The sequence below is a fragment of the Pyrgilauda ruficollis genome, unplaced genomic scaffold, assembly GCF_017590135.1.
Source record: "Pyrgilauda ruficollis isolate IOZ18807 unplaced genomic scaffold, ASM1759013v1 scaffold238, whole genome shotgun sequence".
Taxonomy (NCBI): domain Eukaryota; kingdom Metazoa; phylum Chordata; class Aves; order Passeriformes; family Passeridae; genus Pyrgilauda; species Pyrgilauda ruficollis.
The window spans coordinates 160,824-232,249 of NW_024523427.1; the positions used below are offsets into that span (position 1 = coordinate 160,824).

Genomic DNA, 71,426 nt, shown 5'->3' on the forward strand with positions numbered 1-71,426 from the left:
ACACATGTGAAATGCACAAAAGCATCAAATATTGGACAAACCTTCAAACAAGCATCATTCTGGAAAATGGGCTCTTCAAGTCTCTTTGCCTCATCCAAAGCCTCTCTCCATCCTTGGGGGTCACTGCACTCACTCCAGGGTACTTGGTAGGGAAAAGAAGCAAGTAGAGATGTTGTGGCTTCCCTGGGATCTTTTCTCCTTTGACCATTGCAGGCAGTGACCATGACTGGGAAATGCTCTCTGGGAACCCAGTGTGAGAAACAGGGAGCATGAGTGGACGGGTGAGCTGGGCCAGCTTATCAAGAATTTGCTTCCTTGATTGTATTTTAAACTCAGAACAGAAGCTCCCATGCACAGCTCCCAAAACAGTAACAACCTGTCACTCTTGATGTTTGTGGGATCTAGTTTGCTCCAAGACTTTTTGGGGTGGGGTGGGAAAAATTGTATGTTTTGGGGAAACACTAAAGGGCTCTGTGCTTTCCTGCCCTGCCCAGGTATAATTTGATGTCAGCATGGGCGTCCCACTTCAAGGCTTCTTTTTGCAACGCCAACAAAACCCTCTGGGTATCTGTGTCCATCCTGGTCCTGCTGGCTGCTCTCACGAGCCTCCTGACGGGGCTGAACCTGCAGAGGCCAGCAGATGCAGCCCCTGTGGGCACTGGGGACTCCTGGAGGTCGCTGCAGCAGCTGCTGTGGCCCTACACAGGACTGCACCACCACGGCCCTCCCCCGGTATAACCCTGGCTCTGCTGCCAGGGCTGCACTGCCATGCCCTGCAGGACAGGAGCTGAAGCTGGTGTTATTTCAGGTTACATGTCTGGATTTGTTTTGTTGGGTTGTGGGTATTTTTGGGGGGAAATTCAGTTTTTTTTCTTTAAAGCATGTCTTGAAATGAAAAAAAAAAATCTTTTTCCCATTCTGCCCAAAGTCATCTTTAAAAGTAGCTAAAAGGATCTTAGTTCTACTGAGGTTTACAAAAGAACAGCAATTTTGTTCTATAAAACATGTCTAAGTGATCTAGCCACAAGTGAATAAAGAATTTATTTTGCTTGAACAAAGATAAAATGTTTGCAATTTAGAACCTGTTTCAATTATTTGAAAAGAAAAGGATTTAAGACTTGAAATGTAACTTTATTGAAAGCTTTTGATAATAAAGTTTTGAAGGAAAGCATGCAGTATCTAAGAGTATGCTAAGACTCTGGTAGCAAGAAGCAGCTGATACACAGAATCAATAAACAGGAAGCCAGCTCTTTCCACTTTATCCATGGCTTCATTGCTGGCAGAATCCTTGAGCATATGGTAGAGTGTGGAGTGAAATTCAGACTCTTCTTTCAGCTCTTCTGAAAAAGCTTCACTGGTTTCAGTGAGCTTGAGGTTTTGTACTTTCTCACCACTGAACATAAAAAGGGCCCAGTCGTTGTCTTTGGCAGAACCTGCTGTGAGATGTTCGCTTACCTGTTGCAGGAAGAAATGCACTGTGAGGTGAAGCCTGTGCCATTGTCAGAGTACAAATTCTAATATTTGTGTGTCACGTGCATTTAACCTGAGAGTGAGAAAGCCACTGCAGCTTTTAGCAGTGGGGTGCGCTACCTTTCTCTAGCCACATGTGTTTGTTTGTGGGAATGTCTGTCTGTCTGGGGGAAGTTTTAACCATATTTTAGTTCACAGGTGGAGACAAACCAACAGAGAGGTTGCTCATTCCTTTCTTTGCAGTAGGGAGCAAAAGAAACCCTACAGGCAGGAAGAAGCTGTTCATTAAAAAGCTGACAGAGCAGATAGCTGATTTTCAAGGGGCCTCTGAAGAGCATGAAGCTCTGTCACCGCAGCTCTGGCTAAAGCCTCCCCTGGTGACTTACCAGTTCCATTTTCCTTAGCAAGTGTCTTTGTTGTTGAGACTTGTGTCCCCTGAGAGCTCTCAGGTGCAGTCTGTGACACTGAACTGAGGCAGGGGCTGAAGCCACCACGGGTGAGTTAATTGTTTCTAACTGGGGAAGGGATCAGTGCTGGTCTGCTCTGGAAGTTTTGTGGGACTCCACAAACCTTGAACACGACTTTCTCTGGCTCTGCTTCTTTATTCCACTTGCTGTGAGCAAAAGCAAAAGCAGCTGCAAGCAGAGCCATCTGTTCATAGGCCTTCACTTCTGCCCGGGCAGCCTGCAGTGCACAAGTACAAATCAAACAAACAGATCTCTATTTCCCTGTGTTACAGCAGTGCCAGAGCCTGCTTTACTCAGTCCCTGGCTCAGCTGGCAGCACAGCAGCTCCCAATGCAGGAAAGGGTGACCTGAGTGAAAAATGGGGAAAAACCACCAGGAACCTCTCTGGCACTCACCTTTCTGGGCACAGGGACATACTTGGGAGAGTACTCTGCTGGGAAAATGTTCACTCCAGCTCTTTTCAAAGCTGCTCTGAGGGCAAAAGGACTCATCCATTTTCCTGTGATGTGGGAAAGCACCTCCTCCTTTTCCACCACTACTGAAGACAACATACACTGATTATCCTGTTGTACAAACCAGTGAAAGCAACTTACTGGTCATGGAAGCTCCTTTCTGGTTTAGGTTTCAAATATTGGTATTTTTGCTATGCTGGGTATTACCCACATAATCTGTTACTCTGGGCTGTGACCTTTCATGTACAGATCCTGAAGAAAGCCAGCTTTGTGTGGGAATTCAGAAATGACACTGATGACATTTATACACAATGAACAGATGGATAACCATGAGTAGCTTGAACTTTGAGAACAAGGAGCATTAGTAGTAAGCTGCTAGAACTCCCTGTATTTCTCTTGGTAGAGCTGGGAGGAGAGGGGAACACTTTTGAGCTCTCTAACAGGTGGAACAGGCTTGAATGCAGCAAGGCAAAACCAGCAGCAAAGCACTGACTGAAACTTTCCAGAGCAAATGCACAGATGCTGTCTCATAGTAAATAACTGAAATTAAATAACCAGTGCAGTGCTTGGAAAGGAAGAGATTCAAATTGCTCTTGTGGAAGCATCCCAAATTCTTAATCAGGGACAATAATTATGGTTTTTTTTTATCTGCAAATGTTTGATTAAAAAATTATTGACACTACCTTAATTTGTATCTGAATGGTTGCAAAGACTGCAGTAACTGTGAAGAGTCCTTCATCCACACCAGTAGGATGCAATTCCCAGGCCTGATAGGGCAGGTTCAGATGACCATCCTGGAGAAGGGCTACTGTATAAAAGGCGCCCATACTAAAGGTGATGCTCTTTTCTTCTGCTTCATAGGTTATCTTGCTGATGCCATCAGTTCTCCACTGCTGGCCTGGACAAAGAGAATGGAAAGATGTATATGGAAGGCTTCTGGCAGTAATGCTGAAGTAAAACAAACAAAGAAGTAGTAACAAAAAAAAAAAAAAAAACAAAAAAAACCAAAATCCCCAAACCAATTAACATTCAAGTCCCCAAACTATTTCTAGGCTCCAAACTGGCCCTTATATTTACAGCTGGATTGTAACAACAGTCCAACTCAGATATAAATTCCACTATTCAAATTTAAAATAAATTTATGTCTTAAGTTCATACCTGCAGGATCCCATCGGGCTAGTACAGGCACTTTAAAGTAAATCACATTATCAGGGAGCCTCAGGGTTATCTGTACTGCTTCCTGTGTGCCATCTTCAGCCTCTCCTGGGGAATATGGATACACCTCCAATCCAACATCCAGCAGCTTTGGCAAGAGAGGAAAAGGACAGATAAGGGGTTTATCAGAAAATGCATTATCTTTGAGTTAATCTAACCACTGTAAAGCCTTTTAACACGCCATTTAAAATGGTTTCCTAATACTGCACATTTCCAAGTACAACTTTGAAGGCAGTAGAAGAGCAGCTACCAGGAGGCCTTGGACCCCTTCCTGTGCTGCTGAAGGCACCCTCAAGGCAGGGCCACAGCATGGGCCATTTTTCACAGATCCCAGACTCAGACAGGGGCATGGGAGGCAAAAGCAGGTGTAATTCCACTCTGTCCCCACAGTGTCAGAGGGAAGGAGAGATCACAGGGGCTGGGAATGAACATCCTGGGCCTCTTCCCTGCCCACAGTCCTGCCCTCTGAATTTGGCTTTTTGGGAATTTTGCTTATTAGAGGTTTCCACAGTGCCATCTGTGGGGTAGGTCAGTGCTAGAGGAAACCAGAACCCAGTGACCACAGCCCTCAACCAGCCTGAAGAGCCTGGAGCTGAATCAGCAGTGATTTTTGGTACCACTGTGCTTCCACCTCTCACATATGAAAAATATGTGAGATATGCACATATGATGATTTGCAAACCTTGCCTGGTTAGTTTGCTGCTCAGGAACTCGTGTGCAGTGCATGTGACAGCAGTGACAAACCTCAGAAGCAGCTCCTCAGGGGCACCGGGGGCTGATCCCTGTCCTCCCTCACCTCCACCATGGTCCAGTCCCCGACGTCCTGGGCCTGGGGTGGCAGCTGCAGGGCAGAGATGTGGTACACACCCCCCACGGGCACCAGCTGCTCCAAATCCACAACTTGTGGTGCCTCTTCTCTGCCTCCTGGCTCCCCCTGCAACAGGGCATCCTCTTCTGGAAAATTCAGCAGACAGCAGGAGTTAACTGGGTGCTCAAACTCACCGACATTCCCCCTCTCCTGATATTCACTCTGTGCTGGAAGTGTTTCACTCTGCAGCATTTCAGCCCCATCTGCTGGTGCTCCTCAACACTCACTGAAACATGAGGACAGGCAGAGAGCTGGGCAATGAAAAGCACTTCTGGACTGGGGCTGAGCTTTTGGATTTGTAGCCAGTTCCAAATGCTTTCTATGGGAATAAAGTTTTACTGACAAAATGAGCCCATCGTTACCCACAGAAGAATTTCACAAACACAATAATACAGTAGATCCTGGACCGGTTTAGTAAGATTGTATTGATGTGAAATGAGGCAAATAACATAATGTATCAAAATAAATAAATATAAGGCACCAAAAGGTCATGGGCTGAAGGTGAAAAACATATAATTTTGAGAAGAAAAATTATATTTTCTATATGAGGGATTTAACATGAAATACAATTTTCAGATAACAAAGATAATTATGCATAGGAAAAAAAACCCACATATGATGATTTGCAAACCTTGCCTGGTTAGTTTGCTGCTCAGGAACTCGTGTGCAGTGCATGTGACAGCAGTGACAAACCTCAGAAGCAGCTCCTCAGGGGCACCGGGGGCTGATCCCTGTCCTCCCTCACCTCCACCATGGTCCAGTCCCCGACGTCCTGGGCCTGGGGTGGCAGCTGCAGGGCAGAGATGTGGTACACACCCCCCACGGGCACCAGCTGCTCCAAATCCACAACTTGTGGTGCCTCTTCTTTGCCTCCTGGCTCCTCCTGCAGCAGGGCATCCTCTTCTGGAAAATTCAGCAGACAGCAGGAGTTAACTGGGTGCTCAAACTCACCGACATTCCACCTCTCCTGATGTTCACTCTGTGCTAGAAGTGTTTCACTCTGCAGCATTTCAGCCCCATCTGCTGGTGCTCCTCAACACTCACTGAAACATGAGGACAGGCAGAGAGCAATGAAAAGCACTTCTGGACTGCAGCTGAGCTTTTGAATTTGTAGCCAGTTCCAAATGCTTTCTATGGGAATAAGGTTTTACTGACAGACAAAATGAGCCCATAGAAGAATTTCACAAGCACAATAATACAGTAGATTCTGGACAGGTTTAGTAAGATTGTATTGATATGCAAAGAAATGAAGCAAATAAAGAGATATATAAAAATAAGACACTAAGAAGTCATGTGCTGAAGGTGAAAGACATGGTAATTAGGAAGAGCAAGAGGATTTAACACGAAACACAATTTTCAGATAACAAAGATAATTCCTTTTTTTCCTATGCATAATTACGTATATATCACAAATATATGAACTTATGGCTTAATTAGTTGGAAAATGTTAGTAAAAGGCAGAAACACTGTGGAAAATATGCCCATAAATATTTTCTTTAAAAAAGCCAAACCAGCCCACATAAAACATCACATGGGATGGTACAGGAGGAGAGGAGTTATTGTTGACAGGAATCAAGAAAAAAGTGTTCAATACTGTAAAAACAGCTACTGTAATTGTTATGAAATTTGCTCTGAGAAAATAAGACTGTATCAAAAAATGAGAACGCTCTCTATAAATTGTCTTCAAGCTTTAAAAAAAATGAAAGTGAAAATGGTGTTAATTTAATGTCAGATTTAGTTACATTCTGTAGAGGTTTTACTCTACTGTATCACACACCACCATAATGTCCTTTTACAGTTGTTCTGAACAACAAACTTACCAAGCAGCAAAAAACATTTTAGTGCATTTTACAGTGGTAGCTTACACTTTAACTTGTTTTTTTTAAATAATAATACAAAAATATATAAGTGTCTTCTAAAGAAACTATTTATTGTCCCAAGGTAATTTATCTCCTTAATAGTGGCACAATAAGGGTAAATCCAGAGAAACTGTCACTCTTCTCTGTTGTTGCGTTTCTGGTTTTTAACCCTTATTTACCTGGCTCCTTGTTTTGAACTTAAGGTAACTGAGCATCCTCTCACTGCTATTCTCAAAAGTAATTGAAAGAGTATGCAAATCATGAGCATGCCAGAAAAAGCAGTTTTCCCCTTCTTTCCTTATTAAAACAGATGAACAAGCTGGAAAACACTCAGGTATAATTGTGCACATCTGTGCACATCCACTGCACCTAATACTGTGGTAGGGGTTTGCAAAGCCTGACAGAAATAAAATACAAATTCCTCCACATGAGGCACAAGTCCTCAAGTTCTTTATATTCTTTTGAAAACCTTGCTTTTAGGGTCTAGTCTGACAACTGGTTCTCTGGATTGTGCTCAGTCCAAAGTGTTGTGGGGTGGGGTTTGTTTTTTTACCAGAATAAAAAGGCTGTAAAGTGGAGCTAAACTATGCTAATAGTTGTTTGCAGTTGTTTTATTTAAGCTAGTACCACAAGAAAACTCACTCTTATTAAACCAAAGGACAACACCACAATACTGGAGAAATTTGTAACTTATGTGGGACAGACAAACAGTTTTATTTCCTAGAATTAGGCCCTCTCACTTTAAGCGCCCATTCAGGTCATACTCAGCAACACCCCATACTACACCAATGCCTACCATGATATGCATTGGAATTATAATTTTCTGAGGAAGTAGATCTCCCCAGAGCCTGGCAGATTCATAAAGACTGTATGTCTCACCCATAAACATATGTATAATAATACACGTATCTATATAAACATGATAAACATGTTTAAGCATAAATAATAAATAAATAAAAATAAGCACGGGGACAAACTCCATTTTCCTATCTGTCCTGTTATCGCTCCACATGATTTAGGAGTCATTAACAGAAATGTCAACAAAACCCAAATGTTATCAAAACATCCCTATATTTATAAACTTTGCTCCATTCACATGGAGATATTGCAGTGTTTCCATAGATCATGGGATGGCCTGGGTTGGAAAGGACCTTTAAGTCCAGTTCCAGCTCCCTGGGCACCTTCCACTATCCCAGGTTGCTCACAGCCCCATCCATCCTGGTCTTGGACACTTCCAGGGATGGGGCAGCCACACCTTCTCTGGGCAACCTCTGCGAGGGCCTCCCCACACTCACAGGGAACAATTTTTAACACATAAAATACTTAGCCTAAGTACTTTTGTAGTGCTGCACTTAAAAAATAACCAAATACCTTGCGACGGCACATCCAAAATGTCTGAATTCTTCCTAGTCTCCTCCTCTGTCTCTTTTATATCATCTGTGTTATTGCTGGTCTCTTTCAGTGAGGTGAAACTCTCCTAGACAAAAACAAGAGACATTTTTCCATTAGGCAGAGACAAACACAATGAAGAAGGTATCACCTCCTTCAAGAAGGCCCAAGGAGAAGGGATACAGAAACATTTGTACCAATCTTGCTACAGGGTCAAGGTTTTAAGAGAAATAATTTCTACCTAGCTATCAAAAATATTTTGAGTAAAGGTACTTTCTGATTTGGAACTGGATTTAGAGATAACCACAAAGTAATTACTTCATTTCCACAGCAAATTCCATCTTGAGCTCCCTGAGTACCAAACAAGCACCCAACACTTTTTCAGCAGAGTATGCACTCTAAACTTGTGGTTTTTGCTGATTTTACAGCCAGCAGAGTGGCACAAAGTAAAATGTAAGTCAAGGCTGAATCCAAACCAACACTGAAACTGTGCCAGAGCCCCATCTGCAGCTTTGGCCTGTGCCTGGCCCATGATATCTATTCCCTTTCACACTGTATTTCACAGTATTTACACACAGGAATGTGGGGAGCCAGACAGGGGATGCTGAGAAACATTCCCCTGGATTTCCAGACAAATATCCAGCGCAGACAGGGATACATCCTTGCCACAGCAAACTCCTCTGGAGGCACAGCACCTTCTGTGCCCTGGCTGTACCTGCCAGCATGTGGAAAGAACACACATCTCCTCAAACAGGACAGGAGGTGAGAGGACAGAAGCTGAGAGAAGTGGAGCCTTCAGAGGGAAGAGGAAAATTCACAAAATGGACTGAGAGAAAGAGTGCCAAGACCTGGGAAAGAAAAAGAGAGGGAATAAAATGAAGCAGCTTAGAGAAAGTCTGAGAAATGTAGGTGAAAAGTGCCAAAATTTGTCATATAAAAAAAAAGAAAAAAAGGAACCAAAAGAAGCAGGGTTTCAAGCACTGATTCATTACAAAGGTGTTGGGGACTGAAAAGGAGAAAAGCCATGATCATGAAGAGAGGTTTGATCCCCATTTGATCCCTGTATGGATCTCAGAATTTGTTCATTTAAGAGTTGCACTCAAGGATCCTTGTGGATCCCTTTCCACTCATGTTATCCCATGAAATTGCTCCAAACATAGTAAAATTGCCTATAACTTGATGTTTTGTCAGTTATTTCTGCATAATTTTAGCTAGAGAAGAGAGGGCATTTATCTGCAAGTCACAGGTGATACACAGGGTGAAACTCCAAATGCAGTATGGACAACACAAAACCAAGCAACCTCCATCACATCTAAAGCCAACATATTCCATGGAAGAGAACTGAGGAAGAGGACAGGCAGCCAGAAATCATATTTGAAAAGGCTCTAACAGCAAAGGGTCAGCACACAGCCATGAACAGCCAGACACCTGCACAGCCAACACCTGCTGAACTCTGAATCTTAGCCTGAATGCTGCAAATTTCCCTAAAATGGGATTCCTGCAGGGATTTTGTGAGGCTGTCAGTTTCGCAGAAGCAGAATTCATTAATCTATATATGCCAGAAATTTACAGAAATATCTTGCAGTGTAGGGTATCTTCTGAGGAGGTTTTTACTTACCTTTCTCCCCTTAGAACCCGCTTCTTCTGCAGCAGGCACATTGGGTTCTTCCCTGCCTTTCTCCTCCTCTTCTCCTGGTCCTTGCCCAGTGTCTTCTGGATGCTCAGCTAACTCCATGCTGTCTGAGGCCTCCTGCCTTGGCAGCCCTTGGCACTGCACCCACAGGGGAGACAAGTGGTCGTAGTGGGTGTGCAGCACACGAACGGCCACGCTGCTCAGAGCCAAGGATTTGGGCAGCTCAAAGCCATGCCCTGCCTCCTGGAACACATGGTCCTTGAACCTGGCAAGGGCAGTGACAACAGCAACAGGGCCTGGTAAGATTGGCAGCACTTCATTTGGTGTTTCCTCACAAATGGTCAAATCTCTTCCAGGATTTGTTGCAGCATCTGAGAAATGCTGTGGGATGTCACAGTGCTTGTGCTGGCAGCTGTCTGTAAGACCCTCCAGCAAAGCCACAACTGCATCAAGGGGATCAGAAGTTTCAAAAATAAATCTTGACAGGATGACAATAAGGCAGGATCACATGGCAGTTCTTCTAGAAACTACATTCCTGGGAAAACTGACTAATTTATTGGGAAAATTCCTGCACAGCTGTCTGTGTTAGATCACTCTCAGCACCTTTCAAAATAATTCAAGTAATACTTGCTTTTGAATAAGATAAGCTAGTCACAAGTTCTAAAAATCTTCCAGTAAAGCAACACTTAGCTTTTAATTGTTGGTTGAATATTTTTAAGTGAATCTCTCTGCTGGGCTGAAGGCTTTAACACTTAATCCATATGGGTTCTTCCTGCAGGTCAGTCTGACACTGCTCAGCACCCACCCTTCTACGTATCTTAACAAAACTCACAGCAACAGGTCTTTAGTCAAGCTAAAGTCCTTTTAATAACTTATTCCTTACATTTATGGAGTGGGAGTAGGAAGTCTGCTCAAAAATCTCATTTTGAAAATGTACCATCTATATGGTAATCCAATAAAAACACAAAACTTAGATTCAGAAATGATAGTGCATCCCAGGCTTTAAAGTATTTTCTCTTAACTGAGTACAAAGTATCGTTCACTGCTTTGCAAGAAACTGGAATAACTTAGAAAATATTAAATGCATCAGCAAGAAACACTGCTTCCAGAGGAATTTCAATTCTCTGCATGAGCTTTACTGTTTTTCTTCCAAATTTGTTCTGGCAGTGACAGGGTTCTGCTGCTGCATTTTAATAAAGAAATTTATATATCTCTAAACCACTCTCACCAGCAGCCAGCACTGAGAATCTGCAGAATGGATGCTATTCAACAACAACAACAACAAAAAATTATGAGAAACTGATTCTTAGTGTTTACTCAACAAAGCCAGGTCTCATTTCAAATCAATAATTTCAGTGTGCTGTACCTTGCTTTCTTCTTCAGATTGACCCAAATACAGAAAGTAATGTTTTTATCCTTTAGGACTGTGTGCATATTCCCAGTTTCAGAATCTTCATACATACTAGCTATCTACAAAGAAAAAAGCCAATTAAATCATATGTTATTTATTTCACTTTGATTTACCTATGTTTACTTGAATAAATAAATAAAGAAATACATGTAAAAATGAAAAGACACCAGACCATGTCCAGCTGTGTTGTATTTATATATTAAAGCACAACAGTAATAAACTCAAATCTGTTGCTTAAAGTTTGAACTACATTGCTTTTTTTTCTCTGACTTCATAAATTCTGTGAGCCAAGTACTGCCAAATATGGGTTCTTCCATTATTTCCCTAATTCTCAGGGTAAATTATAAAAAACAAACAAAAAAAGGATTTACTGAGTAAAAATGGACTCCTACTCCAGATACACCGTACAGATTATTTTATCATTTAGGCAGCACCAAACTTGTGAAATATTAATTCTATTGGGAGCTTAATCCTAAATTCCGTAAACAAAAATTCAACATTTCTTAATTTGCAGGGGGTTTTGACTGTGCACATACGGCTGGTTCACTATTTCACTAATATTCCCTTGCTAAACATACTTTATATATTATATATTTATTTATTATTTATATTATATATATATAATTTACATATTTATATATTTATAATTAATGAAATTAATGAATTAGTGAATTAGCAAGGTCACTACCTACACATGCAGCTCAGAAAACTGACTCTCCAGCACAATTTCATTTCCTTGTTTGACTACTCTTCACCTTTCCCAAGATCTTAGTTTCGAAAATATTTTAATTACATGAACTTGTATTAAAAAAAAAGTGTACAAGGCAACCTTATGAGTTGCTTTTCGCATCTACATTTTCTGGTACAGTCAACAAATTTCATACAGCACCTCTTGGTTTCATCATCCCCAAGTGTCACAAAATTTCCCAGTAGTTTATTCTTGTCTGACTTAATGGTGAGATTTTCCACTGTAAAGTTCAGATTTTCAGGAGTTTTGAGTAATTACAAAGTCTGGTGAGTGCTATAAACATGGTTTGGAAACTCACAGACTCATTTCTGTGACAGCTTAGGACCAAACAGAGCCAACCATCACTAAAGGACACTTGGAGCTAACTTATGTGCACATATCACAGCTTTGAAGCAGTACATCTCACTTTGAGCAGGTTCTGGGTAGCATCATTATACTTCTGATGAAGCAGATCCTGCAATTGCAGAATAACTTCCTGGTACTGGTCTCTTTGTTTGTCTGTGACCTCTTCTGGTGATGCCTCCAACAGAAGAAACTCCAACTTCTCAATCAACTAAAAAACATTTACATGGGAAAAGTATCTGTTTTGACACCATCCTTAAAATATATTTTTTTTTTTTCCCCAGACAGGTAAGAAATCTAACTCAGAATCAAACCAACCCAATGAAACCTGTATTACACATGCAACTTTACCCCCAGTTTCCAGAAGACCCCATTTAACTTTCTGAAAAACACCATAAAGTCAGCATAAATGAAAATAAAATCCTAAATTTACAGAGCAGGCATAGATTGCTTAAAATTGCTTCACAAGCTATCAATGGCTGGTGACTTCTGTTGGTAAAAATCAATTCTGGGAACTTTTGCTCTTACATGACATTTTACTGGTTCAAGTGTTACAAAATGAGGCTGTTGTCCACCAAAGCATTTATATCTGACATGAGCTTATATGCTCTGGTTTAAAATGGAAGGGAATATGGACGTTGGAATGCTAGACCTCAGTGTAGAAACACAGCACACAAATCCCTTAAATGCATATTGAAAGTCAATACACAACTTCTTCAGGATTAACAACAGATCTGTAATTTAAGAAAAATAGAAAAATTGAAGAAAAACTTCTAGGTGTTGAAGGTCTTTCAGTTATTTGGCCACAAAAAAGGGAAAATAGAGTTAGAGCAGGCTGTTAAGGATATGTTAAGCTTAAACTGAAATACACCATTTTAACACTTACATTTAACACTACTTCCTCCTTCGTCATCACAAGCTGAATGTCCTCATCTTGGTCATCACGCCACAAGCTCATGAAAGTGTTGATTTCCTGAGGCACAGTGGGGTCAGGAGTCCCATCACAGCTGAGGTAGTGCTCCCACTGCAGAAGAGTTCAGAGAAAAGTGGATACAGGTGTGCTGCACACTGCTATTACAAGAAAAAGGAGGATTCTGAAAGACAACTATATTATAGTGACAAATTCACACCTGCATCTAAACAGGATTCTAACACCACCTGGTTTATTATCCCTATGCCAGGAAAAAAAGGTTTACTTTGACATTAATGTGTTAAGATGCTTCTGCCCAACTCACACTTGGTGTTTATACCTGTTTATCAGTGGGTTCTGCTCTGTTCCACAAAAGCAATGAATTCAGTACCTGCCACAAGGGAGGGACTGGAAGAATAAAATGACTGAGAACAGAAACGAGGAAGGTGCAGGTGGAAGAGGCAGGTCTCAGATCAGATTCTGCCAAGAAAACTGAAAATTCCTACACTGGCAATGAAGTTGATTAAGAGCTTCTACTGCAATATTTACTCCTCCTTTCTCTGCCTCTGAAGGAGATTTCCTCTCCCTTACCAGCATCAATTCTCCTGTTGCAGAAACCTCTAGTAGAAATGTGAAATCCTAGATGAGGGCTTTTTAAAAACAACTTTATTTTCAAATCAATTCTTGGTCATTCCTGTAAGAGGTGGAAACAAAAAAACAGTGGCAGACTAAACCCACTTAATGCCAAACATAAGCCTAACATTGGCTCATGGGATCAATTTATCACTCGTAACGGAATTTTTTTATCCATAGAATAGGATATTAACAAAACACTGCCCCCCTGTTTGCTGAAGATTAATAATCCCATGTTACTGAAAACTGCATTGCAAAGGAAAATGGATCTTTTAAAGGAAAAGCACTTATAGGATTGCATTCTTAACCACTTCCACCAGCATTCCTACTGACTTCAAACAAAGCAACAATAGGGAAGTGCTGAGTACACTGGAAACTCCTGTATAGAAGACTGATCAATTTTCAGTAGTAAGACAACTGATTTCTTTTTTTTTACATCTTTACACTTAAAAGAGACCTTCACTTTTATCATCACAGTCTTAGAACTAACAGCACTTTTTTTTGAGAAAAAGGATAGATTTCATGGTAAGGTGTAAATGCATGTCTTCATCTAAACTGAAATTGTTCAGAAATAGATGTGGAAACTCAGTATTTGGTATTATATATTTATTTTATCCTAAATAATCTTAACAACAGACTAAAAGAAACTCTGGTATTTCCCATAATCTATCAGTGCTTTATCAGACTTATTTTAAAATCAATAGTTCTAGTTTGTCAAAAAACACCCACAAACAACAGCTGGCAATGATCACAAGCTGTAACAGGGAAATGCCAATTGCATTCAGAGAAAAATGGTTGTAGTGAGAGTGGTAAAGCTGTCAAAGATGTTGGGGTACCTCCAACTTTTAAATATTTCAAAACCCAACTGGGCATCTTGATTTAACTTCAGACTTTGCCCTGCTTGGTGCAGGAGGCTGAACTGTCAGAATTTCAGAAGTCCTCTCTAACATGGGCTATCCTATGATTGTGGAGTTGTTCTACAGAGACTTTAACAGGATTAAGCAATAACACAAGACTAAGACAAAATCCTTGTGCCCACAAGCCTATAGGATATTGAACCTTTGGTTCCTTACCTGACCAAATGCCATTATCAGACTGTTACTGAGTGATGTGTCTGCAAGAGTCTCAAGAGTGAAATCTACTTACTTCCACACCTTACCACCTCAAATTGAACTTGACAGGTACATAATGCCATTGGGTGATGATACAACCACCACGGATGTCACCCTAAACTGCAGACATCAACTTTTAGCTGCATTTCCAGCCCTGACCTGGGTTTGTGCCACATCCTTCAAAAATGTGGCAAACCTCTCTCTCTGAATCATGACCTTTCATATCTAGGAGCCACTGAAACAAATGTTCTACAGAATTTCTTTTTAAGCCCTGGCAGAACTTTTTTGGTGAAATGCTTAAAAGCAGAATGAATTAAAGAAATAAAAGAGGAAGAACAGGTACCAGAACATCTGAAATTACAATTCCTTTTGACTGTTGGGATATGGTGTGGGACATTGATACTTTGATCACCAAACAGGCTCCTCTTTGCCCACATTTCTTTTCTGTGTGCTCCAAAGTAAAGAAGATAAGAGAGTGAGCATGGCCTGTCACTGTTTTGAGATGGAATTCAAAATGTTGTCATAGCACACACCTACATTCAAGAACTGGAAGCTCCTGAAGTCTCTTCCTTGCCAAACCTCTGGGCAGATTTTGGCAAGAAAGATTACCTTGGCTTGTTCTCTGTAATCCATTTTCCACTGCTGTGCAGAAAGAAACTTCTGTTCCAGTGAATTAAGTTCTGCTAGTTCAGACTCCCTCTCTCCTTGATACTGTTAAAAAAATACATCTATCAAACAGCAGTTAAATACATATATCAAACAGCAGTTAAAGATCTGACTTATTTCTTACAATTATTTTACATAGAAGAAACAAATTGGGGACATTTAAACGAGTTATTATTTAAATAATAAATAAATCCAAACACTGAAAACTTGCTTCATAAATGAAGCATCCAATTGAGAAGATTGCAGTAGTTTGTAATATGTTATTGTCATCACAGTAGCTGCTGAGCTATATGATAAACATAATGTGGCATATGATTGCAACCTCTCATTTCAACAGTTTCCATATCAGCATCCTGGAGCCAGCTGTAATGGGAACTGCTAAAAAATGTAAGCATAACTTGGAAAAAACATGAAAGATAGTTTTATTTTTTCCCTTTTAGTTTCTATAATTTTAAGGTCATCTTCTCCCTAGGGGGGGAAAAAAATATTCTGTGAAGTACAACAGGAGTAGACAAGAGCGACTCTTAAAAAAATTAGTTTGCTGTAAATCTCTTTTTTCTTTTTAGACACAGAAATAGTTATCTATCATCAATCAGTTTTTGTTCTGAATGCCAGACTGTATAAATATAAAATGTAAAATAAATATACATAGTCTAATACACACACATATATATATACAAATACAAATCACTGTATCTGTTTGAACAGGGAGCCAATTAAGGAATTTGTACCAAACATCCTCATAGGGAATCTGAAAAACGCATTCAATTGAAAGCAGAGTGGAAATGGGAAAAAAAAAAAAAAAAGGCATTTAACCAAACTTAAGAAAGACATATGACAAAAGGTAATATATTTAAATTTATCAAAACTGGAAATTTTCCTCAATATTGTTCCCAACAATACGTGCATAAGAAAATGAATTCCTATAAATTACTGGAGTTTTACAGGCCTTGTCCCTAGTTTAGAAACAGGATTAGATTTTTTCATTGAGTAAAAAACTAACCTTTGCCTCAAGCTTTTCCAAGTGCTCTCGATACAGTCTTTCCCTTTCAAGTCTCTCTTCTTCTTCTTGTTGAGCTCGTAATAGGGCTTCAGCTGAGGATTGGGAAAGAGATCAAGGGAATAACCATGCTTTCCTAAATGAAATCTAAGAAATTATTTGGTTACCAGCTGTAATGATAAAACCACTATAAAATAAGCAACATAAATGTTTATCTTTCACTGCACAGAAATCTCCCATATGAAGATTGCTCCAAATTAATTTGAGTAGTATTAAAACACACAGTCTCTGGCGCTGCCCCTATCAGTCTGTGAGGATAAAAGTGGAATCAAGAACAGTAAGTGCAGCAGCAGGAGTGCTCTCTCCATCTACAGCTTCAATGGACACAGATTCTCAATCCAAAATCTTGAGTGGAACTCAGTGCTTTAATCCCAAATTCCTTTTCTTCTTTCCTACAACCACTGGTTTCCTACAATTTGAATTTTACAGCTGTTTTCATTGAAATCCACATCAGGATCTGCTACTCCACAGATCTGGCTTCTTTGCTGCCATAGGGACTAGAAAATCAGAGAGGATGTGAAAACTAAAACTGATTCAACCACTAAGCCTTCAGCCTCAGATTGCACAGCCTGTGCCTCAACCCAGAAGTTCCCAAACAGTGACTTGATGTCATCACCTCCAAGTACATCATATCAACTGTGTGCTGCACTGAGGCAAGAGCAGCAGCAACTCCCAAATCTGCCTGTGGCCACCTGAGCTTCTATTACCATCACGAAATTTTACCAGTAATTAGCCCTCACTTACTGGCAGTCACAAGCATGCCCAAGCCCCCACCAGGATGGATTAATGGCAAGTTCTTCCCAAGTTCCTAATTGCAGTAGGAGTAACTAGAGAAGAGTATTGCTCTGATAGAGAAGTGAGATGCAGCATCAAGGAACAGGGAGTTTAGCCCACACCAGGAAAGAGGGAAGAACATTTCCATTTGGGAAACAGAGATAGCAATTCACATCTAGTTCAGGGTGTTACCTTCTGCCCATTTATTTTAAATTAATGATTTTGTCCATCACATTCCCTCTAAATGAAGTGCACAGTACCTTTCAGCTTTGCTTCCTTTTCTTTCTTAGATTTTCCCTTTTTGCCATTGGATTTCACATTTGCAATAAGGGAGAGGAAAACAAATGTCAGTATTATTTTAATACTGTTTGGCAGTTCTATAACTCTATAACTTTTCCCTTCCAATGTGATCCCTCAATTAAAATTTTAGACTCCCTAGACAGCCAGTGAAGGCCCCAGAATAGTAATGCATATTCTGGACTAAATTTTTTTCTTCTCTTTTTTATGATAATGTCTTAAAATTAATGTATTTTTCTATGCTAGACATTCCCAAACACAGGCACAACACGAGAGAATTAAAATCTTTTGGTTTAATGTAGAAATTGACTAGCAGGCAGATTTGATAAGAAAGTAGATGCTACAACTTCAAATATTTTAGAAAATACTGGAAAACGTATTTTGGGACAAGCCTGGCATTTAGAAGCATCTAATTCACAAGACAAAATAGCAAAGAGTTCTCTTTTCTATTGTAAAATCTCACTCTAGACAATTCACTGTTCACCTCCAGCATAATCCTAGAGTAACTATATTTTAAATTTGAAGTTCTCAGAAATTATCTGACCACTGTTCCTTCTTCACACACACTTATTTCACACTTTGGTTTTGACTATCACACATTCAGATATAAATAACTACTTGTTCAGTCCACACTACTTGGCATGGCAATAAATATATTGGCAAAAATATATATATAAGTGCAACATTGAGTACAGAGATTGCCATGAAGCTGGGACAAATACAATGGTGACAATTAAGTGTTACCAGAGTCTGAGTGCATCTTATTGCATTTGGTACCAAAGCATTCATTTGCAAAATTATTCCAAAATAGAGTCAGTAAAACTCACACTTCTACCCATTAGGATTTCAGGGAAGAATTTGTTCTTTTCACTTAAATAAATAAATAAACAAACTGAAAATGGAAAACCTGCTTGTTTCAATTACGTGAAATCATGTTTTAGTCAACTTCTTTTCACATTCCTATGACTTAACAGAGCACTGAGAAGAGTGAGATGCACAGCTGGGAAGGGGTAGACAAATTCATTATCACTGAATTAAGAATAATCCACAGGACCAATTTATGCAACTCAGTTTCCCACGGATTTCTGCCTGTTGTCCCTTCATCCCCCTTATTCTGTGTCTAGCCTGTCACTCAAATAACAGAATCCCAGAAGCATTCAGGTTGGAAAAGACATCCAAGATCATCAAGTCCAAGCTGTGCCCAATCCCCACATTGTCCCCCAGCCCAGAGCACTGAGTGCCATGTCCAGGCCTTCCTTGGACACCTCCAGGGATAGCAACTCCAAACTTCCCTGGGCAGCCCCTTCCAATGCTTGGCAAACCTTTCCATGATGAAATTCCTGCTAATGTCCAACCTGACCCTCCCCTGGCACAGCCTGAGACCGTTCCTCGCATCCTGTCCCTTGTTCCCTGGGAGCAGAGCCCGATTTCCCCCGGCTGCCCCCTCCTGTCAGGGAGTTGTGCAGAGCCATAAGATCCCTCCTGAGCCTCCTTTTCTCCAGGCTCACCCCCAGCCCCAGCTGTACCTGGAGCTCCAGCCCCTTGCCCAGCTCCCTTCCCTTCTCTAGACACGCTCCAGCCCCTCAATGTCCATCTGGCAGTGAGAGGCCCAGAACTGGACACCGGACTCGAAGTGTAGCCCCATCAGTGCCCAGCACAGGGGACAGTCACTGCCCTGGTCCGGCTGCCACCTCAACCGTTCCTCGCATCCTGTCCCTTGTTCCCTGGGAGCAGAGCCCGATTTCCCCCGGCTGCCCCCTCCTGTCAGGGAGTTGTGCAGAGCCATAAGATCCCTCCTGAGCCTCCTTTTCTCCAGGCTCACCCCCAGCCCCAGCTGTACCTGGAGCTCCAGCCCCTTGCCCAGCTCCCTTCCCTTCTCTAGACACGCTCCAGCCCCTCAATGTCCATCTGGCAGTGAGAGGCCCAGAACTGGACACCGGACTCGAAGTGTAGCCCCATCAGTGCCCAGCACAGGGGACAGTCACTGCCCTGGTCCGGCTGCCACCTCATGGCTGGGACAGAGCCAGGACACTGCCTCTCTGCCTGGACACCCGTTGCCAAGCCAAACAAGCACTGGCTGCACTGGCCATGCTCCCTCCAGCAGCACTGCAGGAACATTTGGCTTCCCTGCTAAAGGCACAAAAGCTTGGTGTCCTGACGACGCCTCTTACTCCTTCAGATTCATTAACCCTGGCCAGCTGTCTCAGGGAAAAAAACCAAAAAATCAGATTAAAAAAAAAAATAAACACAACAGTGAACTACAGCAAGTTTCTGCCTACCTACCTTTTTTTTTGCTTTTGGACCCTAAAAGATCAGAAGGGGGAAAAAAAGGAAAGAGAACATCAGAAAACAATGTATCAGGTAGAAAGGAATAATTACAAAACTACTATTATTCCGTTACAATTGGATGTGATCATCTATTGAAAAACTATAATGACAAGAATTTCAATATTGCAGAAAATTAGCCTAACACATGATTCTTGGAATTTAGTTTCTACCACGGAGCCATTCTGGCAACAAAGTGTGAGCCACCTCCCGGCTGGTTCCACACGGAGCAACCACAGCAGCAAACCACGGCACAAGGACTCACATCGGGGGTCTCACAAAAGACAATGCGTCCTTCAGGTGCTTCTTTCAGCCTTAAAGCCTTTTTCCTACCTCCTGGGACTTTGGTAGCTAACAAGGAATACCCCGCTTTACTCCACTACCTCATCCTTCCCCATCCCACCATGTAACCCGTACCCCAGGCCCCTTCCCCGCCCCACCATGTCCCGCCGAGGGTGGCGGTGCCCGCGTCCCTCAGGACGCCAGTGCCTGCGGCGCTGCCCGCGTCCCTCACGCCCCCGCGGCTCCCCACAGGCCCCGCCCGAAGCGCAAGCGCAGCTCGGGCCCGGCGCTCCCGGCGTTGCCGTAAAGCGGCACCGCGGCGGTTCCGGGAGGAGCGGGTGAGATCCCGGTCCGGCCTCGCTGGGATCCGCGGGGAACCGGGCATGGCTCCGGGGAGAGCGGGGCGGCAGGCAGAGCCAGGAGGAGGCGGCGGCCCGGGGAGGCCTCGCAGCGGGAGGTGGATTGGATTCCAGTCGCTTGTGATTTGGTTTTGGTTGCCCCGTCCCTGGCAGCGTCCAAGGCCAGGCTGGACGGGGCTCAGAGCAAGCTGGGATAGTGAAAGGTGTCCCTGCCCACGGCCGAGGGTTGGGACGAGATGATCTTGAAGGTCCTTTCCAACCCAGGCTATTCTGTGATTTTCTGTTTACAGAAAGAAAAATCAGTTACTTTGTCACTTATCCTTATATTTTACCGGTGCACACTGGACTCGATTTGTAATGCACTTGAAGAGTCCTTAAAAAAGCAAAATTTATGAATGTGACAGTTGCAGGAATATAAATGTATATGTATAAAATGCATATACCTATATATACAATATAGGAATATGTAATACATAAATACATATGGAGATAAAAATAAACACATCAAAATATGTTATTATAAACACTGCTATATTAATATATACTTATTATATATATACATTATATATATAATACATAAATATGTATTCTGCTTATATATCTTTACCACTTTATATGTGTATATATGTGTAGTTTTTTAGCACACCGTAGAAGCAGCCAGGCCAGCAGGTGCAGAATTTTAAGGGTGTGAGAAAGCAACCAAGGAACAGCATGAAGTGTCCCAGTTGTTGAAAGTTATTAGAAGTTTATTTTCTGTTTGAGGGGAGAGGGAAGAAGACAATGAGAAACTAAATAGAATAAAAAGTGGGAAAGAAAAAGAAAGAAGAGACAGAGTAGAACCAGAATTAGAGCAAACGGGGCTTGGTAGGATATGGAAGTTTTAGGAAGGCTGAGGTGGTTTACTGACTCCCAGAGAAGGCTAATTTTAAATTGATTATCCTTCAGGTAACAAAACCCAAACAAACCAAAAAAATCACACAAGGACAGAGTTCACTGAAATGTGAGAATGGCCAATTCTTTAAGAGGTGAAGTGATAAAACTGTACAAAAATGTAAGTGTCTTAAATGCCACCAGCACTTTCCTTAACCCGAAAATAAATCCCCTTTCACTGTGCACTCAGTTAATTAAAAACACATTATTCTTTTCTCTCCAAGCTGCTGTACCTTGGAAGGGAGTATCCCAAAGGAGCCGACTACTTCAGAAGCCGTTTGAAAGCAGCTTTTCTAAAAAACAAAGATGAGACAGATCCTGAAAAAATTAAGCAGCTGATTGCCCGGGGAGAATTTGTTATAAAGGAGCTGGAGGCTTTGTACTTCCTGAGGAAATACCGAGCCATGAAGCAGCGCTACTACAGCGACGACAAGCCCTGACTGTGCCTGTAACCACACACACCCAGGAAAAGTAACAATAAAAGAGCTCTAACTGCAAAGAAGTGACATATAAATCCTTCCAAACCCTCTACAGCACAAATGAAGGAGCTGCTTCCCCACCAGAGGTCACTTGAAGGGTTTGCGGTGTGCAGGTTATGGGTAATAGGTTTTCCTGTGCTGATTTTGACCTCCTCAAACTAAAACTTCAGGTATGAAAGGATTTTGCAGGAAGGAGTGATTGCACAGCCGTGTTTTGTTTCACTTCATTGTATGTATTGAACAGAAACTCTTACCCCATAGCTGTGTGTTTGGGTCAGTTCAAAGTGCTGTGCTTGTAACCTGAAAGATGAACCCGATTTAAAATCCTCCACGTTGAACAATCTGTTTCTGCTGGAAATGAGCACCCTCTCAGAAGTGAGGTTCCCAGCCCTGGAGAGGGAGTGGTCAGTTCTCGTCTCCACAGTGCAGGAAAGACAAGGAGCTACTGGAGAGGATCAAGCAGAGGCCATAAACATGAGGGGCTGGATCATCTCTTATGAGGGACTGCAGGAGCTGGGTCTGTTTAGCCCAGAGAAGAGAAGACTGAGAGAGGATCTTATCAATACATATAAGTGTCTCAAGGGTGGGTGCCAAGAGGACAGTGCCAGGCTCTTTTCAGTGGTGCCCAGCAACAGGACAAGGAGCAATGGCCATAAATGTAAAGCAAGAAGTTCCACCTCATGAGGAAGAATTTCTGTACACTGAGGGTCGCAGAGCCCTGAACAGTTGCCCAGGCAGGGTGTGGAGTCTTCTTCTCTGTGGACATCCCAAACTCACATGGACTTGTTCCTGTGTCACCTGCTCCAGGTGACCCTGCCTGGGCAGGAGGGTTGGAGTAAATGCTCTGCAGAGGTCCCTTCCAACTCAGACTATTCTGTGATTCTGTGAAAGTAAATTCTTAGTTTTTAACCTCATCTGCTCAACTTGCAGAGGCACCACCTTGCTGCGTCAGGGAGACAGCTGTGGGGTCAGGAAAGGGGTGAGTTTGAACAACAGTGCTTCAAGCACTTGGGCCCTGAAGACAACTCCTGCTACTGCTGATTTCTGCTGTTGTGTAACTGCTGCAGCAGGAATAGAAAACTTTGCCTTTGCCCCTGGAAGAGAAGTTTGGCCATGGCTGTTTGCTCCAGGCTGTCTCTGTAGGCCTTGGCTCAACTCACACTTGTGTCAGAGCTGATACTCTGTTGGGTTGGTTGGTGTTTCCACCAACTAAATGAGACTAGAGAGAGAAATAGTCTATGAAATACAAGTAAGGAATCACTGCAGTAGAGCTGTTGGCAGTAGCAAGTCTTCATACTGGCACTAAGGAGTGTTTTAAGGTCACTCGAAGAATTGCCAGCAAAGGCATCAGCAAAACCGGGTTTAATATAAAAATAAAAGTGTGACCAAGTCCATTCAACAAGGTTCACTCCACTATTTACTAGCTGGTTAAAGCACACAGAGAAAACACAAACTAAAATCAATCAGTTAAAACCAAAATCAACCAAAACTTATCTCTGAGGATGCTGGAGATACAAAAAGGGTAAGGATGGAAAAGGGTAAGGATAAAATGAATAAGGAAGATGCTCCCATTGAGTCACTAAGTTCAGACTGGACCCCCCGCTGCTGAACTGAGCCCCAGATCTGACTAGTGATTTATGCCTGAAGGTTTAACAGCACTTAAACTTAACAGTACTTAGTCCATAATTTAATTTAAAACAATTTAACTAAAGATTCATAGAGAATTTCCTATAAGCACAACAGCAACTCACTCACAGTCCTGAGTTACTTGCCAATCTACAGTACTTAGAATCTCTGAGAACACTATCCATGGTAGATTTCCTATAGCATATCCACACTCACAAACAGTCCTGAAGGAGTATGTACAAGGTATGAAATTTCCCTGGAATTCACTGAAACACTTACCTTGGATACCTCTGCATCTTGTCAGTGGCTGAAGGGTTGAGTCTCAGGGAAGGAGGGCATCATTCCACACTCTGTTGTCACTGCTGGTTCTCCAAATAGCAAACAGGAGTTCACTGGCTCTGAGGGGCTGCACACAGAGGGAGACTTCTGGTCACTGCCCACTGCAGTCCAGGAGAGCTCCAAGGGCCTCACTCAGGCCACTCTTTATAGGATCACAAGTGAGGTGGGTTTAGTCACAGCAATTTTCCATCCTGACTACAGTCCAGGTTGGTAACTTTCTTTGAAATTTCAAAAGCAAAAATGCTGTTCCACTGGGGGTGTCCTTCAGGCAGGCAAAATAAGCTTCCAGGGCTGTTGGTTACAAAGCAGGAGCTCTTCAGACAGCACAGATTCCTGGGAACTGTTTCTGAAGAGCTCCAGATGCTCACAAGGTGCTGAACGAGCATTTCTGACATTACAGCTGGCCTGAGGAGGAGGGGGGTGGGGTATGCAGCACCATCCTCACAGAATTCTAGGACAGAATTTAAACAGTGATGGCAGAGTACAGTACCTTGTGATGAAATGCACGTGCTCCAGTTTCTGCCACCACACTGACATGAAAAACTCCTTCCACATCAACTGAGCTCCTCTGCACCTCCACCTGCTCTGAGCAGCTGCCCCTCTCAAAGACAGGGACACCAAGGGGGGCAAGGACACCAGCTGTGGGACAGGCAGCACCAGCAGAAGTGCAAGAAAGACTAGAGAACAACTGCCAAACACATGGAACTCGTGGGATGCTCTGTTACCTGAAATTCTTGCAGAGGAAAAGGAAACTGAGACAGACACTCACAATAACTATTTTTTATTACATTACAATAAATAGGAGCAGTACAGTTTGACAAAATGACAAATTCCAGATCACCTCACAGCACATACTCCTAAAAACATTAAAAATTTTAAAACAAACAGTGGTCTTTTTTTTTTCCTTTTTTTTTAACTTAATGTCTGGCATGACCAACATTCCTAGGTCACACAACCAAATTATGGAAAAACTGGATCACACTGCATATGTTCCACATCCAATAAAGCACAATGTACAAAATGTGCATGTTTCAGTTTACACTATACAAAAATAGTTAAAATACATTCCAGGTAAACATATTACATTAAGAAGTCATTCTAGTAAGAAGTTGGCACTCAAGAGGAAAAAGCAGAAGTATTTTCAACATGAAAACACAAGACAGTGGAATAAAGAAATGTTAGGAAAGATTTACCATCTATGTAGCTTTATGTAAACTTGAGACACAATGATTTGTTTTACAGTTTGATGGTCTTTGAAGGTAATAATTGTATTGCTTTATAGTCTAGACAAGAGCAGAAGATTGTGTGTGTCAGTATTTACCCACTATCCTGTTACTGCAACAAAGCCCACACAGCAGAAGAGTAGCAAAAAATTTCAGGGCACTGAAACTGGTCAGAATAATTCCTTTTGGAGCAAACCAAGGATCCAGGTATTTAGCAGAGTTACATATAGCTGCTGTAAGAAGGTGTTACTCCCTGACACAAGGCAGTTTGACATCGTGACATAGGCAGTGACTCCTAGGTTTGCTCAGGAGTTGCTCTCAGGACACAGCACCCAGGGATGTTCTGTGGAAGCATCTCAAACAGGGCAGGACATGGCAGTGATGATGGAGCAACTTGTGCAAGCTGCAATCCAACGTGCTTCACCAAATCTCAACAAGCAGGAAGACAAAACTGCACAACAGTGGCAAGGATGGGGTAGGTTTTTTTCCAAGTAAATAAGGGCTAATTTAAATGGATTTTGTACTAATTTAATTAGACTGGCAGCTACAGCTCACTTTTGCTGAAAAACCCCAGCATTGGTTCATATAGAGCTTCATAGCAGAGCTATAGAAACCCACTTTTGATGAATAAGATATTTCAGCTACAAAGTCTCCTAACAGCTTTAAGTTAAATTAACATCAGAATTTTACACCAGCCCTCATCTGACATGCAGTGTGACTCAGTTACCAAAATTAAAATAACCTTAAGATTACTTCCATTTGCTCAAGGCTTACAACCCACTTTTGCTATGTTGTCTATTATCAAGAGTGTTTAAAATGCGCAAGTAACTGTCTCCAACACATTTTAACCTTGGAAGCTCTGAAATATTTTGTGACATTAAGAATCTGTTCTTACTCCTATTTGTCCTTACAGTATAAAGTTAAGTTCTCCTCTTACTGTTTTTCAGACTATTTCATAACTTAGATTTCACACTGAAGCTGAGAGGAGTGGTGTCAGAACCCAGGACACCCCTCTGGGTGCCCTGGATGGCTCGAGCCCCTGGCAGGGGGCTGGGGAATCTTGGAAGGAAGCCAAAGACACTTGGGATTTTGATTCTAACCCATGGAGCAAATTACCAACCTTGTATGAAGAATTACAAGTCACAAAGTTTAAGTAGAATGATAATGAATTTATCACAGGATGAAAAGTGGAATTTTGGGGATTTTACTATAGGGGTCTAGGAGGCAAGATGGAGGGATTTGGGCGTTGTCCTGTCCTTCTTCCTTCTTATTCCTAGCCTCCATCTTCTGTGTGATGCTAGCACTTTTGGATTGGTTTAGAGTAAAAGTAGACAGTCTAACATAGGTGACAGGTATTGGAAAATAATGGTAAATAAAGTACACATAGTTCATAGCATAAAATGTTGACACCAGCCCAAGGGCAGGCAGTGTGCCTCGGACGGACCTGTTGAACAGACCTCTGCAGGTCAGAAAAAGAATGTTTTAGATAAGAGACAATCAACAACCTTGAAAACCAGAGCCAAGGAATTCCGACTCCTTCAACCATCGAGCTGGGAAAAAAGGACTCTCGGGGTCATCCTGACCACAGGAAACCCAAGAGAGTGGAGGAATCTGGATTTTGGTGAAGGGTGGGAACAGGGGGCACAGGCAAGAAAATGCCTGATTTCTCCCAGACACAATGGAATTAAAGAAAACGGAGCAATTCAGACACTCTGTGTTCCCTGCCAGCTTTGCGGGTCCCCACCTACAACAGTCACTCTGAGATTTTTTTGTAGAAGCAAAATAATACTTTTCACAGAAATGGTCCACGTTACACAGTCCAATTTTTACATACATGTGTAAAATGTCCATGGAATACCTCAAGTTATGGCAATGCTGCTATTCCCTGTTCCAAATTTTCCAGTGTCCTGAACTATACTACTTCAATATCTTGTGTTTTATTTTTTGGGTACACCAGAGTCACACCTTCCAGTGTCACTCTGCAGCTGAGTCAGCTCCTGTGGAGAAGTGCACCTTCAGGAACCATAGCTCTCCTGAAACATCTCTACATTTACAGGGAGACACCAGGAACCGGAAATACTGCAACTACTGGCTCATACTTAAGTGGATAACTAGGCTACTGCAGTACCAAAAAGTAAAAAGCTCCTGCAAAAATCCTGCATTAATTCCAATCAGAAAAAAAAAAAAAAATTGGGGGAAGAGAAGAACAAAAATCACAAGAGAACTTAATCACAGAAAAAGACAACATTAAACTCTTGGTATAGCTTCATGACAGTCTAGACACTGGAATGTCACTCACCAACCATTGAATCAGTACTTCACAGACATCACATAAACAACACTGACTCTGGAAATCATGTTCTATGCAAGATTGTGCAAATTCCACACCATTTCCATGGCATAGTGGATTTCCAAATTATTTGTATGAAGCAGCTAAATTCAACTCTTTCATTCACTCATCTAATGTTGCTGGAATTTAGAATTTCTCCCCTATTTTGCATAAAATGGGCATCTGGAAACATTTAATGCCACTCTTGGGGGGGGGCAGGGAAAGAATGGTTTTACTCCACTACGTAATTCAGGACTGATTTTGATTTAATTCTTATGTAAATTCTGAGTCCTTGTATGAATTAACCTAAGAATTTGAATCAACTTCTCTGTTAAGGCATTCTAGTATTTCCTAGAGACACCCAGGGTGAACTCCTGACCCTACTGAACAAAGCTACTCAAAGCTTTGACACAGGGGGATTTCACCTTGCTCTTCAGACACAAAAAGTCAGTGAAGCTCTTAAAGCAATGCATTTAACAACAGCGAATCAACCTAATTAGAACTTTTTCCATTGCCAGGTGTGCATTGTTGTATTTTTAGATTTTTTTCTTTTTTTTTTTTTTTTTAATTTTTATAAAAAAAATAGAGTATTTAAGGAGTGACCGTGACAAATTGCAGTGAAATTTTTTTTGAAAGTTTTCTCTTTACATTCATTAAAGTTGATTTGAAATGCTACAAGACTAGATGCCTAGAAGCAAAATCTACAGGAAGACTATAAAGGCTTCTGGTCTTTCTCTATTGCAATCAATCTAAAATAAAGGAAAGGCTGAAATGAAAGTTTCTTTTGCTAACTAGTCCTTTTTCCCAACCAAATTTATAAACCCAAAAATTCAGAGGAGATGTTAAAATGTGTAGAGCATCATTTGTTTGCTTTGAACACAGAACAGAAGTTCACAATCAGTAAGAAAAATAGGAAGTTAGCAACTGTACATGCACCAAATAGTCCTAAGAGTTCTCAGGTTTTTTGTGGGTATTTTTTTGTTTGTTTGGGGTTTTTGTTATTTTAATTTTTTTTTATTTTCACAGGCATTGCTAGTTCAAGAACCAACAGTCAAAGAATACTGGCACTTTAAGAGGAATGAAGTTTCCACTGTCATTTAAAACAAGCATTCAGGTAAAGCTAACAGGATCATGAAGCAGAAAGTAAAGTAATGCTAAAACAAATGCTAATAATTTAGTGTAATGTACAAAATTACTTCAGTACTTCTTAAGAATAAGGATAAATTGTATTTACATAATTATACACTTTGTCTTTGTCTTCTTTTTCTTCTTTTTACCATCTTTGCTCATCTTCTCTTTGTGTTTTCTGATTTCTCGAACTAATGTGTAGAAAGCATCATCAACACCCTGAAAAGACACAGAAGATACAAATTAGGATGAGGTTCAGACTCACAGGCCTGCTGAGGTACAGCCTGTGTCCCTCCCTGGCCATGTGAGGGGGGGTTCCATCAGCACATTTGGCTGCCTACCTGCCATCCTTTGAACCATGAATCCTGGCTGCAGGACTAATCCTGTTCCTTTCTGGAATTCTGAGCAGCACTGACACAACCACCTGAAGGAACTGCTTTGGTGCCAGCAGGAGCTGACACCTGCTGCCCTATTGCTCAGCTGCTTCTAAACTGGCCTTAGGGCATCCTGCAGGTTACTCACAGGTGCCCACAGATGAAATTCCATTGTTGGTGTTGGTAATGAAGTATGTGCTGCCCTTGTCTCCATCTCCAAGAGCACACCTTGCCCCACTTCAGGCTAGAAAAGTATCATATACAGAGTGTTTATTTATATACTAACACCTCACAATCTGGTTTTAAGTACATATTATCACAGAATCATAGAATGGCCTGGATTGAAGATCCTCCAGTTCCAACCCCAACACCTTCCACTGTCCCAGGCTGCTCCAAACCCCATCCAACCTGGCCTAGGACACTTCCAGGGATGGAGCAGCCACAGCTTCTCTGGGCAACCTGTGCCCCAGCCTCAGCACCTTCACAGCAAAGTTGTGAGGCATTAACAATCTTTATTTATGCTTTAATAATCTATATACAGCTCTGGAATATGAATTCTAATAGTTGTACCAATTATTCAATACCAAATACATAGTTATAGTTTATCCACATATTCTCATCATTTCTCAGGCACTTTGGTATAGTAATCACACCACAGTTTTATAAATCTTTACACATGCAAATTGATCAAATCCCACGTGCTCATGATCAGTTATTTGATTCATCATTCTATTCAACTCTGAAAGTAAAGGACACTTGAAACACATTCTCCCTGGTGCTGGATAGCCACTTAAAATCTCCACGGCTCCAAGATTTCAGCTATAGACACAAAAGCTGAAGTTTGTTCACACTGAGTAGTTTCTCATTATTTTCAGAGGTAATTACAGCTGACCAAAGTTAACTCTGATCTAAAGAGACCAGCATATCTAAAAGGCTGATGTGGACCACTATCAAGTACAATGTTATACAATGTACTTTGTTACAACTTAAGGGAAACAATTTATGGCCTTGCTCTAAGGTTGCTTAAAGTCCCACCAAAGTACTCATGCTGTCAGTCTTGCCTTTACATTTAATAATTTGAGTACAGGTGGTTATAAAATCCTTAAGATAAACATTTTCTTGACTCTTTGCTGCCTTACTCCTTATATCTTTGAGAAATGATAGTGTATCACAGCCAAATGCATCACTATAGAACTGGGTCTAGAAATTCAGTCTCACAAGTTTGCCTTCAAGCTGCCAAAAAACCCCACAACACTCTGCATTTCCTCCTCTATGCCTACTTCAGTAAAGAACTGAAAGTGAACTCTGAAAAAACAAAAAGCCAAAAATCACCTAATACGTTACTGTTTCAGCCAAACTCCAAGTGGTGATGAAACCTACCAAGAAAAGTCCAAACAACAAGGAGGTGTGAAATAGCTTCACTTAAAAGGCAGCACTAAGCACAGTCTAAATTTATTTAAAATCTTCAGGTTCATAAAACATTTACACACAACTGATGTTCAAAGTCCTTGGCAGTGTATCTCCCAATATTAATAGCACACTTTTGCACATTACAAGACCTTGCAAACAACCTGTTCTACATTTTGAGGCGTTATTGACCAATATAAAATTGATTTCCCTAGTGGGAAAACAGCCTTATTTCTGCAAAAGGTCATGTCACTCATTAGTTTTTGTAAAATTAAAGATACTTGGTATTACTTTAGAGAGAAGTAGTGTATTTCGCTTACAGCTTCAGCACAAGGAGAATATTTAGCAATGTTCTAGTAGGAAAATGCTACAGAAGTAGCAACAGTTCATGATTCCACTGCAGGTCTCAGTATTAAGGAGGAGCACAGAACTAAGAATGAATCACAACAGATAAAACAAGCGTTTTGTTCTTATAACATAAGAACCATATAAGAACAACCTCTGCTCAAGACTCCACATGGCCTTAGAGAACCACCTTTCAGAACTGGCTTTCAGTTGGTGCCTTCAAATGAGTCACACTTAAAATTGCAATTTAAGTACTCAAACACGCAATCCTACCTCATTAAACTTATTTTAAAATAAATGCAGAGAAAATAACTTGTACAAAGTAATACCCAGTCTTCCCAATCAACACTGACATTTTTTTTCTACCTAGTAAGACGATGATCTGTTAAATACAGCACATGTTGCAACACAGAATCATAGAACAGTTTGTGTTAGAAGGGGTCTTAAAGATCATCTCATTCCAATCCCCTGCTGCAGGCAGGGACACTTTTCACTAGAGTAGGCTACAGAACTGACCTGCCCTTCATCCTTGCATTTACACCTCTGTAGACAAAGCCTCACTAATTATTGATCATGTTTGGTCCTGCTACAATTCATCTTCAATTCAGGTCATTAATAGAACATGACAAACAAAACTAGTAGATCACTTGTGAGTTAGAAGTGGAGAGCACAAGGTAAAGGGAGGTCTTTTCAGCCTGCCCAGAAATATAAGTAGTGGATACTGTCTCCAGAAGGTCCCTGAGGCATCAACGCCATGAGATCAAAGGCTGCCAACCTTTCCAGTCACCTTTTTCAGTAGGAAGGGACTGCAGGCAGCTGACCTTCCTCCCTCTGACAATGCACTTATTGTGTGCGAGCCTTTGGGGAAGTGAAGATGTACTGAATGAGAGCACTAAATACAGGCTCAGATTAGAAACTCACAGGCTGTGCAGGCTCAGAACTAAACCACAGAGCCTCACTAAAGGAGCACTGACAGGCCTTGCTCCCGGCCCTTGTTCTTCCAAAGGGCAGAGGGAACAGAAACAGCAGAACTGATCCCACAGGAACAGCCTGCTCCTGGCTACAAGTCTGCTTTTGGAGCCCCACATAGTCCCAATGGCTGCAGAGGAGCCTGGAGATGTGGCAGCAGGACCACAAGCATGCATGAGACTGGGCAACGAACCTGGCTGGCAATAACAAACACCAAAATCATAAGGAATTTGGAATTCCTTAAAATACCAGTGCTAAAAATAACCCTTAAACAAGTTCTATATTGTAGGAGTTCTTTCTTATATTTTTTATATATATAATATATATAATTATATTATATATAATATATTATATATAATACATATTATATATACTGTATATTATATATATCTGTTATATTATAATATGTATTTTAATAGATATATAAAAAATATCAACAAGGAGGTGTGAAATAGCTTCACTTAAAAGGCAGCACTAAGCACAGTCTAAATTTATTTAAAATCTTCAGGTTCATAAAACATTTACACACAACTGATGTTCAAAGTCCTTGGCAGTGTATCTCCCAATATTAATAGCACACTTTTGCACATTACAAGACCTTGCAAACAACCTGTTCTACATTTTGAGGCGTTATTGACCAATATAAAATTGATTTCCCTAGTGGGAAAACAGCCTTATTTCTGCAAAAGGTCATGTCACTCATTAGTTTTTGTAAAATTAAAGATACTTGGTATTACTTTAGAGAGAAGTAGTGTATTTCGCTTACAGCTTCAGCACAAGGAGAATATTTAGCAATGTTCTAGTAGGAAAATGCTACAGAAGTAGCAACAGTTCATGATTCCACTGCAGGTCTCAGTATTAAGGAGGAGCACAGAACTAAGAATGAATCACAACAGATAAAACAAGCGTTTTGTTCTTATAACATAAGAACCATATAAGAACAACCTCTGCTCAAGACTCCACATGGCCTTAGAGAACCACCTTTCAGAACTGGCTTTCAGTTGGTGCCTTCAAATGAGTCACACTTAAAATTGCAATTTAAGTACTCAAACACGCAATCCTACCTCATTAAACTTATTTTAAAATAAATGCAGAGAAAATAACTTGTACAAAGTAATACCCAGTCTTCCCAATCAACACTGACATTTTTTTTCTACCTAGTAAGACGATGATCTGTTAAATACAGCACATGTTGCAACACAGAATCATAGAACAGTTTGTGTTAGAAGGGGTCTTAAAGATCATCTCATTCCAATCCCCTGCTGCAGGCAGGGACACTTTTCACTAGAGTAGGCTACAGAACTGACCTGCCCTTCATCCTTGCATTTACACCTCTGTAGACAAAGCCTCACTAATTATTGATCATGTTTGGTCCTGCTACAATTCATCTTCAATTCAGGTCATTAATAGAACATGACAAACAAAACTAGGCTTAGATCACTTGTGAGTTAGAAGTGGAGAGCACAAGGTAAAGGGAGGTCTTTTCAGCCTGCCCAGAAATATAAGTAGTGGATACTGTCTCCAGAAGGTCCCTGAGGCATCAACGCCATGAGATCAAAGGCTGCCAACCTTTCCAGTCACCTTTTTCAGTAGGAAGGGACTGCAGGCAGCTGACCTTCCTCCCTCTGACAATGCACTTATTGTGTGCGAGCCTTTGGGGAAGCGAAGATGTACTGAATGAGAGCACTAAATACAGGCTCAGATTAGAAACTCACAGGCTGTGCAGGCTCAGAACTAAACCACAGAGCCTCACTAAAGGAGCACTGACAGGCCTTGCTCCCGGCCCTTGTTCTTCCAAAGGGCAGAGGGAACAGAAACAGCAGAACTGATCCCACAGGAACAGCCTGCTCCTGGCTACAAGTCTGCTTTTGGAGCCCCACATAGTCCCAATGGCTGCAGAGGAGCCTGGAGATGTGGCAGCAGGACCACAAGCATGCATGAGACTGGGCAACGAACCTGGCTGGCAATAACAAACACCAAAATCATAAGGAATTTGGAATTCCTTAAAATACCAGTGCTAAAAATAACCCTTAAACAAGTTCTATATTGTAGGAGTTCTTTCTTATATTTTTTATATATATAATATATATAATTATATTATATATAATATATTATATATAATACATATTATATATACTGTATATTATATATATCTGTTATATTATAATATGTATTTTAATAGATATATAATTTTATATATATAATTTTTATATATAAATATTTTAATATATAATGCATATATACATACACACATGTATCAGTCACAAGGAATAGAAGCTATTTGTACACCTCTGTAGTACTATGGAGAGAAACCATTAAATTGCAGTTTGAATCAAGAATTTAGGCATTTTTAAATTCAAATCTAGAACTTTTGCAATTCAAACTTTTCACTACTAACCCAGCTCAACCCAAATTGCATTACCTAGATGTCTGCTTGTAGCGCGCTTTTTAGTTTAAAAATCAGACACTTTCATGGAACAAGTTCTTTTGAGGATTTCACATGGAGATTTAGAAGTTTCTCCCTGCTAGATGGAAATTACAAATAGAGCAAAAGATGTGTTGTCCTTTCTGCTTTACTGTGTAACAGCCAAAGGAATGAAACTTTCAGAAAGCATCAGCAGTTCATAGCAGTCTGGGCAGTCAAAGTTTTCAGTCTCCTTGTGCAAGACTAACAGAACTTAAAAAGGCATCCCACAGGCAGCAAGAAGATAAACAATATTCCAAGAGGGAGAAAAACACTCTGAACCGTCCAACTAGATTATTCACAGAATACTGTCATTGCAGTCTGTGTTACAATGAATATTTCTGAAGTCTAAAATTCCAGGTGTAAGGCTCACACCATCAGGTGCTGCTCTCCTTACCCACCTAATACACATCAGACTGAAATAATACATTTTTTTACTGACTGGAAAGTAATACAAGTCAGGCTGGTTTAAATACCAGACTTCTCATTCCACTCAAATCACTACTGAACTACAACTGTGCCCTAATAATTTTGGAATATGCTTCCTCCAGCTCAACTCCCTAAATATGAAGTTGCTGCAAATGCCCATCAATACCATGCAGAATTCACTCGGGAATAAAGGCAAACAATTCCTTCCCTAAGCAGACTCCTGAAGTTCTAGAGCCTTAGATCCAAGACTATTTTCTAAACAGGGTACAGGGAAAAAAGAAAACACAACAACAAACATCCAAAACTCAACAATATCCACTGCTGACAGAAGACTCCCCTCATGGGGGGGGGGGAGAGAAAAAAAAGGTGCAAAACCCCCCCAAATACTTCTCTTGGACATCACTAGAAAGAAAGCAGGAAGCTGGCAGAAGGAAAGGATGTTCTGAGACATAAATAAGAACCTTACAATCTGCAAAAATCCTTCCACTGAAAAACACAATTCCCACCATCCTATTCTCATTCTCCCAACAGAAAGGGAAAGCAGACAAGAGTCAGCATCTTTCAAGTCCCAGTATAAAAAAAATTCTACTTTGTGTATGGTTTCACCAGTAACACACCAAGTAACAGCAAAATTAGTTTCCAGAAGGCTACAGGGTTTAAGCAACTTAATTTCTATTGTTCTCATCAAAAGTCATCTTGCTCAGCTTCTGTTGTTTTTTGATAGCAGGGAAGGATAAAAAAGGTGTTCTGATGGCACCAATTTTAGTAATATTTGGATGCAGTACTAGGGAGTTTAATGACTGAAGTTTCCAGCTTCCTGCAATGAAAACCTGTGATGCAAAGAGTGTCACAAAGTGACTGAATCGTATCATTAAGGTTGGAAATGATCTCCAAGCACATCAAGTCTAACCTCTGACTGATCAACACCTTGTAAACTATGTCATGGCATTAAGTGCCACATCCAGTCATTTCCTGAACATCTCCAGGAAAGCGGACTTCACAGTTTTCTTTAGAAAAAAAAATCTAAATAATTACCTCTGAGCAGTCATTCATCACTTAAAAGATGAGACTATCAAGCCTGAGCAGATCTAGTAAAAATTGATATGAATCAAAAATTTTTCCCCAGAAAGAGAAACAAAACTCCCTGAGGAGAACATTCCCACACTGTGACAGTCTCTGGAAGATACAACCCAAATTCTACTACTTCTCTGCCACATATTCTTAAGTACAAACACACACCTTGAAAAATGAACAGCTTTTCTTTTACAGAATGGGAAATTCCAGGTCATCCTCCACTTGGGACAAATATATAAGGAGCAACAACTCTCTGCACTGGTGCAGAAGGAGGTAAAGAATTAATGGGATAGGAATATCTGCAAGGAGCTGCTCCAATGGTTTGCTCAAAAAGCACTGAAGTGATTTAGACAAGCACTTCTTCCATTCCAGTTTCTTCTTCACCTCCTCCATTTTTTCTTACAGCAGAATACATAGATTAAAAAAAAAAAAAAAAAAAAAAAAAAAAAAAAAAGTTTTTTTGAGATTTTGGATTTGGGTATTGGGGTTTTTTGGTACTTTCTTGTTGGTTTTAGTTTAGTTCCCTCTCCTCCTCCAGTGTTCCTTCACCCCTACCTCTTGTAAAGGCTCTCAAAAAAAGATGAAACCTTATTTTGTCCAAATCTGGATCACTCACGGCATTACAGTTGACAAAAAAAACCCCTAGAAATGGTAAAGGTAAATTTTTTAAGCTGGAGAAGAACAAGGAAAAAATAGCATGGCATAAAGAAGGGCCTGAGAATTAAAAAATCCTGTACACCAGTTAAACACTGTTTTGCTGGATTAGGAACCTCCTATTTCTGCATGTGAGGAGGACTTGTGTTATAATCTTCTCCCCTCAGTTCATCAGCCTGAAGCTTCAACCAATATTCACCTCAACAGTATCAGCAATATATTCCTAATAAAACTCCTTCCTCTTCTTCTCACTCAGAACTGTGACTCCATTTCCCAGCTGGAAAATTCAATATGCAGTAAAGACTTTTTGTTAATCCACTTATCAAAACCCCTCAAAACAATGCAAATCCATATTGAGGACACTGAAATGTGATTGGTTTTATATCTGAAATTATGTCATTGATTAGCCACAAAAAGTCTGATTGGCAAGACACTCTCAATCAGTTTTATTTGGCAAGTGATTTGCAACACTTACCCTGGTACATTACAAACTTACCCTGTTACATTACAAGGCATTTTTTAATTTTCACACACCCTGGAGTCTTTTCTTCTTTGCTGATTTTTTTCACTCTGTACTGTCGGATCTCTCGCACCAATGTATAAAAAGCATCCTCCACTCTCTGCATTGTAAAACACAACTCCTTAAAAACTGCTTTGTTAATGACTGAGACAAACTGGACACCCATGGAAGGGGAAAAAACCACAACAAAACCACTGAAATTATGAGCTTTACTTGAGAAAAGTATATGGAGCTCCATTTATGTATTTAAAATGCTGGGCTTGCTCATTTACTGCTTGATAAAAACTTTCTTGATTACCAATCATTGCGAATATCTATGCTTCAAGCCCTGCTTTTCTTCTGTGCATGGTAACACTGGGCCTAAAAAAGAGCAAGACTTCTTTTCTTCCATTGCTGAAAATGATACTGCTTGTGTACTGAATATTCCCACATTTCTGTGGGCATGGATGTATGCAGGAGCCACAAAACCTCACTGGATTGTGAAGTAGGGGGTACTTATGAATACACATAGTTAAACCACCCACTTGCAGTTTTGAGCCAAAGTGAGAACATGTTACTGTTTGGGCAAAGAAAAGCAAGCTCCTTCATCTTCTGTTCTTTAGGTCAGAAGGGGAACTTTGCAAAAATCCATGGATCAAGCTAACGAAGTAATAAAAAAGTCCCTCCAGGTGATTTCCAAAGTGGTTATAAAGAAATAAAATTTTCTAAGAATACTAAATATGTGGCAGTGTTGGTTTTTAAAACTACTAACTTCACAAAGCAAGCACTGTGCTATTAAATTTAGGAAAAGTGGTATCAGAGCCATGGCAGCAAATGTTCATTATTGTAGTATTTAAGAGTGTTGCTACATCAACAAGACACACCTGATCTGTTCCTCTGGCCAGACTCAGCAACCAAGAGGGTGCCTTAACAACACCTAAATGCAAACAATCTGTGAAGTTCTGCTGCTCAGATCTTAATCTGCTGCAGAAATGCTCCTCAGGTGTTCCAGGGATGACAGAGCTACATGTTTTAGTTCTCTGGTCTCACAACTTACTTTTCTGCAGCTCTGCATTTAGGCCACTTGGATATAAACTACAAGCTTTAAAAAAAATAAATGTACACAGACTGAAGACATTTTTAACCAAACACAATATAAAGAGATACAGCACCAGCTCTAAGTTAAAATATTTCAAAATTAGTGTATCTGTGCATGAATTTAAGGCTTTAGATCAATCTGTGAGGATGTTCCTATTAGAACAACATGAAAAATGTTCCACTGCTGCTTTTTAAGGGGAGAGCAAATCTCTCCTCTGCCTTACTATCAATCTCAGTACTTGTCTCCTCAATCAGATTAACAGGGTTATTAATTTAATACAAACTCATCATTTGAAAATAAAACCACAACACACTGATGATCATGGTAAGCAGCACAACCACTTAAGCCCCAAAGCTTTATTACTACCAATGGGCAGTCTGGGCTTTTATTTGGCAGATTTTTCATAAATTCTCTCTCCATTTCATCTTCATATTATGGACTGAACAACAAAAGCCAGCCAGCATTTACAACCACAGTTACTGGGTCATTTTGCATGACCTGTGCCACAGGTTATCACACTTAACATTTATTTTTAACACACTGTTGCTTAATCCTTACAGTTTAAGGGTTCTTTGAGGGTTCTGAACTACAAGCCTCTTCAATTTGAAGATTAAATGAATTAATTTATTTTTTGGATTGTATTTCCCTGTAAATGCATAATGTGCCCTCTCAGGATGTAGTGAAGTATAGACAAGTCTTACGTTCCAGGTATGTCAGGTTGCAAAATATAAAGAAAACCACTAAAACAGGCAAAATCCAAGTAAAGCTCATACTTCCATGTTTTTCTCGAAGGAATGGAAGTTTCTTTCTGAAGTGCAAACAGCAAACATTGATCAGCTGCTATGTGCCAAAGCACAGGCTGTACAAAAATCAGCACTTTCACAAATCTACTGTTTTGCAGTAGAAAGATGTAATTTGATTATGGAGCTTTCACATTAAAAATTATGTAACAATTGTTGAGTAACATTTATTGCCAACTTTCCCATCACCAGTAGGAGCTGTAATTTGCTTTAGCAATGCAGAGAGATTGAGAGACACAGAGTGAGAAAAGAAATTGCTATTACTGCCACCACCAAGAACAGACTTATGAACCCTGCTGAAAGAGATTATTCTGAAAGAAAATCTGTACATGCACATATTTGCTTATAGCATTAGCCCAAGGTGACATTTTAAAGAGCCAGATGCCAATCCTACAAACTTAAGTAATTTTAATACCAATTTAAGACTCTCTAGTATTTTTTTCCTTCAATAAGCAATGACCATATAAATAAAATGGAACTAATCAGTTCTTTTAGCTGTCAGAGCAGGAAGCAAAAATACCCTTTGGCAGTTATTATAAACTTCAAAATCCAAACAGCCCAAGGAACCCAGGACTTTGAGGCAATGTTTTTGAGGTCCTTTTGCCTCCTGAATGACAGCCAAACACTCCATTTAAAATATGACCATGTGCAAAGAAAGGCTGTTTCAATCCCAGACCAAAGTATCCCAAACAGGAATCTTCCCAAGTTCCACTTCTGTAGCGCTTAAAGGAAATGAAAGTTAGCCCTGACAACTCAAAACTGTTCTGTGCCCATCCTTAAACACTTTATCACAGCTTATTTTCTAAAAGCAACCAAAACTTTCTACCCTTGGAGCTTTGTCCCTGGGAGAGGACTAAGCTCTTCCAGAAAAGTTCTACCTTACAACAGACAAGTGACAAGAAAAAACTCAACGCCCAGTGTAAAAAGTCTGACCAAGTTAAAGATCATTGAAAACAAAGCTTTAAGATGAAACCTGTACACAAGAACTGTATTAAAAATGGCTTGGAGTGATACAGTATCATTAAAAAGACATGACAAACCCCTAAAAAAATGGTTCAAGCAAACTGTGTTATCAGTTAGCCATGAATTTTAACTGTAGGATACGTAGGAATGAATTTCTGTAAATACTGCCCCAGTTACTTCACCAGACCAAGCATAGGTTCTCAACTTAGTTTCATCACAAGGCTGGGGTCTAACCCACTGTACATCAGACAGCTGAAATAACCAAAATGCTTTTTTAGCAGCATTCTGGTGATTTAGCTCAACTTCTTCATTACACACTTCAAAAGTACGTTTAAGCATGTATTCTAAATAATGACACCTCAATCTTTGGGAAACCCTTTACTACGCTTGCAATAATGCTCAATCATCTGCTTTCCCTGTGAATCTAATACCAGCAGGAAAGCTAAAATATTCCAAGGGAAACAAAGCCCTACAGTCAAACCACATTGAGGTGGTTTGGCCTCACAGCTTTGCCCTGTGTAACTCCCAGGCATGGAGAAGCCCAATAAAGAATGGCAGGTGTAGCTTTGGTGGGGATAAATCAAGTTTGTCCCTCATCTCTCACTGATATTATTGATAATATTTGGAGCTATATGTTCACATAGACAGGGAAGAACCTGAATACAAAGCTTATGTCAAACAGAGAAAAGCAAAATCAGCAATCAAAATAAACCTAAGCCATTCATCCCCTTTTCCATAAGGATTGTGAAAGGATGAGTAAATGCTCATGGCCTTACAAAACCACCAGTAATGCCACTTGCTTACTTTCAGAAACAGGACTATCACTAATTTTCATAAATTACATTACTGATTTCAGTCAGTGGTACATTTGAAAATATTAATAATCTGTAGCCTTATACCCAAGTTGTAGGGCCCACTAAGGCAAGGTTTCACTGATGAATTCAATGATTTGTTTGAAAATTCACAGAGGAATTTGGCTTAAAACACCATCTTCTTGCTGTGAGTTGAAGTTCACATCTTTATTCTCAGTCAGAACCCAAACACACTAACTTCTAGAACAACTTATTTCTGTACTTCATTTCGGTATTCTTCTATTTTCTGTCCTTGCTTATGAATTTTTTAAAATCTTAAAAACTTAGTTGAAGTGAGATATCATCCTGCATGAGCATGCAATCCTTTTGAAAGTGTCTTGGCAATCAAAAAAGTCTACTCTGACAACTCCCTCCCATTTCCACCTTCCCAGCCTCCTTCTGCAGAAACATTTCTGATTCCCTCTGAGCTCCAGCAGAACTGGGCATAGGAAAGGGCAGAGGCAAGAAAATGGTGCCTTTCAGCAGGGCATTAGTGATGTTGTTTCCATGTGGTGGAAGGTAAGGACAGGAATAGAAAAGAAGGCTCCTACTTTGAAAGATTCATGGCAGTTTCCACAGACTCCAGAAGACCACCAGCTGCATCTGTTCATACTTGGAAGGTCTCCATGAGGACAGAGAGTATCAGAATTTTATTTATGTACTGACTTTCAGACAAAGAGTGAATAAAACTATAGCACACAGGCCTATGCAGTTCCCAAAATGGTTTGACTCCCCTAATTTAAAATTACTTTTGAAGAAGGTGTGTGTATGTCTGTATATATTTATATATTTACACATACACATATTTATATATATGACAGTGTGACTGAAAAATCATTCTATGCATATACACACACACATGTATATACAATCACATACACTAACATTTAGATCCTCTTTTTATAACTAAATTCTAGTTCTTTCTCCAATGCCCGTTTTTCTTCCCAATAATATTTTATTTACATGGCATCCTATGAAGGAATTTCATAGCATAACAAGCTCTGAACAGCACTGGAAAAGAATGAGCAGCCATCCCTAGTGGTGCCACCTTTTCAAATCCAACAGGTTCTACTGGGCATCTTTGTTTTCAAATATCCTTTTTAATAGAAGTGGCTATACAAAAGGAGTATTTCCCCAACAAAGCCTGATGCTGTATAAAACAGATTGAACAAACTAAAACCTAGATATTGGTGTAGCACTTCTATTGTTTCAAACCTAAAATGTAATTTCAGAGTTATTTTTTCACCCTCCTATCTCCATGACAGCCACTAATACAGCACCTTCCAAACAAAGCCACTGTCATTATTCAGTCCACTTGTATGCCCCCCTTCTTCAGGACAATTGTGTGGCCTAATTTATTCTCAGTCATTCAAGGTTGGTAATTCTGCTTTTGTTTTTTTAATCCTACCCAACAGAGACTTCCTTGGTTGCCAGAAGTTAGCATTGCTTTGTGAAGTTTCACTAATTAGCCCAGGTTTCAACTTGTCAAAAACTTGGGTGGGTGGAGCAAATTTGCACTAGTAAAATACTCATTTCTCAGATCCAAACGTGCCTTACAAGCTATGAGGAAATTTTGCCAGGTGATTTAACTGGATCTCTTCAGAAATTCTGAGCAGTTACTCCAACTGCAGCATTCTGCCCTTACTTACCTCCTGAATTTGATTCACAACCTGCACATAACACTGCTGATTATGCAGAGTAGGAGCCACTCTTAACACTCTAGGCCTGTTCTAATTTGTACTAAAGAGAAACCACCAACCAGCATTTTTCAAGATTGCTTTCTTCCAGAAGGACTGAACTGGTTCCACCTCTATCCATAGTTTCTCTTCTCCTGAAAGCTCAGATGTGCCACTCTCGTCACCTGTGCCCTCACACAGCCCAAGAGAGGCACTGAAAGGACCAGTGAGCTACAATAGATCAAGAGTGAGCTCTAAAGTCTTAGGAAAAGTATCATTTTACACAAACAACTAATTCAGGAACTTCAGAAATAGCCTGAAGGTCAATTGCTTAGGTGTATCAAGCATGTCCCCGTAATTAGAGAATCGATGCCTCAAGGAAAAATTCTTTTCTTATTAATGAAAACACTTAAATCAGAATAAACTAATTAGTTGCTTGTCTGTTTAATCCTCTTGCTGAGGGAAAAAAAGCATTTCACCTCTAAGGAGAAGTGCTTTTCCATTAAAAGAAAAGAATTGCTATTCTATTAAAGCTTCTCACAAAGTCAAGAATGCTGCAAACACCTGACACAGAAGAGAGTAACAGCAGGCCAGGTCTCACTCAGAGTCTGCCCACTTGAAGCCAATCAATCACTCATCCATAAGCAATTATCAATTATAAGCAAGTTGACAGAAAGAAGAAACACCCCAAGGAGTTCCAATCTGCAGAAATGCATCCATTTATATGACTAAGCAAATGTCAATGCCTGGAATAATTAACATTATGGTAATTCAGGTGAAAGCTCTGCCTTTGCATCTGGGAAGTTTTGAGCTTTACCTGTCTTGTCTTTGCTGATGTTTCAATGAAAGGAATTCCGTAACTTCTTGCTAAATCCTGAGCTTGTTTTGTATCTACTGTTCTGGAAGGCAAATCGCATTTGTTACCTACTAGCACCATTGGGACATCTTCTGAGTCTTTAACTCTCTTTATTTGTTCCCTAAAAACAAAGAAAAAGAGAAGATTGCATTTAAAAAGTATTAATAGTTTATACAGATTTTAAAACAGTTAAAACATTAAATTAACAGAGCTGAACATCATTCTTTATGTTAATCTACTGCACATGCACTGTTGGAAGCCACTAAACAATAAACGGATCAATCCTGTCACCATCAAGTTTAGCATCTTACTAAATAAAAACAACCAACCAACCAACAGCCTGACATTTTACAAACTACTATAGAGGTTAATGTCATTACACTGGTTTTTTAAAATATTTCTTTTAGCTTTGCAGCAGCTAGTATCAGAATAAGCTTAACAAGCTCTGGTATTAATCTTATACTTACCTCTCATATTCATAATACTCCATTCATTTGCCAAAACACTGCCAAAAGCTCTGTGTCTGCTGTCTTGATTTTGGTTTGGTTTTGGGGGGAGGTTGTGATTTTCTTTTGTTCTTTAAGTAAAGACAGCATTAAAAAATCTGCACTAAGGGGGTTTACAACTCTGAAGACCACTGGTCTGGCTGTCTACAGAGAGATATTTAGTAAGAGTCCTTTCAAGCACTAGTTAGAAAGCATCTTCAAAGATGTTAGATGTACTTGTGAGGAATCTTGAAGAAAAATCATTAATTTCATTACTTCTGCCTTCCCAAATAATCTAGCAGTGTGTTCCCTCATTAAAATATACACTGTTTCCAGCTCTTTATGATCAATCAGCTTCACGCCTAGAAGGTCACCCACAGGTCTGTCACTGCACAGAAGAATTTCCAGCACTCAATTCCAAACACTCTTTGAAATAAACTGTGAAGGTCTTCTTATGCAAATCTGCAACTCTCTTTAAAAACAAAAATTCCTCATGAAAACCTCTATGCTCCTTCTTCCCCTTACACCAACATCTTTCTTGCCTTTTTCCCTTCCTCCTCTAAACCTACAGGAAACCCATTTGTGGTATTACTATTATTATTATTACTACTACCTAACTGTGGATAGACTAACATGTTTGGGACTAACCTTAGGCTGATGCTGATGAACTCAGTCATCTTTGGTGGGAATTGCATTGGCTTCTAATAGGGAGAATTCAGGGATAACAGTAAGGTATTAAGTTATAAATGATCTGCTATGGAATCACCAGAGACTGCTTCCATTTCTAAATCAGTGTAGTTGACAAAGAAAGCATGAGTTGGAATTCTTAACTAATTCTTTCAAAGAAAATAATATGAAGAAATTAGTAACAAGTTGGTTTTTACTGTCATTTTGGAGCTTTGGTTTTGTGTGTTTGTCCTCCTCAGGCATCAGGGTTCACAAAGGTTATTCTTCTCACAACATTCCCTGGATTTCCCCCTCCAGCCCCAAACAAAACCAGCAATTGCCCTTACCATCTGTACAATTACAATAGCTTCAGTTTTTCCATCTTAGCAAACAATTCCATCAATGGAACAGACAGAATTTTCTTTGGGTAAGTCTTGACTCAGAAAACTAAGTCACAATAATTTACACCTCATTTATGAGCGAGGCAGATTTCCAGACTACCCAAAATTCCAGATAACAGATGCACAAATAAGCTGCAATATTGTTAATTTTCAGATTTTCCCTATTTGATGAGAGATCACTGTATTATCCAGAGGAAGAACAAGCCCCCTTCCCAGCTAATAACAAGAGCTGGTGGATTATCTCTTCATATACACACCTATAATGGTGAATATCTTCAAAAGACTTTGTATTGTTTATGGCAAACACACACAGGAAGCCTTCCCCTGTTCTCATATACTGGTCCCTCATTGCACTGTATTCTTCTTGACCTGCTGTATCAAGAATATCCAAGAGACAGGTTTCTCCATCAATTACTACTTGCTTCCTGTAGGAATCCTAGGGAAAAAATACACCTTGGTTAACCACAAACAGGTAAGGTTTTGAACATCAGTAAATCTGGAGATAATCAAATTATTTACCAGGAATCAGAGTGACTGAAAAGGTTTGACTGTGCTAAAGCTTGCTAATTTATATAAAACTTTATTTTATTTTAATTTTTTGTTATTTCAACCACAATTTGTCCCTCATTCTATGCTACAAGAATGCACAAAATAATAAACCAGAAAAAATACACAAGTAAGACAACGCCAAAAATCTTAGCTACTGAAAAGGAATAGAAGAATAAAAAGCCTTCAGTGTTTGGGACAGAAATCTGTTTTGTATGCCTGAGCAGGTGTGTATAATGGTATCTGTTGTTAAGTTACCAAAATTGAGCAGATGTATTTGAAATTGAAGCTTTTCAGCCAGGACAGACCAACAGAGCCATATTAAAACCCTGACAGGCTGGTTCACAGAGATGTCAGAACAAATTATTTCAATGCTATCAAATCAAAGCTTTCAGGTCACTGACTGAAGTGGCTACAAAGTCCCACCAGCTATTAGATTTTATTACATCCCTGTTTAGGTGCCAGGCTTCTATGAGTACACAGTCTTAGAAGTAAGAAGGTGAGCATTACATGCCCAATAATTTCTATAAACACCTCTGTGCTTGAAATAAAGCCAAGGCAATGAGCTTGGAAAAGGTGTCATCAACCAGCACCATGAATTATTCCCAGTAAACAGCTCTTGTAACAAATACCAGGCATGAACACCAGCTCCTGCTGTCACCTTCCAGCTTCCTTGGCTCAAGATTAACGCAACATTGCTGCTGTTCTGACACTGTACAGGAGTGAACCTAAGCTACTGAGAAGGGAATTAAAGAATTAAAATTGCAGTTCCAGCCAGCTGCAAGGACAGCCTACCTTCCTTTCTACCCATTTGAATGCACAGCACACGTACTCTTAGGCAATTTCTATCCATTTGTAATGTTACAAAAGATTCTGTTCCTTCCTGTTGCTCATGTTAAGAAACAAGCAGGAGTTAATTGTAAATAACCAGTATTTTAAACCAAACCAACTCTGTAACCTCACATTTACTGTTAAATGTCATCCAGGCTCATGATATCAGATAAAACAATACTTACTGTTTACCTTAAAGATAGAATCTTGCCTCCAACATGATTTTGGGACTATTTATTTCACAGAAGTGCAAATTCAGTGTCCAGGTAATAAGTGGGGAAGTTACTCCAGAAACTTTAAAGCCATGTTTAAATATTGATACAGCTGAGAAACACACAAGCTCCACTGTGTTTTAAAATATAACTAATATTCTGTCTTGCTGTTTAAAGGGAAAAAATTACAAAAAACCCCCAAACCTAAGGATGCATCTTCATTCCAACACTTCCATTCAAGAGCAGATCCCCCATGTCCTAGAATACCTTTACCACAGTACTAGTAGAAATTCTATCATTATACCAGACATTTTTACAAAGCTTGCGTTTTCTCTTCTTGCAATTTGACTGCTAGTTCAAAAAGATGAAAAGCAGTTCTTGAAAAGCCTGTACTATTGCTTTCCATCTTAAGGACTTCAAAGGGAAAGAAATTCCCCTCAAATGAGCACTACACAAAAGCTTTAAGTAATTTTCATCAAAGAAAATAATTTTTAAGAGAAAATTGCTTTTAAGAACTGCCTACCATGTTGGCAGTAGCAGCAAAGATACACCAGCAAAAAGCAGAGCACAGATACAAAAATTACTATTTTGAGGTGCTATGTTGCTTTGCCACTTCTGGGGAGAAAATCTTAGCTACTACCGAGTGATGGGACTTGAAGCAGAAGGAAAATAAAGATGTGGGAGAGAAAATTGAAGCTTATGATTTCCAGATGAGTGAAATAATAAATATTTTTATTTTTGGCCTTTTTCCCCTCCCCCTTGCAAAACATCAAACCTGAAATTCACACTTGACACTATTAAGTAAAAACAAAATGCAAACTAGAAATGATGCAAACTAGAAGATTAATTCCTACCCAGCTTCAAATGTGAAATTCCAGTTGTCCCAAGTATACAGCACATAACTTTAAAAAATTTCATTGATCACATAACCTGCTTTTATTGGTCTTTCACAAGCCATAAAAAACAGCAACAATTATGTTAAAGGAGTAATAATTCCATATGCTCATGAGCACTGATAAGAAAATATTATATGAAATCTCAGCTTTACATTACATAAGGAATTTAGCTATTTAGCTAAAAAAAACCCCAGTGCTTAATAAATCCCATCTAGGCAAGTAATTGTTACCCCACAAACCTTCATTATACTACAGATTTAATGCTAAAAAAATCACAGCTCCTAAGACTAAGCTATTACTAAATATTGGTGCTTGTTTCACAAAGGCACAGGCCATTTAAGAACACAGACTTAAATATCAGTATTCCTAAATCAGCCGAGGGATTTGGCTAATCCAATTTCAAAATCTCTGACAAGCAGCTAGGAAAGCTGCTCTTACTCTGGAACGTTTTAAAGACGACACATATTTAGGGCTGAAATGTCCTGAAAATGAAAAAAAGCTAAAAAATGAAAGAAAGTCAAGTGAGCACAAGTAAGATTTACTCAGCCTCCGCCAGTAGAGGGCACTGCCCCAACTGCTCAGACCAGATTTACAACGGTTGCTGCCCATTTAATTTAAAATAAAACACTTAAAATTACTTGGCTATATATCCTTGCTCAGACATCTCCTTCAAATAAAGCATTGGACTGCGAAACACACATAAAGCATCGATATCTGAACAACTGCAGTCACCCAAACACCCATTTTCAGTCCTCCCCCTGCCCTGCCATCTGCTGCGCTCAGATTCAAGTAATAAAACACTCAAGCAGGCCCTGAAACTTGACGTTTTCCAATCAGGTTATTTGTTGAATCATTAGGTTCATTCCACCAAAAAGCAGCAGCGAAATTAACATTGTAAAGGCACCTGTGATTAAGTAATTAGTGTGTTTTTTCCCTCTGCTCCACCATATTATGTCTTCACAACATGAGAATTTTAGAAGTGTGGAGTTTCATTCTGTTAATCACAGCAAATATTTAGAATTATTCACTAACTGTGTAGTTATGAAATATACCATGGAAAACAAACACTGAACTATCTCCTCTATCTTACCCAAAATTATTTAGCATGATTATCTGCAGGAAAAAGAAGTATTCTGCTGTATGGCAATGAAAGAAAACAGTACTAAGTGGCAAACAACAGTAGTAGACACCACTGAACTATCCTAATTATTTACCAGTCAAGGCAATTTTAGCTTTATCTCCTCATACTGCCTAAAACCCACTCCACAGCCACTGTTCTTTGATCAGCATCACAACTACACCTACACAGGAAACACCATCACCAACCCTTCTCAACCAAGTGGATTCTGCCCAAGCATGAACTGGAGCATATAAACCAAATTTTTATTTTTGTTCCCACTCCAAATCACAGCCTGTCCTTGTTGGCACTGAATTACTGCTTACTCAGGTGTGAGCGCATGCAAGGCCAGTTACCAGGGGGAGGAAGATACAGTTTCCATCCCCGAGGCCTCAGAATTTACAAGATAAGAACAGCATCTAGTAGACAAGAGCGTGTAAAAGGAGCAGAAATTAATGCTGCTCCATGTGACAAGATGTGAATGCTGGCAAAACCTCTTAGGTTGCTTAATTACCAGTTAATTTGGTGTCATTCTTAAAGAACACATGGATTCTGGACCACAGCACTGAATTTGTGTGCCCCATCCCTGGAAATGGCCACGGCCAGGTTGGACAGGGCTTCGAGCACCCTGGTCTTGTAGAAGGTGTCCCTGCCCATGGGAACAAGATGATCTTTAAGGTCCCCTCCAACCCAAACCAGCCTACGATTCCATGAATGAAAGACACAGTTCGGGGATTTTCAGTTCATTCTATAAGGAACTGTATTTCCATTTTATTATTTTACATTAAAAATGTGTTTAATGTCCTTCAAATCACTCAACTGGAGGGACAGCAAAATCCCTCAAGTGCTCCAGGAATACAGGTATTTCAGTTTCTGTGTTCCTAAACTGTTTACACAGTGACAACTTATAAGATGGAACCTGCATCCACTTTCTGCAGTGTTTAAACACATCTCTAACCTAAGACAAACCCAGGTAATTATGAAAAAGCATCAAAGACCAACAGCCTCCAAAGGTATTTTTGCAGGAAAAAGTAAAATCCCATTTGGCTGGTTCCTCTCAGCAAGTTTGGTGTGATTTTAGAGAGTGTTTGGGGTTGTTGTTTTAAGACTTTCTTTAAGAAAGAGCTGCTCTGCTGGTGTAAGTCAAACAGAGTTTTCTGCACAGGTCTAGTCACAAAACCATCTGCAAGCAAGGTGTTACTTGGCCATGCAAGAGACAGACAAGAAGACACATGGAAAGAACCTCAAGTCAACACATCTCTGTTTGGGCTTAGGCCCTCACTAAATCTGTGCTACCTCAGGGCACTGGCTCCTCCTGCTTGTCCCTGAAAATCACTAGCTACACACTTCCCAAGTCTCCATTTTAAGCCCAGATTTAAACCCTTGTGATTCCTTCAAGTGAGCGTGCAAGTGCCTTGCTGGATAAACGTATAAATGAAGTCATGAGATGCAGAGCTTCAGTGCTGGGAACATAAAAACCAGGTAAGTTATGGTGTCATTTCTCCTTTTATAGAGTCTGAGGTTGTTAAATGCAACGACCCACAGGAGATTTCAGACAACACCAGTATTTTTCTTGTATTTAAAAGGCAGAGCTTGCCTGCTTATTATAAACCTTTAAAACAGCACAACTTTTATAAACAGTTTCAAATACTGAGGTACTGAGCAATGTATTTCAAACAATCCATTTCAGAAGCTATCTTAAAACATCTTCTCTAGATAGGGAAACTCGTACTGGTGTGTTTAAAGAAAGAAAAAAACCAAAACAAAACAGGCTCCAATTTTTGCTTCATTCACTGCAACATCCTAGGACTCATTTCTCCCTGTGTGAAACAGATCCCCGACAGGAGCTGAGAAAGAGTGGCACACACATTTCACAACCACTAATTTTCCTTCTTATATAAAGAAAAACGTCCCATTTAAGAGGTTGCACAAAGCTATAAAGGGCTTCACCAAGAGTTTTCAAGTGAGTTTGCAAATACTTTGTCATGGAGATCCTAAACACCCGCATTCACACTGCCCAAGGATACACGACAGTTAACGCCATGCTTTTAATTTATCAAAACTGGTAATTTGTTACTGCAGCTGTTGTTCCACAGCCAGATCAAGAAGCACAGCAATTCTGTCTCCAATGCAGATTATCTCTGAGCTCTTTTTACCATAAAGCCCTGTCCTTGTGGTAAGTATGCAAAAGGAAAGAAGCACCAATATTCACTGATAATCTCCCCTCACAAAAAGCATGAGATGGAAGTGTTTACCTCTATTGTGGGGTCATATTCATCCACAAAGTGATTCTGGATTAGCTGTATTGTCAAGGCGCTCTTGCCTACACCACCAGCTCCAACCACCACAAGTTTATACTCTGTCATTTTTTAGCAGACCTGATGACAAAGAAACCAACATTAAGCAGAGCTGGGCTCCCACTAACGAGGATGCTGCCGGTGCCTTCTCATTCAGCGTCAGGATCCTCTACTATTACCGGGAAGCAGCTCCCTTCCTGCAAGACAAGACAAAAAGGGATGAGGGAATGCTGTTCCTCAAATATTACACGCACAGGGAATATTAGAATGGGCACTCGGCCGACAGGCAGCGGTCACACCGAGATTAAAAGAAATAAGTAAAAAAAAAAACCAGAAAACAATACACCAAAAAAACCCTAACAACAAACCCCACAGTAAATAAATTTAAAAGGCGCTGAATTCCGGGAAAAGCGAAATGAGTATTTCGTGCAGGGAATTAATCCACTTAGAGATTTAGTTCCCCGCTGCTTCCTCCCGGTGCCTGGCGGAGCCCGCCCGGAGCGTCCCAGCTCCCCTCGGGATGAAGCTCACAGCCGGAACGCGTCTCTCGTGCCTGGACAGGAGACAGGGCGAGCACGGCTTCTCCCGCCGGCTTCCCCTGCACAGTTTATGGTGGGTTTTATTAATTTTTAATTGCCGGGCGAGCCGCGCCTGCGGGACCCCCGCGGCTCCGGGGCATCGCCCGCCCCGCCCCGGCTCCCTCTGCCCCCGCCAGCGCCGCGCCCGCGTCGCCCCAACTTTCCGGGTTTAAGGATTTGCGAGAAGGAGTGAAGGGGGGAAAAATAAAAAATCCATGAGGGCTCAGGAAGGGGTGGGGGATGCCTCGGGCGAGCGCCGAGTCCCGCAGGGCGTTGGCCACCTGTCCCCTCCCGCCGGGAAGGGAAGAGAATGCGGCTCCGGGGGATGCCGGCGGGAGCAGCAGGACAGGAGAGGGAAAAGGAGACGGAAGGAGCAACGGCGATGGGGGAGAAAGGGGGCGCCGGCTGCGCTTCCCACCTCGGAGGGAAAGCGGGCAAGGAAGGAAGGAAAAGGGTCGCCCCGGCTCGGCGGGGTGAGAATAGGCAGTACCTGGCTGACCGTGCCGCGTGAGCTCCCGGCACCCGCCGTGCCCGCGTCGCGTCCCTACCTCTCCTCTCGTTTCCCTTCCCGCTCCAGGTCCCTTTCCTTCCCGTCCCGGTGCGAAATGGCGGGGGACGAGCAGGGCTGGGCGGGCGCTGCCCAGGGAGCCGAGCACCGATGCACGGATGGACGGCCGCGATCGATGCACTCGGCGCTCCAGCGCCCCTTGCGGCAGCGCCGGCACCGCCCTCCCGCTGCCGAGAGGTAAGCCACGAGTTCGAGACCGCATCTGGCCACTCCCGTGTCCAGTCCTGGGCTCCTCAGGATAAGGGACACAGGGAGCTCCTGGAGCGGAGATGATTTAGGGACTGGAAAGGCTGAGGGAGCTGGGGCTGTCCAGCCTCCAGAGGGGCCCTCAGCCCTGTCTGTAGGGAGGGCTCTGAGCAGGACCCAGGCTCTGCTCTGAGGGCCCAGCAGTGGCACCAGAGGAACGGGCAGGGACTGATCCCAGGAGGTTCCACCTGGGCAGGAGGAGAAACGACTTCCACAGATTGCCCAGAGAGGCTGGGAATTTCCTTCACTGGGGGTATTCCAGAGCCATCTGGACACAATCCTGTGCCCTGTGCTCTGGGATGGCCCTACTGGAGCAGGGAGGTGGCACCAGATGCCCCACTGAGGTCCCGTCCATCATGGGATTCCATGGGGCCAGAGGATGCAGGTTTGGGGCCGGGGAGAGACTTGGAGAAGACATTTGGGAAGAGTCTGTCCGGGAAGCACGTGCTCAAGGGCGGTGAAGGGGAATGTGCACAATTCCAGCATTTCTGCACCGTTACCCCCTTCCCACACTGCCCATGGGGACCTGGGGGGGAAGAGGCACAAGAGGCTCAGGACAGGCTCATCCTGAGGGGACATGTGGACTGCCCAGACAGGCAGTGCCTGGTTACACATAAAGAGCAATTTTATCCATCATGGAAATGTCAGCAGAGACTTTGTGGAACTGGTGCAACACTTACCAACCAAATAAAGTTGGTCAGCTTTCAAAATAAAATGCAAGGTTTGATTTCTAGCTCTGAATAAAAGTTAATAAACAGAGTTTGAAACAAGTTAACAGACACATAGTAAACCATAATTTCTTATTAAAAGGCTAAAACCATAACTCTCTGTAACTGAAATACAGAATCATAGAATGGCCTGAGTTGGAAGGGACCTTAAAGATCATCCAGTCCCACCCCCTGCCATGAGCAGGGACACCTTTCACTATCCCAGCCCTATCCAACCTGGCTTTGGACACTTCAAGGGATAGGAGACTTTTTATGATTCCCATTTCACCTCTTCCACAAATTTAGGTGTCAGTAACCTAGTAATTTTTGCATTAAAGGTTACTGGGTTGTTTCCCAACAGCCACAAAAAAAAAAAAAAACAAAAACAAAAAAACAAACCAAAAAAAAAAAAAAAACATGTGACAGAGTACCATGAGATCATCTCGCAAATCAAGGTTGTTAATTAGGCTGCCTCACATGAGCAAATGTAAAACCCAAAAGTCAGACTTGCTTTCAAAGAACAAGTAGCCTGGTGGTAAAACCACAAGCTTGGGATGTGGGAAACCCTGAACCCACACAGCTACAGCTGGAATCAGAAGAGTATCCAGAGTGCAGCTGCTGTTGGCAGAACCTTCTCCGTGAAAACTTCAGGTCCTGATGACAGCTAGTGCTGTCCTATCTCCATAGGATCTCAGCGAAATGTGCAAACAATCCTTTTGCATGTCATGTGGACGGAAAATGAATTGTTCGAATTCTGGAAAAAGCAGAATGCAAAGCTGCTTTTCTTTTGCACAGAATTTGTTTATACATATCTATTATGAAACTGCTTTTTGCTGTATTTGCATTTAATTTAGAAATATCTTCTTGTGCTCATGTGTGGAGTGGTTTGAAAACAAGATCAAATAAATGAGCTGATCGAGAACATTAAGTGCCAGCCCATTCACTGCTGGTGATAGTCAGCACAAGTGATAGAAAACCTCTTTGATTCTGTGGAAGTTTTTTTCTCTGACTCACCATCTTAATTTTAGTGATCTTTGGTGTAATTTGCACAGAGAATTCTGAACATGTGCAAAGATGATGTGCACTCTCAGATCCCAGAACCCTTCAGTGTGCTGCAGCTACATACTTTTGCTAAGTTAAAGCATATTTTCAATTCAAAGATTTCTTCATAATGGCAATAAAATATTCCAGTCCCTGTCCTCTGAATCCTCCATGGATATGGAACATTGAGGGCAACACCAGTCACAGCTCCTTACTCCAACAATATGCCTCCCTTATGACATCGAGCACTAGGCCAAGTACAATCTCACATTTACAGTACTCAGATTTGCCTGTTCCTAAACATGACACAATGAATTCAGTGACATTTGCACTTTGAGAATATAGGAGTATTCCTCACCTCTTAGCAGTTGTGGGCTGGGGGGGCAGAACACGTAAAATTCAGCTCCAGCCTGGGGATGAATAGTAAGCTTTCCCTGTTAACAGAGAGCATCAGACAAGCTGGGACAAGAGTTAATTTTCCTGTGGCTTTTCCTGGCATTGAACTCTATGTAAAGCAGATGCAAAACCAGTGTAGTGTTAGCACAGAAAGGTAAGTGGGTTTTGTGCAACTTCAGGTTTGCCTGCTGTGAATTAGGAATATTAGTGAAGGGAATTTATTTTTAGATAGGCCAAGGGTGGTAGTGATACCTCCATTTGGGATCTACTAGCCTTCAGGTTTTACCTTTGCCTCTTCTCCCCCCAGGAAAATTAAGACTTTTAAGGACGTCCTGCCAACTTCCTTCTGCTGCTCTCTTGTTGAGATCACCTACAGAAGATTTTTCATTTTAAATTCTATTTAAAATAGTACAAATGTGCTTGCAATGTTTTGTCTGCTGACACAGCAGGATACAATTATATTCCCCAAGACTTTTAACTCTCTAACTCTACTCAAGACAGTATCTACAAGACATTTATACAGTGAACTTAAAATAAATAAATCTTTGCATCTATAGATAAATATCTCTACATGTGCAATTTGGAATATATGAGTTTATATTAAAATAAAGGCTATAGTTCTCATGAAATGGTGACTTTAATGCCCTGTCAAATTTCCTGGAGTGGTCTGGGGAGCTCCAGTAATTTTACATGTATAGATTGATGTCTGAAGAAGCTGAACTCACCCAGAATATGAATACAGCATGTATGGGCTCACACTGAACGTGAACATGTATTGCTCCATCATTGCAAATCTTTTTCAAATTATTGGATGGACCCCCAAGAAATCCATGAACACTAAACCAAAAATTACATTTCAAACCCTCAGCTATGTAAAGCACAAGTCTAGGTCCTGCTCCATTGTCTTCAGTGGCAACTTGGTTGGCCACTACCCACTTCAAGCACAAGAATAGTACGAGGTCCTGCAAACCTTCCTTCTTTTTTAAAACGTGTAGGCACTAAAGGAAATATCGCTAATGTATTTTTCTGCAATAACATTAGATTTGGCTTGAAAATAACACGCTAAGATACATGGTATTTGTGAATGGTTTGGCTTTTGGTTTAATTCAGCTGTCTCTGACTTTTTGAATATAGTTCTCTACTAAAAATGGGGTGGAGAGAAATGAACAGTTCAACTGTGAACTATTCTTTACAAAACTCAATGCTTTTGCCATCCCACTAATGTCATCTGGCATTAATTAACATAGCATCTCTCTAATTATATTGTCAGCATACAGCCACCAAATTAAAATACAAAGAGAATCATTAAAATTTCCCAATTTGACTTCAGCATTTCTTTTAAAGCACGATTTTCCAACTTTTGTGTATGTAGGAAATCATCCAAAGCCCACTGAAATTAATGGGTTTCATTCCAATGGGGCCCAGAAATGTTGGAAAATATCAGTGGGGTGTCCAAATTGCCTCTCTAAACCAAGTGATTTGATGCCTCTTTCTGTTGTTGGCACCAGCAGCTCAGCACCCAAAACTATGTGTGCATGGCTGGTGGGTCTGTCAGGGGAGTGAGGACCATCCTGTGGGGAAGAAAACAGGGCATTAGGCACAGTGGAAGTCCACCATCCCTCTGCTCCCTAAAAGGAACACAAGGAAGAAGGACTTAAGTGGATCTGTGCTACCTGAGACAGTGTGGAAGAGCAGGGGGCTGCAGCATAACCTGTCTCCATCCCAGGTTTCTGTGTCACGTGAGGATCAGATGCCCCCTGATGCTCTCTTCGTGAGTTTTGTGGCTCTTTCTTCCAGTGGGGAGGGCTGTAGAAGAGAACTGGTGCCTTGGCAGAGTGTGTGCTCTCAGGCAGGGAGGGCTCAGAGGCCATGAACAAACCCTTGGTTTCCAGCTAAGTCTGTCCTGCCTCAAAGCATCCTGTCCGTGGGTGAGAAGAATCTGTGTGTGGGGCTGATCCAGGCTGAGGGGAAGCCCAAAGTAAAACACTGGCTTGGTTTTGCCTAGAGCTCAGTCCTGCTCTCAGTGAATGTCATTGCTGCCATTTGTTTGTGCCTGGCCTTCCACATTAGCACTGTCTGCCCTTCAGCATCACTGGCCTCTGCGGGCATCCCTTGGTGTTATTAAAGTCTTTGGGATCAAGCTGATTTCTACCTCACCAAGAGCTTCACCTCTTGGGAGTTTGGAAAAACTATACATCGTCCTGAGATGATCAGAAACACATGGGAAAATATTAAAATGGTTCATAAAGAGGAAAAAAAAACCCAACTTTCTTTCCAAGACTTTTACTGCTGAATTTTTACTTCAGGGGAAAAAAAGAAGATGCTTGTCAGCACTTTAGAAACGACATTCCTTTTTCCACCTCAACAGGCCTTTGCCTATTTTGCCTAGACCTGTTAAGCTATGTTGCTACAGCTCAGGACAAGGCATAGAGAGCTAATATTTTTCAAAGAAATAAAAAATGTTCCAGCAGCAGTAGCAGCTTACATTTTTCTTGGACAGGATGTATTTCTCCAGCTCCCCTGGGAAACTTGAAGCAGAATCCCAGGGTAGCCCTCTTCACTGACTGCTGTGCTTGGGTGCCAGCTGTTTGGGGAGTATGAGCCAGACTGGGAAAATTATTCTCTGGAGATGCTGGACAATTTGAAGACTTAGGGAAGGCTGGAAGCTTCTGACCTCAGTAATACACAGACCTCTGAAAGCTTAGAGCCTAAAAAGCCAAGGCATGCAGGCTTGCAGTTCAGGGAACTGCCTGGTGGCTTTGGAGCAAACAGGTAGTTTAAATTGAAATCACCAGTTCTACACAGAAAATTCCAGGTGGCAAATGCATGTTTTTCTCCATCAGGGCCATCATCTGGATGCCCTTATTTGCCATCAGAAGGCTGGTTAGCACAGGCATGTTTGGAAAGACAGGTGTCTGCTAAGGAAGGCAGGAGCCTCCCCTGAAAAATGAAAAATGTAAAGCCCCCTCCCTCCAAATTGCTATAAATTTTAAATTAAGGGGGCTCTCAGGCAAAAAATATGGGAGCAGGAATAACAGTTCTTTAATAGGGAGAAAAATAAAAAGATAAAATAAACAATGGAGTAAACTAAAACAACACCGACAGAGTCAGAACAAAGCCTGACATCCTGTTGGTCCGCGTGTTAGTAGCAGGAAATGTGGCTGCAGTCCTCCTGGAGTGTCAGGTGTGGTTCTGTTGGAGCAGGGATCCTGTAGAAAAGGGTTTAGTCTTCCTCTGAAGATCCAGTGGAAGAGGCAGCTGTTCCTCTGGGAAATCCAGTGGAGAAGCTGTGTTGGTGTTCCAGAATCTCCAGATTATATCTCGGGTAGCAATGCTTGGCTCTTCCCTCTGGGCAGGGCATCTCACAATGGGATGCTATAGTTCTTATCAGTCATGCAGTGACATTCAATAACCTGTTATCAGCAGATGTCTCCCCGGTGGGAGGAGTGGTTGTGGGAGAGATAAGGAAAACTGCCCACTTAACAGAAGACAACTGCCATACGGATGGCAAATAGAATACAATTTACTTGATAATCCAGAACAGAAGTGTTAATTCCTGCTGGGAGCCCTGAATGCAGAGGGCAAGGAGCAGGCTGGGCTTATTTTACACGGCCTTTTCCATGGAAAATAGGGTGCTGCCTCTTCCATGAAGATGCACATATCTCTTGCTGTGGTAACTTCATGACCTGTCAATCATTCTCATTCACTGCTCCCAAAAACTAAAATATGGAGCAGCATTTTTGGCCTGTCACAATAATGCAAGACTGGATTCCCTGTGCCCTATGACTTCTGTGTTCATGCATACAAGTGGCAGAATCTGTGTGGGCAGGGCACTTATGCAAGGCCACTAAATGGAAGTGGTGGAATATTACACAGGGAGAGGGGCAAGCACATGCCCCCGTTGCCAGTCATGAGGAGCTTAAAACACATGTGGTCTCTGAGCAGATCATGCTGTGAACTGAAACTAAGCTTGAATATACAAATTTTGTACTCATTCCTCTTGATCACGTAACACTTTCTGGTAGGTGGTAAATGGTCAGGGACTACCCCCGTAGCCAGACCCTCCACCAGCATAAAGGAGTGAAGTGTGAGTATAATGATAGGAAAGAACCCTCTTGCAGTCAGCTTTGGGCTTCACAATGTTAATTTGGAACTAAGCTTTGGAACTCAAATGTGTGGCCAGAGGCAGAGAGAACCCTTCCATCCCTGCAGTGGGAGACAGAGATGTGCAATGAGGACAGAACCTCTGGTGAGCTGAACTGTTCATTCCTGCTGTCCAGACACAAGGAGGCATTGGACAGCGGCTGCTTCCAGGTATGGCCAGTGCCAACCAGATTAATCATCTGTATCCCAAATAACCAAGCTCTTCTTGACACAGCAGCTTCTGCAGGCTGCCAGAGCTGTGGGCAAAAAGAGGGGCCACACTACTCCTGCCTCTTCCCATCCTGGTTTGCTATCCTCACTCTAGATCTGGGACCAGCCCAATAAATTATATGTGTTAATAAGTATTTTATATCAAACTAATTTTTTTTTTATCCTTTGTTTATGCCTTTGGTTGTTACTACCATGATAACTAAACAAACACAGAAAGAAACAATGTCTGCAGCAGCAGCAATTTGGTTACCTGCTTGCTCACATACACACACACACACACACACACACTCTCAAGGGCTAGAATTTCATGTTGTTATGAATAAGGTGGCAATTCGTGCTGGAAATGTAAGATTATTAATGTAATATAAAATAAAGCTTTAAGATCATGCCAACCGAGGGGAGAGGGTGATTGCCACACAGGACAGCTCACAGCCGAGGAGGAGGTGCATCATTAATATACGAAGAAAACCTAGCGCGCACAGGAGATGGGCACTCCCCGGTGGCATGAACAAGAAAAGGCCCAGTGATGATGGCCTATGTAGATGTCCACCTCAGACAGACAGGACCATCAAGGACATACATCTGAATGAAGGATTCCAGGAACTGGGGACAGTTCCACATCAATTCCTGGACATGGCTTTGTCCAGTGCAAGACATAGAATAGACACAACTTGAATATGAAAAACTCCAAGAGGGGACAAAGGGACTCCACCGCAGGCAAGGGCGCTACTTTTTGATTGTTGGTGATTGGGACTGTATATCGGTCGTGAATAAATTTAATTTTTATTTTTTACCTAATTGTCTGGATCAATTTTTACCTATAACAATGTCAAGAAAAGCTCACCGTACCAAAAGGTGCAGGCCCTGCTTTGCTGTGCAGTAATTCAGTTTTCATTCAGCTTCATTTCAGGAGACTCCACTGTCTATTCAGCAGCTTACACATGCAGAATTTTCTGGGAGTGGCTGCCTTTACTCCAGACTTGAATAAGAATAAATTACAGCAAAATGTGTCTCATGGGGGTTAATAAGTCCACAACAGCGTGCAGCCTGTTGTAGGCAAGAAATCTGGAAGCAATGTAAGAATCATCCTAGAATCTTAAAATCACAGAATGATTTGGGTTAGAAGGGACTTTAAGGCTCATCCAGTTCTACCCCCTGCCATGGGCAGAGACAGCTTCCAGCAGACCAGGTTGCTCAGGGCCCCATCCAACCTGGCCTGGAACACTGCCAGGGATGGGGCATATGAACACAGGAGGAAGTCTTGTTGAGGTGTAACACCTTTAGATGGTTCTAAAAATAAAAGAAACTTCTGTTTAATACCAGCAGTGGGATTTTTAGGATTTCTCTCCTCCTGCAGAGGCAGCTAAATAGATCCTGACATAGAGTACCAGGGAAGGAAATATATGTGTTTATTTTGGAGTATTTGGATCATTGGGTAGAAAACCTATAGGAAAATGGAAAACATGCAGCAATAATTTATTTCTAAAGGGAAGGGGGAGAAAAGTCAAAGAAAATTCCCTTACAGCCTCCTTGGAGCCAGGTTTTCAGCTGGTGTAAATCTGAGGCTAGATTAAAATTATTGGAAGCAGCTCACGTCCCATACCAATAGAAAGCAATAGGGCAGTTGTGACTTGAGGCCCTGAGGAGGTGGCAGTACCAGAATCTTGCATCAGCGTCTGCCCAGGGTTCTGTGCTAGGATCAGCTTCAGCTCCCATCCAGAGTGGAGCTGTGCAGACAGGTAGGGGTCCCTGTCCCTTGTTACGTGCCAATAAATGTGTCCCTTGTTATGTGCCAGCATCTTCCTCCTCCCACCAATCTCTCAAGGCCCTCCCTGACCACATTAAAACACCACATGAGCTTTGCAGCAATGATTCTTATTCTCTTGTCTTAGGTCCCAGCTCTCACCAGCTCTGCAGACTGAGAGCATGTTCTTTGTGACCTCCTCAATACGTTTGCGTTATCAGCTATTACATCTTTTATCACACATCATTGAATTTGATGCATCAGGGCTTCTACGCAGCTTGCCCCTGCTCTCTAGGAATTCCACAAATAAATCACTGCAATATACTGCAAACTGTCAAAGAGTTGCTGACATGCTCTGCAGCGGAAAACTGGATAACCTTTGGCACCAGAATGCTATTTTTAAGTGCTTTAATAAAGAGCTCCATTGTATTTGGAAATGTACAGCTATGGTGAGAGGAGTTAATGGTTTGCACATGATGCATCACACCCATTATAAAATTCTTCATAGAAAAGTTAAAAATCCCAAGCAGTAACCACACACACAAAATCATTAAGGATACTCTGTGGCTTGAAGCTCTTGCCTCTGTATGAGCTTTCTGAGCAGCCGTTGTGAAACTGATCCCAGATTAATAAAAGCCAAGCTTAATGATCCAGATGCTTTTCCACACCATGGGGTCAGAGCCTTGGGCAAAGGTTCCCCCCATTCACAGTCAGGGGTGGGAGAGGAAAAGGGGTGCTGGATTTGTCCAAACAGCTGCCTCTTAGTTTTGTGAGTAGCCCAAAGAAAAAGGACACCAAAGCATCTGTTCCTTGGGACAAGGCTGTGGTGTTGCTACAAAGGGGAATTGGCTGTGTGCTGTTTATAACCACCCTTGTGGTGATCAGCGAGTGTCAGTATGTTCTTTAAATAGACACATTACCCTGAGGAAACACCCAAGTCAGCACCTCTGTATCCTGCTGGGAGAGAGGAAACCTGACCTACAAGGCACCAAAATTTGCTGTCTCTTGGCTAAGGGACAGAAATATTCTAGCAAAGACCTGACTGCCACTTGCTTTTCTTGGAGAAGGTGCTTCCTTCAGCTCTCACAGAAGTCAGTTTTACTCTGGAGTGACTGCAGTTAGAATTGCTCAATAATTAGACAATTGGCAGTGAGAAAAGAACCAAGCCTCAAGGAACTGCTTCCTAAGTAAAGCAAGGATATGACTGAGTAATTGATCAGTTTATAGATTCCTCATTTATTCTCACTAATTGCTGTTTAATATGGAAATATTTCCAAAATTTTGTCTCAGGAAATTGCTGCTCTTTTATCTGATGCTGAAGTCTGACTATATGAATAATTCAAAACCAAACAAGACAAGCCACCAGAGAGTGTGTTAAGCAAAGTGAGGATAGAGTTGCAGCTGATCAGAAGAACAGAGAAGATGGTCTTCCTTCTTCCTCAGTGCCTGCAGAGGAAAGTTCTGTACCACAGTTTGCTAAACTGATGTACTTCAAAGAGAGAAGACTGAGAGGGGATCTCATCAATGCATATAAATATCTCAAAGGGTGCCAAGGGGATGGTGCCAGGCTCTTTTCAGTGGTGCCCAGGGACAGGATGAGGAGCAATGGACACAAGAAGTTCCACCTCAAAATGAGGATGAACTTCTGTACAGTGAGGATGGCAGACCCCTGGAACGGCTGACCAGGGAGGGCCTGGAGTCTCTCTCTCTGGAGACATTCCAAACCCACCTGGGTATGCTCCTGTGTCACCTATCCCAAGTGCCTGGGCAGGAGGATGGACTGGGTGATCTCCAGAGGTCCCTTCCAACCCCAGCTATTCTGTGATTGTGTGACAAGGAATGTCACCTACACACTTTTGAGGAATGTCTCTGAAATTCCCATCAAGCAGCACTGCTGGTAAAGCTTAGAAATCTGTTTGGGAAGATGACAGAGATGTCATCACCATTTGTACAAGATGTCATTGTACAGATGGTGTAGCTCACCAAAAATAAGACCCTGAAGATTAACCCCTGTCCTCACCCTAAAATTATGGGGAGGAAGTGACCATGGAACACAGCTTTTAGGACACCATGGAATATATTTGACCTCCAAGCAGTTCTTAGAGCACCTTGTCATATGTAATTAGTGAGGATGCTGGTGTTTATGTAGGGCTTGTTGTTGTGAAAAATAGAACAAAGTGATTTGGGGGCTGGGGGGTGGTGATGGGCAATAATCAAGGCACTAAAGTAATTTCTCTGCTTTCTATGTTTTTTTCTCTCAGATTTTGTATCACAAAATCAAATCAAACCTCACCTTATCCAGTTAGCTCACTTAACTCACTCTTTTTTGACAGCACATGCTGTGCAAGACTTTTTCCCTACATTCCCTTCTGCCTACCATCCTTCCATTTGATTCTTGCTGTATCATAAAGCTGGAAGATCTTACCATTTCAAACTGGTTTTGAGAGCCCGTTGTCAGACTGACAAAAGGCAGCAGGGAATAAGCTTACCTTGCTATTTGCTCAATAGTTCACTTTGAGATGAAAATTCCTCCTTGGCACATACAGTCCTAAATGAAAGAGCAATTTCTGACTTGCTTGCCTTTGATTTTCTTCTTTAGTCTGTACGTATCTCACAGATATTTCTATAGCCTGTGCTCCTTACGGGCCAGTTTCATCTTACCTCACTCTTCCATTTTTATCAAAGCTTTCCTTTTAACAAAGAGATGCTCTGGAGAAAAAGTTCAAATCAAAGTTCCCTTGAGCTTTGTGAGAGGAATCACCCTGAAATTTCTTTTTTTTTTTTTTTTTCATGATGCTCAAGTCAGTGTTCTGGGATTTTATTTTTTTTTTAATTTAAAAGAAAACTTGGTTGGGGCTAAAATTAATGCTACTTTTTAAAAACATAAACTCGTATTAGCGCCTGAACTTTGCAGCTTGTGCTCAACCATTCCTGTAAGTGTTCATTAATAAAATACTTAGTGAAGGCAGAGAAATAATTAGTCTCGACTGACATCACAGGCAGAAGTGGAGGTTGTGTGTGGCCAAAGAGTACAATTAGAGAGCATTACAGAAATCAACTCAACTGACTCTCTTTAGGCCTTCTCTGCAGTTCCTTTGTTTCAAGGCAAAACGAGATAAAGGCTGGCTAGGTGAGTAATATACGTATATCACGGACATTAATATACAGTAATCAGATAGTAAAATCTTGTTCAAAAGGCCTGTTGTGCAAGACACAGTACAAAGACAGAGTTCCTGCCTGGCTGCTCCATAAAGGCGAAAGGGAGAATGAATCAATTTAACAGAAGATTAACATGAAGCATAGTAAAGTCAGTGCTGGTCTTTCCATGGACTTCCCTTGACTGCAGATGCCATATGCACATGTGTGTACATGTCGTCCTGCCTGTGTTTCTAGATGCACACATTTAACTGGGATGCAAGTCTTGCAGTGGCACTGCATAGGTGCAACAGTGCACAAGGTCATAGACTCAGAAAATGGTTTGTGTTGGGAGGGACCTTAGAGATCATCCAATCCCAACCCCCTCTGCCATGGGCAGGGACACCTTTCACTAACCGAGGGTGCCCCAAGCTCCATCCATCCTGGCCTTGGACACTTCCAGGGATGCAGGGACAGTCACAACTTCTCTGGAAAACCTGTGCCAGGGCCTCACCACCCTCACAGGGAACAATTTCTTCCTCATACCCAATCTAAACCTCTTCTCTGTCAGTGTGAAGCCATTCCTCCTTGCCTGTCACTCCAGGCCCTTGTCAAGAGTCTCCCTCCATCTTTCTTGTGGGTTCCCTTCAGGCACTGCAAGGCCACAATGAGGTCACCCCAAAGCCTTCTCTTCTCCAGGCAGAGCACTCCCAATTCCCTCAGGCTTTTCTCACAGCTCCATCCCTCTGACCCGCTTGGTGTCCCTGCTCTGGCCTGGCTCCAGCTGCTCCCTGTCCTTCCTGTGCTGGCAGAATCCCCCCTGCCCTGCTGCCCTGGGGCTCTGGGTGCAGCCCAGCACAGGGGAGTTCTGGGTTGGGGCAGGGCCAGCTCTCACCCACAGCACCCCCAAGTCCTCCCAGGGCTGCTCTGGATCTGTTCATCCCCAGCCTGGACTGATCCTGGGCATCACTTGGTCTTGCTGAACCTCATGAAATGTCCAGGGGCCACTGCTTGAACTTGTCCAAGTCCCTCTGGATGCCATCCCATCCTTCAGGTGTGGTAACAAACCACTCAGCTTGGTGTCATCTGCAATTTGCTGAGGGTGCACTTCATCCCTGACTGTACTGAAAAATGAACCCACGTTTATCCTGGCAATGAAATCAGTGTCTCCTGTGTTTAATTGCTGCCACTCTCCTGGAATGGGTTGGTGTCCTAACAGTTGTACTGTGACAGAAACAGGAAGTGAGGGAGGATCTATCTTGAGAAGAAAAAGAGGATTACATTTTAGAAAAAAGGTATTTTTATGGAGAAGAACAATGTGTATTTTCATCTAAACAAGCTGTTCTATGAGGAGGAGAAGGAATTTCACTATTTGAATTTTCTGGGGTTTAGTGTAAGCTAAGGTACTCAAATCCTGCACTGAAGGCATGAGCTACAAAGGTTAAACCTAGCAAAGTACAGTTTTAGCAATGTGGGGGCAGGGTAAGAATGCATCTTTTCTCTTGCAGTATTTCAAGAACTAGTTCTCACCAATTTTTGAAATATTCTGTATGGCATTTAGTGAAGCCACATCAAGACTCCCTCCTCAGCCCTTAAGAGATGCTATTGTCTTTTTCAAACACTCTTTTTCAAAGCATACTCCTTCACTGCTAAACTCATGATAAAAACCAGTGTGAAAGACACAGAGAAATTTCAATACATGAAACATGCAATTTCTGTGGCAAACAAGTAGCTCTGGAACTCGAGGAAAGAAGCCAGAGTTACAAAGTCTCATGAGGAGGGGACAAGTTTTAAATTATGTTGAAGGAAGGTGGGTGCTCTGCCTCAAAAAGATTGACTGAACCCAGTGTGAAGTGCTCCTGTCCATGAGAACTTCCAGACACAGGGTTTTTAGCTTGGATTTAGCTTTTATTTGTGAATGCCTACTCCCTAATTGCCCTTTGGTCCCTTATGGAGGAGGCTGGCTCCTACAGAAAGATCGCTGTACCTTTTACCCAAATCCTACTTCCCAGCCTGTTCCTAGCTTTCCCTAGCCTAGCAGGAGTAATCTCAGCCTCAAAACCCTACCCAAACTTCATCAAGTAAGTGCGCTCTGCCTATCCAGCTCTCCTACTTAGTTTCAGTAAGAAAAAATCATGCTGCAGGTTCGATATTGCTGTGTTTTATACAGTTTTTACAACGTAAATGTACCAAGCCTTTGCCAAAATGTGCCCTACTTCTGACACAGCCACAAAAGTCAGGGGGGGAAATTGCTCAGTGCATGGCACACACTGATGGCTCTGAAATGTCTTTGTGTGAAGGAATTTTTATAAATTATGTATAAACCTGGTTTTGTTCATTTAAAAGCATTTCTTCTGGTGGCTTATTGTCTCAGGCTAATGTAAGCAGTTATGCCACCATTGTGCATTTACAAATCGGACTATTAATAAATAAAATTAAACTGTTTATACTTTCATTTTCAAGTTTCATATCCTACTGGCACTGAGAATGTATAACCTGAAGGTTGAACTGTACAGGAATACTATAAAGGAAGGATGTGCATGGCTAAGCCTTGGCTTTATAACATCTTGCTTGCACATATTTCCTTTTGCATCTAATGGGAAACAAGGGAAGATCCATGTTTCAGTTTATCTGAACCACCAAAGTTTACAGAGAAGGAAAAGAGTGGGTGGGAAAAGAGGAAAAGGGAGGGGAGGCTGGGGAAAAAAAAATCAGCTGTTGTCTATCTATCTATTCTAAGCACAGAATCCTCTGATCTACTGATACATCATTCATACCAGCAATTTGATACCTTGAAAATATTTTGCAAGGGGCTGATGATGTTACAGAGAGTTTTCCTCCACCTCCTTTAACAAACAGGGCCATGGGATGATTTTCCTCTCTTAGCCTGAGTCATTTCCTCTTCCGTTGCCTCGAGCTGTTTCAGCTACAACTGACAGCAGCCATCTCTCCATCAGGGGAACCCTCCGAGTGCCCCTGCCTGGCCACTACTTGCAGGAATTCCGCATTACTCTATGGGGAAGCTGTTGTGACACTTGCCAGGGTGTCAGTGGAGTTATTGTGCTTGAACTGCCCATCTGGACACTCTTCTTCTGCCTTTTTTTTTCTTTTTTTTACTTTTTTTTTGTGATTTGAATTGATCCGCTTCCAAATGAGCCTATGCTAAAGCCACGTGGACGTATCTGCATGGAAATGTAGCTTGAAATAGCTTGTAAGAGCTTGTATTCCTCCAATGTAGGGATGGTTGTTCCCACCCTAATTACCTTCTGGAATTGCCTACTGAAACCTTGGGTAGTTTTACAACAAAAAATTTTTCTATTCCCTCTTTTATGCTACCAACTGCAAGCAACTCTACCCAGCTATATAAAATGAGAACTTCCCTGATTTCCCTTTTTCACAAGCATTCTGAAATGCCTTCAGTGAGTGATATTTTATAGATTTTACTGGAATACCACAGATAAAACACATCTCTTTTTAAGAAAAGATCATGTTGATGAGATGTTGCTATAGAAATACTTAAAATATGAACAGCTTTAAACTTCAGCCATTGCGATGGAGAAAATGAAAAGACAAAAACTTACAGTTTTTTTGGCACTTCAGGCTAAGCCTGGTAGCAGTGGAGTGACAGGAGCAGGTAGCAGGCAAGGAGACCCAAGGTTTGAGGCATGAGCATTTCATCAGGCAGAGCTGGAGGAGCCAGGACAGGGGCAGTGCATGGTCAATGAGAGCCTGGAGCTGCTGGGGCATGGTCAGAGGAAGGGGTTTGGGCTTAGGAAGGAGTGGAGTGTGCTGCAGGGAAAAGGGCTTTGGAGGAAAGACAATCCCAGCAGATGGGAGCAGAAGGGAAGTGGGGAGCTGGAGGGCTGAAAGGCTCTGGAAGTGCAGAGCAGGGACAAACCTTGTGGCAGGCAACCAAAACAGAAGTATTGGTGGTTGGGAGGTACAGGAGGGCTCTGAAATGAGGTAGCTGGGATGTCTGGGGCTCTGAGGGAGTTGGATTCACCATGCATGTACTCCTTCCCAGGCATTCCCAGTTACACTTGGGGTCTAAGAGGCATGACCCTATCAATTACCTTCATCACATTTACTGTGAGGGAGGCTGGAGCTCAGCTCAAAGCCCTGTGCTTGCTGCTGGTGGAGCCTCTTTGCACTCAGAGGGTTTTGGTAGCAGAGCTGACAACCCCGGCTACTGCAGCCCCTGGGGAGCCTTGAGGGGCTCAGGGCCTCCCTCAGAGCTGTGTGAGCCATAAACCTGCTTGTGAACAACTTTTTAATTCAGAATTGAATTTGAGTTAGGCTGGGACACTCTGAGGAGAGCTTTTTATGCTGGGAAACCACTGCAATCCAAGGGGATTCAGGCTGTGAGACTCCCAGGACACCCCCTCCAAGGAGAATGTCAAAAGATGCAGGTGTTCCCATCCACAGATCAAAAGAGGGAATTCTCTGTCCAAGAGGACTGGAATTGTATTTTCAGAAACTATAGGGACTCCTGAGCAACAAGTTAAATGATGCTGCTGCTGCTGTGACTGCTTATGAGTCCACTTACTCACTGCATTTGACAACATCTTAAATTACTTCTCATAATTTCATTTAGGGCATGGAAACCCTTTAGAGAAAGAACTGAGTGATAAGGTCCTTCGAGTTGGTTTTATGTTGAGAGTTTTATCTTTTAAGAACATAAGTTATGACATATTTTAAAAAGCATTTGTCCATATATCAAGCCTTTACAAGAGTGGGAGGGAAAAGGAAGAACAACAGACATTTCATCCTGAAACATAAAGGAATCATATGGATCTTGGCTTAGTTCAAGTTAATTTCTACTTAGATGATAAATCTATTTTTCATAGATTTGTAACTTGGCTATAAAAGCATATTTGAATCCTTGAATACTGGCAGTCAAAACTTTCAGGTCAAGATAATATTTTCAGCAACATTTTATTTTTAAAAAAGAAAACCATAAAAAGTTGTTTTTAAGTCTAGAAAGTTAAAGGGAGATTTTTAAAAAGCATGGGTTGGGTCATATTTTGACACCCATGTTTGTTTTATTTTCCCTTAAAGAAAAGAAACAAAAACCCCATCCAACATGCTTCCAGCCTGACAGATAATAAAAGACATTTCAGATTGATCCTTTTAAAAACTGCCCACAGGCTTTTTTCATATCCCAGAGTAAACAGTCCATCTCAATTAATAACCCATAAAAAAGCTGAAATCAAGGCACTACTGTGAATTTTAATGGCTAGGTTTAATGAGCAGATCTTCAGCTTGTGCAGATCATTGTAACTCCAGGAATGGCAACAGCACTACATCAACCAGCACCCACTGAAGATGTGGATAGTAAATATACACTACACTCCCTCCCTCAAGACACGTGACTAATTTAGCAATACTGAGGCAGTTATTAAGGTAATTAATGCACTGGAAGGAATGAAGGCCCAATGAGAGCAGACAGTCAGCTCAGCATGCCACGTACAAAAAGCATCAGGACAAGTTTGGCCACATGTTCTGGGGCAAACACCTTGCCACAGAATCTTTCGTTTCACAGTTTCCTTCAGCCTCAAAATTACAGAGGGTCTGAGTCAATCCTGCCAGGATTTCAGTTAGTGGTTCCAGGCTGAGCCACTAGCACAGCTAAGCTGGGAGGCAGAGAAGGTGTGGAGCACACAGAGCAAACAGGAAGGTTCATTTCTGGCCTTCCACTCACACCCTCTGGTGTGTTTTTTGCTGTACAGTCTCCCTTCTGTGATTTAGGCTGCCTTTAACATTGTGGGCCAAACACAGCTCTGGCTGCCAGGGTTCACCTCTTTGTGCTGACCCTGTGTGGCAAAGGGGTGTCCCAAAAGAACAGCTGCTGTGTTGTTGACACTGGACCAAGCTTAAGGCACCCCCTGCAATAGAACAACCCCTATGAGACTATTTTAGAGAAGTTATAGCTTTAAATACTCTGGAGCCAAATTGTTTCCAGACCTGCAAAGTTTAGAGGGACCAGAAAGATCACTTTGACAGATTTTACTCTCACCAGAGGTTCTGTATTCAGTTCAGCCCATTTGGGCCTGAAGACCTAGTTCTTCTAAGGTGACCAAATCAACATTTAAAAGCAATTCTCAGCCCAAAGGAGGTCTTCAAGTTTATCTTCAGATGTTTTACATCCAGCAGTGACTTTCGTAGTCCCAATTACTACCTTAGTCTCTGTCCCTCCAGCCCTGCTTCTTCCACCCTCATCCTCCCTTGCTCTACCTTCCCTGCCTCCGTAGTCCCAATTACTACCTTAGTCTCTGTCCCTCCAGCCCTGCTTTTTCCACCCTCATCCTCCCTTGCTCTCCCTTCCCTGCCTCCTTCCTCCAGTGGCTGGGTCCCCCCATCTGGGCTGCACACACCCTCCTGATGGTTTCTGCACATCTTCCAAGCACACATCCTTCCTCCAGCCCTGTGTCACCGGGCACACCTCCCCTGCCGAACAACAGGCCTTTTCTTCCACCGCCTCGGTCCCAGCACCTCACCACAGCCCAAAATAGAATAGAGCAAGGAGGGGGGTGGCTGGGCAAGGCTTGGGCTATGCTAGGCTCAGTTTCACGCCCCACAAAGCCGTGAGGCAGCAGCTGGGATGTTTGCAGCCTGTTTGCAATTAGCATGGTAGCTGTGCTGGAAGAGGTGGATGTGTGCTTTCACTTAAAGGTAGGGCTCTGCTAATATCATTTAGGGGGAGACTCTCACCACTCAGCTATTTCAGCCAGGCTTTGAGCTGCTGCTGGAGCTCTTTCAGCTCCAGCCTAGGTATTATATAGTCCACCTCGCTGCAGAATTGGAGCACCTCCCAAGTATTTGGAAACAGAAGCCGCAGTAACAATCTCCCTTTCTTACTTGGCAGCGGGAGGGAGAAATACTTGGCGTAACTTATGCATTTGTTTGCATATTCGTGGGTGGGATCAAATTATTTGTTGATGTGTATATGGGAAGAATTAAATTTCTCTCAGTAAGTTGAAAATATTTTAGCATAAGGAAAGATGACTTCAGAGGCAGTTTTCTACATAGCACAGTGCAGCTCAATGAGCTGCCTTGTGTCCCCTTGTGCTCCTTAGGTTTTGCCCAGAGGGCAAAGGTGTGGTCAAGGCAACGATCTCGTGGAGCTCATCATTCCTGTTAATTAGCTAATGGGGTCTCCCAACATGAAGAACTTTCTGTCCCTTCCTTTCTGCTTCCAGGCAAAGCCACAGCACTGCTTTGGAAACAATTCTGTGCTCTGGAAAGCCTTTTGAAAGGGCCGAGCAGCCCACCCACATGGCACAAATACCAACTGTTTGTTTGGAGTAGTCTCTCTCTAATAGAACATTCTTCACCCCATGCTCTCTGTAACCCAGACAGCGCTGACTGCCCTGGGATGCAGCTCCTATCAGGAGTTCGATGCATGGATCCCAGATATGAGTGTACATGACATGTACTCATCAGCTCACACATCTGTACTCTGAGGAAGGACACACCTCAGAATGAGGTCAGCATGCTGCTGAGAAATACAGCCTAAACCTTCATGGGTTACCAGCCTAACAGGGATCAAGCCCAGAAGGTGACTGAGCCTGGAGAATCAATGGGAAACAATGAAATTGCTCACAGATCAATATTGGCAGGCGAGGGAAAGGGTGGAAATGGAAGAATCCAATCCCATTGCCTGCCTTAAATATAAACTGGAGGTAAATATGGTGGGTATAAATAAATGTGAGGAGAAATAGGAAAGCTGGAATATCTTCCCAGACTAAGATTTTTTTATTCTCTGAACACAATCTGAAGATACAGGATCTACTCTAGCACTGAATGTCTGGATGTATTTATCTGGAAATTTCTCAGCTGGAAAAGAATAAAGAGCAAGGGGCTTTTTCTGTCTGGATGTGTCCTTGAAGAGAATAGACAACCTTAGATTTCTTTCCTTGTCCCTTGTTTAGGCAAAAATGAAAGGCATTGTTTCTTATTGTTCTCTTGTTATTTGAAATATCGTGTTTTCTGCCGGGTTGTTGGGGTCCACTCCGGCTAGCTATGGACTCTAGCCCACACAATATTTCATAGACGAAGGTAAAAGATTGAGAAGCACTCTTCTCCACGTGGGAAACATTCTCCTTTATTCCAAGAGAAACACCAGGTGGACAAACCCATGGGAGAAAGAGGGTGTTCCCTGGTGGCAGGGAACTTTTATACCCTGGGGATAGGGACAGAGGAAGATGTCTACAGCCAATGGGATACCAGTGAGGAGAGGCAAGGGGAGGGCCTCTTCACTCAGGAAGAGACCACCAGGGGGTACTGGGGTGGGTGAGGGAAAGGCCATGTGATGGGGAAAAGTGATAACAAACCATGTGGAATAACATAAACTATACCGTGCAATATAAAACTATTCTGTGCAAATTCCCAATCACCCAG

The 71,426-nt window shown here is 41.7% G+C and overlaps 3 protein-coding genes across 14 annotated transcripts; 1 reads left to right on the forward strand and 2 right to left on the reverse strand.

The window, feature by feature from the left end:
* Positions 1–1,071: 1,071 nt before the first annotated feature.
* On the reverse strand, positions 1,072–20,235 carry DNAI7 (dynein axonemal intermediate chain 7). 9 transcript variants are annotated; one of them, XM_041469604.1, is made up of 16 exons: positions 20,072–20,235; positions 19,590–19,610; positions 17,270–17,306; positions 16,179–16,270; positions 15,119–15,220; positions 12,741–12,878; positions 11,919–12,065; positions 10,720–10,823; positions 9,339–9,618; positions 7,703–7,808; positions 5,218–5,375; positions 3,548–3,692; positions 3,073–3,287; positions 2,333–2,500; positions 2,041–2,154; positions 1,072–1,455 (listed from the first exon to the last, which is right to left on the reverse strand). In XM_041469604.1, the coding sequence occupies exons 1-16, from the start codon at positions 20,072–20,074 to the stop codon at positions 1,180–1,182; spliced, it is 2,106 nt and encodes a 701-aa protein (XP_041325538.1). In that variant the 5' UTR covers positions 20,075–20,235; the 3' UTR covers positions 1,072–1,179. The 9 variants fall into 9 exon arrangements, 7 of the variants coding, with proteins under 7 accessions (XP_041325538.1, XP_041325541.1, XP_041325539.1 ...); XM_041469607.1 differs by having other exon boundaries at positions 16,179–16,322; positions 20,072–20,141; XR_005955332.1 differs by having other exon boundaries at positions 1,320–1,455; positions 1,857–2,154.
* Positions 20,189–21,701, forward strand: ETFRF1 (electron transfer flavoprotein regulatory factor 1). Of its 2 annotated transcripts, none has more exons than XM_041469615.1 (3): positions 20,189–20,251; positions 21,218–21,323; positions 21,427–21,701. In XM_041469615.1, the coding sequence occupies exons 2-3, from the start codon at positions 21,279–21,281 to the stop codon at positions 21,640–21,642; spliced, it is 261 nt and encodes an 86-aa protein (XP_041325549.1). In that variant the 5' UTR covers positions 20,189–20,251; positions 21,218–21,278; the 3' UTR covers positions 21,643–21,701. The 2 variants fall into 2 exon arrangements, with proteins under 2 accessions (XP_041325549.1, XP_041325550.1); XM_041469616.1 differs by having other exon boundaries at positions 20,235–20,370.
* A 2,710-nt stretch (positions 21,702–24,411) lies between these two features.
* On the reverse strand, positions 24,412–51,488 carry KRAS (KRAS proto-oncogene, GTPase). 3 transcript variants are annotated; one of them, XM_041469613.1, is made up of 6 exons: positions 51,306–51,440; positions 50,417–50,434; positions 50,196–50,318; positions 44,596–44,774; positions 42,748–42,907; positions 24,412–28,545 (listed from the first exon to the last, which is right to left on the reverse strand). In XM_041469613.1, exons 3-6 carry the CDS (start codon positions 50,304–50,306, stop codon positions 28,429–28,431), a joined length of 567 nt encoding a protein of 188 aa, XP_041325547.1. In that variant the 5' UTR covers positions 50,307–50,318; positions 50,417–50,434; positions 51,306–51,440; the 3' UTR covers positions 24,412–28,428. The 3 variants fall into 3 exon arrangements, with proteins under 3 accessions (XP_041325547.1, XP_041325546.1, XP_041325548.1); XM_041469612.1 differs by having other exon boundaries at positions 50,196–50,434; positions 51,364–51,488; XM_041469614.1 differs by lacking the exon at positions 50,417–50,434.
* Between the last annotated feature and the right edge of the window lie 19,938 nt (positions 51,489–71,426).

Coding starts and splice junctions, on each gene's coding strand:
- DNAI7 (XM_041469604.1), bottom strand. Junction 15,221..16,178: donor TGGAAAAGCTTGAGGCAAAG/GTTAGTTTTTTA, acceptor TTTTTTTAACAG/TATCAAGGAGAGAGGGAGTC. Junction 3,288..3,547: donor AGCCCGATGGGATCCTGCAG/GTATGAACTTAA, acceptor CTCTTTGTCCAG/GCCAGCAGTGGAGAACTGAT.
- KRAS (XM_041469612.1), bottom strand. CDS start 50,306: ATGACAGAGTATAAACTTGTGGTGGTTGGAGCTGGTGGTGTAGGCAAG. Junction 42,908..44,595: donor GAAGATATTCACCATTATAG/GTGTGTATATGA, acceptor CTTTGTTTTTAG/GGAACAAATAAAGAGAGTTA. Junction 28,546..42,747: donor CATCAGCAAAGACAAGACAG/GTAAAGCTCAAA, acceptor GTGTCTTTTCAG/GGTGTTGATGATGCTTTCTA.
- ETFRF1 (XM_041469615.1), top strand. CDS start 21,279: ATGGCCAATTCTTTAAGAGGTGAAGTGATAAAACTGTACAAAAAT. Junction 21,324..21,426: donor TGATAAAACTGTACAAAAAT/GTAAGTGTCTTA, acceptor TTTCTCTCCAAG/CTGCTGTACCTTGGAAGGGA.